The sequence below is a fragment of the Parasteatoda tepidariorum genome, chromosome 11, assembly GCF_982258835.1.
Source record: "Parasteatoda tepidariorum strain Cologne lab strain chromosome 11, Ptep-v5.0, whole genome shotgun sequence".
Classification (NCBI taxonomy): domain Eukaryota; kingdom Metazoa; phylum Arthropoda; class Arachnida; order Araneae; family Theridiidae; genus Parasteatoda; species Parasteatoda tepidariorum.
Window position 1 is genome coordinate 3552835 of NC_141765.1, and position 52264 is coordinate 3605098.

Consider the following 52264-nt stretch of genomic DNA (forward strand, 5'->3'; position numbering starts at 1 on the left):
GTGATATTTTTATCTTTTAGCTTTTGGCAAAAATCTTGCCAGTCTAGGTCGTCCTTATCAATAACAATTGGGGGGACCCTAGCAGTTTTCCTAGGTTTCTCATAGCCTTCATTTGAGTGTTTTTCTTCAGTATTTTTACTAGTTGGTAAGAACTCCTCATCATCACTATCTGAGACTTTTTTGCGTTTGTTGTTTTTAGCAGTATTTTGCTGCAAAGGTGGGAAACAGTCGGAATCCATAGCATCAATGTGGCTATTGAGAGCAGAATTGCCTGAAAAGCATGAAAATTCAAGGGGGGATTGGTTGAATTTTCATGCTTTTTCGCAGCTTTTCATTGGCTAAGTCTGCTATAACATTGTTTAAAATATAATCCTTCATATCAGGTGATCTTTTAGAGTAGGTTAAATTTATTTCATTTTTCCTGTCTATTATGCATTTAATAGCGGTATCGATCTCGATATTATTACATTTTGCAGTGCTAGGATTTGTTAGGATAGCTATTAAATTCGCAAGATTATTTAACAAGCTAGTATAAGGTCGATATACATTATAAGCCGTAAAGTACTCATTCCCGTCATAGAAGCCTTTTAAGCCCCTATCATAACTGTCCGCTGAAAGGAGATCGTCAATTGTACCATGTTGCTTGGTGCAGTCGATTTTTTCAACTTCGGGAATAACATTCAATTCCTTTGGTTCCTTATCTTGGGGGCACCTAACCATGTTAAGAACCAGGCAACTCCCACCCCGATCCGACTGATTCAGCGGAGCCGTCACAGCCGGAGAAGAGCGGGACTCACAAGGCCGCGAGTCGTCACCGGTAGTTACGATGATATCCTTTGGCGAGCGTCCTGAAAAGGACGAGGGTGAATCATTAGTACGGTTGTCATGAGGGTTCCCGGCAGGAAGGGTCGTCGGCTCGGGGGTCTGGCCCCCGCAGTCCACATCCTGTACACTGCCTGATAAGACCTCGAATCTGTTCCGAGAAACACTCGACATCGAGCGATAGGCAGGAGGAGAAAAACCGGTTCTCAGGAGACGTCCTTCTTCTACGAGAGCAGACTCAATACTACGAGAGCAGAACTCAATACTAGACTTAGCAAATAAAAGGCTTATTTACTTACAAACTATTAGACCTACACTAACATACGCTTGCCCGGCCTTAGCAACTATGACAGACAACTTAAAGAGAAAACTAGTTAACGCAGAAAGAAAAATATTGAGAATGATGCTAGGTGCTCCTAGAGCCATAAACAACGACTCAATCAGAAGGGACCTAAAAATTGAAAATATCAACGAATTCATTGCAAAACTGAACACTAAATTTTTTAGTGATGCGTCTAAATGCACAACAGCAGACTTCTACAACATACTTGACATTGATATTATTGAAGATAACATAAGTTATAGCCCAGTCACCGCTTTTCTAAGCTCTGACTGTATCATTTCTAAATACTTCAAACACTAACACTATACAACACAAACACACACTAAGCTTAACACAGGAGGTAGCGAGCCCGGGGAAAGAGCAACCCGAAAGGGTCCCAACCGGGTGAGCTGCACTCCTTTAATTCTCACAGCGAGCAACCCGGCACGAGCGGTAATTACCGGGACGGCCGGGTCGCTGTGCTAGCAGAGCTACACTTATTACACAAATACAATTTAAACAAACTTAGCTGCTGTTATTCTTGTAAATAAATGTATATAGTTGTAAAAGTTTTTCAGTGCCCATTTCATTTCATTATTTAAATTTATTATTAATGTTTTATATTTCATTTATTATATTGGGCAAGCAGAATTAGTTAATGTGCTCAATTTCATTACTCTAAATTTAGGAGCTTGCTCCAACCCATTTTTCTTTAATTATATGTCTTTATATATTATTTTATGTCTCTTAGCATATGTCATTCAGATTAAGACGAATCGGTTGGTGGCCCTTCGGACCAAATACCGAGATCAAATAAATATCAAGCATCAAGCATTTCTTTCTGTTGCACTGATGAAGGTTGCCCTTTGAGCATCCGAAACAGCTGTCTGCAATTTATATATTTTTTGTGCTCTTAAACCTTGTTTTACCTTACTTTGGCTTTATTTATTTTCAAAATGGTTTTATCATTTTATTTAACATGCACTTTTCCTAATTACATCTTGAATTGTTTATTATTTTGATTTGATTATTTAGAGAGCTAATGATAAACAGAGTATTTAAATTTATAAAATTTTACTATGTAGTCATAAGAAAGTGATTCATATAAATTAATTCATATAAAGTAACTACATTACAAATAAATTTATATTTTCACTATAAATCAAATAAAGTTTGTTAGTTTTTTTACAAATTGATTTTCTAATTTGTAAAACTTTTTATGTTAAAGTAGCACCTTGAGTTCAAGATTTTATTTCTTATTACTTATTTAACTTTTTCTTTGAATTACAATTCAAATACAAATATTTTTCACCACCTTTTTTTAATTTTAATTAATTTTTTTCAATTTTTTTTAAAGATTGTTACACCGTTTTGAAACTAATTAAATTCAACCATTTTAAAAAATTATGTTGACATTTAATCCATTGTTTAAGCAAATATGGTTGCTTACTGTGTAAATTCGATTTAGACTTAAATATTTGAATTTCGCAATTTGAATGCACTAAATTGACCTTCACTAGAAACTAACTTCATTTTTATTATTACTTTTGCTAACTACATTTATTATTGTATAAATAACTCCGAATTGGAATTATGATTCGATCACAAAAAAATAAACACCGGGGATATTTGTTATTTGTCACAAATTGAAACATCAAAATTAAAGATTTTTCGATTGAATGATCACAAAATTTTAAATCATATTAAGACAGATCTAGTTTCCGATTATATCATTTAACTTATTCTAATAACTTAGCTCGGATACATTAAAAACTTCACCCACAAATTCATATTCATCATTTTTACTTACATTATTTCTACTTAATTATAGTTACTTTAAAAACTTATCGCCAAAGATATTATTTAACAATAATGCAAGAAAAAAAATCCTTATTGATCCAAAGCAGTTATTTAGTATAAATTTATTAAACTGCATATTTTGAGAGCGCAGTTTTATATGAAGTTTATTTTAAAGGAATAAAGGAAAATATAACTTATTTATTAAAAAGCGAATATATTTTATTTATCAGCTTTTGGTTGTTAAACGGTATTTATATTTTATCAAATAATTTTTATCAAGTAATATCTAGGGATTACTTTATATAATAAAGGAACTTCATTGTTAATTTTAAGCCTTTAACTTAAAATTATTATAACCATAATAATAATAACCAAGAATAATGGTAAAAGTGGGTAATAAACGCATTTTATGTGTAAATGCCGTAAATAAAAGGACAAATAAATAACTTACAAAAGTATAACTTATTTCTAAGAAGTTCCTTTAAAACTATCTTTGATAAGCTTTATATTTTTCTAAACGTAGAAGTAAAATTATAAGAAAATTGATGTATCTCTTTCATTTCAGTTTTGAGGGTTCATAAAAAATACCATCATTTCTGTCGTAAAAGTAAATTATAACATTTTCGACTAATAAGCTGAAGTGACAGTTTAAATTTATTTTTCTAATAGATCATTTCGATGGATCAATTAAAAACAGCAAAATAAAACAATTCTATGTTACATTTTAATATATAGATTCGTGAAGCTGCTCACTGTAATTAATATAAATATTTATCAAAATAATCGAAATTAATTTATAAAAAAGTACGATACCGAAATTTTTTAAAGAAAAGGCATTTATTGATTTTCATTAAAACTTACAACATAACAACAGATTGAGACAAGTTTACTTTACAATATTTTATCAAATACAAAAAATTATGTTTATCTAAGAGATATATTCATATATAGATAGTATGCTGGCTAACCGTGGGAGGTTTTCGTGTTTTTCCCCTCCATGTAATGCTAATGCGGGTTAGTTTTCTTATATTTTAATTAACTATAACTACACTAATTAAAGTTTGCAATGCAGAAATTTCTACTCTCCATGAATGGCAAAGGAGGGTCAGGGAATAGAAATTAAAATAACACATTGACTACATACTTCTTTCTATCAATATAAAAGAGCGAAAAATTGTGAATAAAAATTACATTACACACTTTTAATATGAATTCGAAAAATTTCTCGTTATTAAATTCATAAGGTATTGCATAATTACTACTCTTAATATATATTTTTAGAATATTGCGAAAAAAAGTTTTAAAAAGTGTATTAATTAGAAATTACAGATTAATGTTAAAGCAATAAAAAAAGACTAATAGTTTCAAAATCTAGTGAATCAACTAAGGAATCAGGTCTGAAAACATCAAAACCAGTTTGACTGTCTGAAGTAACTATGAGAAGCTTAACTCTAAGTATTACAACTCATTTTTATTTTTTAACTTATTGTGATGAAATTTCGTGGTGTTTATAATAATCACATTTCTCATTCTTTCTATTTCATCCTTCAATCAAACTGGTTTCAATATTTTCAGTGTTGCGTTCCTAAGCAGCGAGTAATTATATTTTGATTCCGTTTGTATTTTTCTCTCGTGAATATTAATTATGTCCACTAATGTTCTTTTACTTCCTTTTTTTTAAAGAATTTTACAATACATGCGTATATTTTCATATTTTTCTTCATTTACTGTTTTAAATAAAAATTTCATAATACTTTAGTGTTCTTGTGTATTTACATTAAAGCCCTAAAAACAGGGATAAGTGCTTGTTCATGTTTGGATGACGTGTGGTCTTGTGTACTAGCTATTTTTTTTCCTTACCATGGAAAAACAAACTATCCCATCTATTGGAGTAATTAAAACTATTTATGGAATGGAAAAATTGCAACCTTTTAAATTTTTTTAATGTAAATGTTTTTTTAAACCTAAAAATGAGTGTACGATATATTTTTTTTTTAAAAAAAGAGAAAACTGCAGTTTTGTGATGCTTTATAGTATATTGGAAGATCTTTACGTCATTGCCTCGATTTTAATTAATCTCACTTTATTTAGAAGCTAAATTTTTTAATTCTGAAATATCTTTAAAAAACAAGGAAAAAGGTTTAAAAAAAAGGGGAATAATGTATTTAAAAAATAAATTCCACTCTCAAAATGAATAAAAACAAGAAAATTATTACTACTAAATAAATAAAATGTTTATAAAATGAACGAATTTTCAGCGAATATAATTTTCATAATAAATTACAAGCTTATAAATAAAAAGTAAACTATCGGTTTTTAAAACGCCCCCATATCAGTTCTTCAAAAGGACAGAGAAAGAAAAAGATTTTCAAAACGAGTTGAACAGGGAGAAAGCAAGACCACCTACGGAGAAGATTAGACCCCAATCGTCTCTTGGGGGTGGAAGTTGCCTTCCTCCCTTACTCAAAGGTAGAAAGTGACTTGATTTTTGAAGGCAATATTACAAAAAGTAATAAAGATAAAAAAAATTGACCTACATTTTCGTGGATAGGAAAGAGTGAAAAAATTATTAGTATTTTTTTTTTGAATTGATCACTCCGATTCTTAAACAAGAAAATTCGATTCAAAGTATGACAAGCCCGCCATTGACTTTACATGTTAAACGACGAATTGAGGAGTCTGCTTATTTAAACACTTTTCTCCCGGCAACCATGATTGGGGACCCGACTCTCTGATCATTTGAGCTCGCGCCGTGCTCTTTGTTCGCCAAGCATAGAACAATAGTTTTATAATGTCATTCCATGCATTATTTTCTTAGCGATACAGAAATACTAAATAAAATTATATTAGTGAATTCTGCTAACCATCCATTTTCCTCCTTCTTACTCCAAAGTATATCTAATGTTCAGCTGATTTTTTTAAATATTTCAAATTTAATTAAGAAATACTATATTGCAACTTTTATTGCTATTTTTATCCCTTTCTTCATACAATGGATTTTTTGATGAATTTTGTATCATTAATAATTTTAAAATCATTAATTTAAAAATGCATTCCTAATTTTTTTTAGAAATAAGTCTTTCTTAAATACACAAGTGGGCGACCTATGTGCTAAAATACAAACTAAGGCAAAACAACGTTAAAGAGCACAAAAATATGTATAAAATACAGACAGCTGTTTCGGATGCTCAAAGGGCAACCTTCATCAGTGCAATAGAAAGAAATGAGAAAGCTTGAGCTAAGGTAGGACACTTCACTTCTTCATCAAAGATAGTGCCCGTGGGCAACTGGAATAATGGCGATAAAAAGAGTATTCCACAGAGGGGATTCTGTGGTCGACATCCGTGGCTTTTCTCCGTGTCTAAGTCCTGGAAGGTGGGAGAAGGGACTGGGGCAGTTTAACTAACTCCGCATCTTTAAGGAGTCCCTGGAGTTCTCTGACAATGTGTAGAAATCTGGTCACTGAGCTTGCAGCACTTCTGTGTTGTCTCTTCTTCGATACGGTCCTTCTCTTCGGCCTTGCTCGGCATCCTGTGAAACAGGCCGGGTGTTCTTCCTTGCAATTCACGGATGTCGGGGATTCATTCTGGGGTTTGGTGCAGGTGAAGTTGAATTCATGCAGACTCCCGCGCATTTCATGCAGACTGGCTTGTTGGTGCAACCTCTTTGGGTGTGGCCGAAGCCTTGGCACCTAAAACATTGAATTTCGTAGCGGCCGCCACGAAATCTTTCCACTCGGACAGGTGTGTCTAGGAGTCGGTCAACTTTGAATATTCCTAGGTGCTTGGGATCGTTGTTCAGGATTACTATGTAGAGGGGGAGGAGCTTAAGTACCTGGCCCCGCCTCTTCTTCATCTGTTCAATTTTGATTGGCCGTAGACCAATATCTGAAAAGTCTTTTTCGAGATGGTTCAGATGCTTTTTGAAATTGTTTAAACCTGCTTTCACTCATTGGTAAGATTTTAGAAATTGAATGCACCATGTTTAACATTTCAGGATCATCCGAAGCTTTTTCTTTTACATAAGCTCTAGACAAAGTGTCGGCAACATACATTTTGTTACCTGGTAAATACTTTACTATGAAATCATAATTCAATAATTTAAGGAGCATTCTTTGTAATCTAGAAGAAATTTTACTAATTGGCTTATGCACTATAGAGGTTAAGGGCTTATGGTCACTTTCAACAACAATCATATGACCATAGATCAAATTGTGATATTTTTGAAAAGCAAAAACAATGGCCAATAATTCCTTTTCAATCTGTGCATAATTTTGCTCCGTCTCAGTTAAACTTCTAGATGCAAAAGCAATGGGGTGACCTTCTTGCAATAAGCAAGCACCCAGACCATCTTTTGAACTATCACATTGAATAGTAATCGGTAGAGATTCATTAAACACTTTTAGAACTGGTGTTGAACTAATTAACTCTTTGATAGTCTGAAAGCTTACATCTTGTTCCGGACCCCATTGAAACTCTACATCAATTTTTAACAAATTTCTTAGAGGGGCTGTAACAGCTGAAACATTTGGTATGAATTTTGAAAGAAAATTAACCATACCTAACAGTCTCTTAATAACACTCTTGTCAGAGGGTTTCTCTATTTCGACAATAGCTTTAACATGTCCTGGATCTGCCCGTATTCCACATTTTGAAATAAGAACACCCATATACTTTACCTCAGGAACTTTAAATTGAAATTTGTCAGGATTAAATTTTACATTATTAGACTTGGCCCTCTCTAAAACTTCTAATAAAATGTTATCATGGTCTTCTTCATCCGCACCTGCAATAATTATATCATCGAAGTAAATTTCCACACCCTTAATATCCCCAAATAGTTTCTGATTTTTCTTCTGAAACACTTCAGGGGCTGAACTAATACCAAAAGGCAGGCGGTTGAACTTGTATCTACCGAAAGGAGAGTTAAAAGTGCATAATTTTGAACTTGCTTCATCTAACGGCACCTGCCAAAACCCATCTTTTAAATCGACCACCGAATAACATTGCTTTCCCTCTAATCTGTTAATTATTTCATCAGCGGATGGTATTGCATGGTGCTCACGTTTTATCGCTTTGTTAAGATTTCTAGGATCAAGGCATATCCGTAGTTTCCCATTAGGCTTTTCAACCACTACCATACTATTAACCCAATCTGTTGGCTGATTAACTTCAGATACAATGCCTAACTTCTCTAATTCATTAAGGGTTTTTCTTAACTCTTTATATAAGGATTGAGGCACTCTTCTAGGAGCATTTATTACAGGAGCAACATCCGGTTTTACCTCAATGTGACAAGGTTCCCCAGAAAACTTTCCCAATCCCTCAAATACAACTTTATATTTTTCAACTACTTTTATTTTAGATTCAAGAGTATCAATGCATTTGACCAATTGTAGCTCTTCACAAGCTTGTAAACCTAGGATAGGCTTCGATTTCACATCAATTACAATAAATTTAAGTAACACATCAGAATATTTGTCAGTGCAGCACATTAAATCTATAGAACCAATAGGTTCCAACTTGTTATTTCCATACGACACTAAAACAACATCAGTTGAGCTTAAATTTTTTTTCAAATTTAATGTTTCGAAAATATGCACAGGCAAAACATTTACTTGTGCCCCAGTATCTAACTTAAAAGACACCTGCTGACCCTCAATTGATATTGTTTTAAGCCATTCATTACAATTTACCGAGTGAACATTAAGCACACTATCAACAAAAAGACAAATATCATTATTGTCACTACTATTAGAGTCACAGGCAAATTGTACCTCATTCACATTTTTGTTATAGTTGAACTTACCTTTGCACATCACAGCAAAATGATTCTTTTTTTATACTTATTGCATAGTTTATTATATGCAGGGCACTGCCCTCTTTTGTGCATTCTACCACATGACTGGCAGTCCACATTAGAATACGGACTTCGAGCATAACTGCTACCTTGCCCTTGCTTTTGAATCACATCAATACTACTGCTATTTGTTGACCCATTAATAGTTTCAACTTGTCTTCTGCTGAGTTCACATGCACGAACACTGTCAACAGCCTTCTGTAAGGTTAGACTGGGCTCTCTAAGTAATCGCTCTTGCAGTCCAGTGTCTTTCACTCCAAGTACTATTCTATCTCGAATCAAGCTGGCTTCCTGGTCTCCAAAATTACACGAAGCAGCTAGAGTTTTTAGTTCTGTCACATAGTTGTCAATGCTTTGACCATCCTTTTTAGAGCAGGAGAAAAATTTAAACCGTTCAAAAACTTCGTTACTTTGTGGAAAACAATAATCATCAAATTTTTTAATAATACTATTAAATGTCTTTTCATTATCTTCTAACTTAAAGGTGTTATAGATATTCTCACCTTCATCACCGATTAGATTCAACAAGATCGCTATTTTAACTGCATCTGGTTTTTCATCTTTCTCCGAGGCTACAAGAAAATTATCAAGTTTCTGCTTCCATTTTGTCCAATTTTCTTTCAAATTGCCACTAAATGACATGGCTCCAGGTGGTTTGAAGGTTTCCATTTCAATTATTACTTATAAGCACAGGTGAACACAAAAAGTTCCATACACTACTAACTTATTTACACATGGGTACATCTTTTTCCTCAGGAAAATGCTTTTCTGACACCATGTTGTGTCTTTGTAGCTATTTAATAACCTTTTAGTTAAATGATAAACAAAGTCAACATTATTTAGGATTAGTATTTATTATTAGCATGAAACATGAAGCACGTTGTTACATCTTGTATACATCAATCCAGCAAGTACAGTTGAAGTTGTAGTTGTTATATCTTGTATACATCAATCCAGCAAGTGCAGTTGAAGTTGTAGTTGTTATATCACACTTGTAACTCCCTGACTATATTCAGGAATCTAGCTGCTGAGCTGGCGACATTCCGATGTTGTTTCTTTCTCGGTGCGAATTTTCTCCTGGGACCCTACCATGAGCTCCATGGAATGAAATTCCATCTAGGAATGACGTCACGTTTGAACGGGAATTATTTTTCCCCACCGCGAACACCTTGGAAACAGTTTCTTGGCAAGAAACAACCGGTTTTCTTGACTACTGACCGGAATCCTCATTCTTGGATGGAATGGTGAATTTTTGAGAACTAAATACGATATTTCACCGATGAATGTCTTAATTATTTTCTATTTCATAACGGAAGATTTCAAAACTTCTAAAAGATAAACGTGTCCGAGCCATTTTCAAGACGATAATTAAGAAATGTTTTGTTTCATTAGTATGTGTGAACGAAAAGATACTTTCAGAGTTAACTAAGAAATTACGGCAAACTAAATATAATTATGCTCTTATTATATGATAATTGTTACTATTTTTATGTTATATTACCTCGGATATATTACTTGACCAATACCTTTTTTTGAAGTTCCAGTCATTTCTTTTTTCAATTTTCTTTCGATGAACTTTTAATTCAACAGTATTTAACTTCATTCTGAATGATAGTTTTTTATACTACATACAGATAGCAGCAAATTTAAAGGAATTTGTTACAGGCATGATGTATTTTAAAGTAACATTTATTTATAATAAAAAATGCGGAAAAGAATAATGGGAAAAGTAAATAGAATATAAATGCTTCGAAAAATATTTATGTATTATGTACTTATTTCTTCTTTTACTCATTTTAAAGTCTTTTATTCTCATTCTTCCATAAATATATACTATAAAAGCTGTGGAAGTAGTTCCCTGAACTATAATTTTTAAGTATTTCAAACGTGAAATGATTTTACAAATCACGAAAATTTTTTTACACAAATCTATAAATTAATTTCTTGTGAACATATTTATTTAACTATCAATAAAAACAGTCACTTTAATAATGTAACAAATGGACCAAAGTAATAAGCAAAGTAGTAACTTTAGTCATTCATATTGTTACAAATTTAATTGAAAACTAATGAACTTTTCTGAAATTAAGTAAATTTCTAAGAGACCGATTGGTAAACGTTAATTTTTTGTCTGATAAAATTTGATTTCTTTCTGGCAATTAGTTTTTATTTAGAAACTAGTATAATTAGTAATCTATATACATGCAGTATTCGGGCACGAAATTTTGAATCTTAATTCATTAAAATATGATCATTATTTTAAGAGTTGTACTTTTTAAAAAGTATTTTGAAACAAATAGTGAAACGTATTAAAGGATATATCAGAAATATTTATTATGAAAAAATGGTTTTATTCTATGAATTATACATGTTAAATATGACAGTTTTTAATTAATAAAATTATATGTATAATAAACTAAAGAATATTTCAAAGTATTCGCAGTTTATGTTCTTTTAGTCTAATGAAAACAAAAAACATTATAAAAAGAAAACAATAAATCGTCAAAAATATTATCTAAATAGCAGAAGCTCGTTTCGTTTTACGTATGCTAATGCTGCCAAACTAAAAAAGAAAATCTTAAGTAAATTGTGTGATTGGTTACATTTTAGCCACGCCCTGAGAGAGAGTTATCATGGAATGTCTGATTCCAAGGGAGCGTTCATGGTGCGGTATTGAACGTTCATGGAACCAAACTTTCCCAGTTTCACCTTCCAACCGGGAATCTTCATTCCATTCCCGGTAGCTCATGGTAGGGCCCCTGGGCCTGGATGGGCAGCCTGAAAAACAGGCGGTGTGACCATTCTTGCAATTCACACAAGTCGGAGGCTCGCTCATGGGTTTTGTGCATAGATAGGAATAATGCGCTCCTGCGCATTTCATGCACTCTGGCTTATCTGTGCAGTCTTTCTGGGTGTGTCCAAATCCTTGGCACCTATAGCTCTGGATTTCATGGCGGCCGCCACGTAATCTTTCCACCCGAACGGGTGTATCTAGCAGTCGGTCTAGTTTGAAGATTTCCCTGTGCTTGGGAATGTCTGTCAGGATAACTAGGAAGAGGGGGAGGAGCTTGTAATCCTGGCCACGCCTCTTTCTGATCTGCTCTGTTCTGATTGACCGTAGTCCAATGTCTGAAAGTTCACTTTCGAGATTCACCATCTCGATGTCGATGCTAAGTCCAAGTACGAGGGCTTTGATTTTTCTGCCGGTGGGCTGCAGAGTATCTTTCGGTTCAGGTGTAGTAGCCGGGGTCTCAACTGTCGCCGGGGCTTCAGAAGTTTCTCCGAGCTCCATCTGTTCTGGTTCAGTATCCACAGGTGGTGTGGGGATAATCTCTTCTTCCGGATGTGGTGTTTCACTATCGGTCTCGGAAGCAGTAGGTGTCGCCGTGTTGACACTCTTTTTCCTCCCCTTTTTTTTCTTCTTTTCTTTCGGTGCTGTGGTAGGAAGTTGGGTTGCAGGCTCCTGGGGGGGATTGGGCCTTGCTTATCTAACTCGGGTGTTGATTCGACCGATGTCGGGGTCTGGGTTTCTCTCGGGATCTCAGTTGTATCAGTAGTCTCCATAGCTGGGACTTGCTCAACTATTTCAGGGGTGGAGTCAACTGTTGTCGAGGTATGGATATTTTCTTGTATCTCTACTGGTTCAGATATCTCCATAGCTGGGTCTGGCTTGGCAGTTTGAGATTCTATCAGAAGTTCAAGTTCCTCATCGTAATAGATGCATCTGTATAGGTTACCCATATACATTGGGTAATACAAATACTTCCTGAGAATCTCGTCTAACTCCCTTCTGCTTTCCTTTGCGTGACGTTCAGAATCCGCCAATTCTTTTTCAATGTTCGTAATAGTTTTCAGCTTATTGCGGGCGAACTCTCTCGTGGATTGTCTTATCTCGGTCAGATCGATGCCCGGTACGCGTGACGGGCGGAACGCTGTACCTCCGCAGCCAAATCTGTGTGAAGTCATTGTAGCAGGATCTCGGTTGTAACACAACCCTTCTCGAAGAGATCCAATGCTCGAATGATGAGGGGTGAAAGGGTCTGGTCTTGTTGGTTGGTCGGGGTGCCTGAGGCCGGAACGGCCCTTTACCCCTTCTTCGTGAGATGGGATCATTGAGGTGCTTCCTTGTGGCGCTGATAATCTAAAATTGAAAGTAGAAAATTGGTAATGAGCAAATTGCTCATGTGAAATCACATAGAGTGATGCATTTTGTAAATACATATATAAAAATAAAATAAAATACAAGCATATAAAATACAGTAAAATAGTACATAAAAATAAAGATAAGATAAATTACTAATAAAAGTTTAACTTCTAATAAGAAGTTTGTCCAATATTGCACGCCCCTGGTACAAAATATCCTCTTTCTTCTCATCTATTTCATTTTCTCTAACCATACAGATTCATTCATTCTACCTCTTATTGCCCCTATAAACAAATCATAATGATTTTGTCAACGCATCACATTCTTTTTCCAAGTTGGATTTGTCATATATATTATAGTGCCAATTATACATAGTATAGATATATCGATTATTAGAGCCAATGTAAAATTTTACTTCTAGAAAGAAGTTTGTCAAAGTTGTACATCTCCTGAACACAATATCTCTATATCGCTTCATTCGTTTCATTCTTTCACTATTTACAATGATCATTCATTCTATATCTTTTGCCCCATTACAAAGCATAGTCAGTATATTTAAAACAAATCAAAGAGATTTTGTCATATATAATATTTACAATATTTACATGTCATGTCCGAGTTAGGTTTCCATATTTAGTATATTGATATTGCCATAAGTAATGCCATTGAGTTTATCTCACATGGTCAGAATTACATCACTTGTAGAAAAGTGTGCTATTGGCCTCAGGGAGGCGTCTTCTGCTAAATTTTCGTACTCGAAAATAGAGTCAAAATTTGCTGCATTGCAGTCTAGAGCCTTTTTAAAAAAAGTTTCGATTTAGTTTGTTAAAGTGATGTTCGAAACTGTCCAATTCTAAGTCCGTGTGAATGTCTACGTTTCTTTGATACCACTCTGCGCCAGTTAGTTTTCTCAAGATCTTGTTCTGCGTTGCTGTGAGTTTCCCAAGCTCACGTTCTGATACATTGCACCATGCTGGCGACGCATAGGTCATGATTGATCTTATCATGGAGTTGTACAGTAGCCTTTTCAGTTTTAAGCTCAATTTTTCGCTCTACATGAAGGATTGCAGTTTTAATGTTGCAACATTGGCTTTATTTTTAACATTTTTCACATGATCCGACCAAGTCAGTCTGTTGTTAATGACTAGACCTAAGTAGGTAGCTTTGTTTACCCTTGGTATCACTTGATTAAAAAGTACTAGGTCATTATGCTCTCTAATTGATTTCCTGCTCTTCTGGATAATCAATAGTTGGGACTTTTGAGCATTTATCTCGAATTTAAAAACTAAGCACCATTCTTCGTAATCGTAAATCTTTTCTTGCAGTTTCTCTATCGCCATGTTCGGGTTACTAGATTTCACTATGACACCTGTGTCATCTGCATAGAATGGAGTTAGACTGCTCCAATCGCCCCTATCGATTGGGAAATCGTGTGTAAAAAGGATATACAAAATTGGTCCGAGTATGCTACCTTGCGGTACGCCTGCTCTAATACTCCTCGCCGTGGAGTTTCATTCTAATTTGAAAATTTCTCTCTGCCAAATAACTGTTAATAAATTTTATTAATCCTTTCGGGAATTCAAGTTCTATCAATTTATAAATAATACCTTTGTGCCAAACTCTATCAAACGTTTTACTAATGTCAAGCATCAGCAAAGCCGAAGTCTGTTTTAAATGTAATCCTCAGCCAACATAATCAACTATGCGTAACAACTGCTTAGTAGTATCGAGTTTCGACCTGAACCCGTACTGCTCGTCTGGTAAACAACTTAAGTATGTTTTGAGCCTTGTATACAGGGTGTCCCAAAAGGTCGTTTACAAACTTAACATGCTGGTCTGTCATATCATGATGAACAAGATTTACATAGGAACTTGTGTCCGAAAATTAAAACTGCGACCGCTAGAGGGCGATAATTGCACGAAAACGGGAGAGTGGGAAAAGCAATCATTTCAGGCGTGGGCGTTGAAGGAGAAGGATGAATGAGTTTAGTAGCGCAGAAATGGCCGACATGCATTACGTATACGGTCGCACAGCCAGATTTTTCATCATGGATTTTGTTTTCTGATGAATCCTGCTTTACACGGGATGGTGTCGTGAACCTGTGCACAACATGCACGTATGGGTGCATGAAAACCCAAGATGTATACGTGCCCATGCACATCAACAACGTTTCAGCGTAAACGTTTGGGTTGGTATTATCGGTGACATGTTGATTGGCCCTTACCTTCTACCTGAACGCCTAGACGGAAATACCTATCGCATTTTTTAGAAAGAGTTTTGCCGGATCTGACGTTCCAGCCGCTGCACGCCGAAACATCTGGTTTCAGCATGATGTAGCGCCAGCCCACTTTAGCTACGCTGTTCGAGAATACCTCGATAGGATTTATCCTAATCACTGGATCGGTAGAGGCGGACCAGTCCCATGGCCGCGGCGATCCCCCGACTTGACTCCCCTGGATTTCTACCAGTGGGGACACATGAAGTCCATAGTGTACGAGACACCTATAACATCGGACATGGATCTTATCGCCAGGATCGCGGAAGCGGCAACACGTGTCCGTGACACTCCTGGCCAATTTGAACGGGTTCGTGAATCCATGCGCCGACGCTGTGAAACGTGCATTATGGCGAATGGAAGGAATTTTGAGCATTTGCTGTGATGTTTTATAATAAAAATCATATTAACACCGCTATCGATATAATTTTTTTCTCCTCATCCAAACCTGCACTTATCGCCCTCTAGCGGTCTCAGTTTAAATTTTCGGACACAAGTTCCTATGTAAATCTTGTTCATCATGATATGACAGACCAGCATGTTAAGTTTGAAAACGACCTTTTGGGACACCCTGTATACTATCCTTTCTAGTATCTTCCCAAGAGTGCAGATCAAACTTATTGGTTGATAGCTAATCGGAGATAGTAAGTCCTTGTTTGGTTTAGGAAATAGGATTATATTTGCAGTCTTCCAAATTGCCGGAAAATAATTTAACGATAAACATGCATTAAATATCTTAGTTAGATATTCTACATAATGATCTGGTAGGGCTTTGATCATTTTATTTTCAATATTATCTAAGCCAGGGGCTTTTCTATTATGCAGTTTTACTATAATTGCTCTTACTTCTTGAAAATCAGTACTATCTATCAGCTGTGGATCTCTGTTTTCATTCAAAAATTTATTTACGCTTTCGTTTACTATCCTATCATTATGAGGATTAAAATTTTGATTTAAAGAGAACTGTTCTTCCATACAATCCGCAAATACCTCAGCTTTCTCTCTTTCTATGCATGCAAAGCCATTGTCAGTTCTTTGAGGCTTATTTTTCTGTGGATCCGTGTGCAGTGCCTTAGCCAATTGCCATATGCTGTTATCTTTCACACATAAACTTTCAACTTTTTCATTCCACTGCCTCGTTTTGAAGGTTTTGCACATTTTCTTTATCTGTTTGTTAAGGTCCAAATATTCCTCTTTGAATTGAGGATCAGATGTTGTTTGATATCTCTTCCTTCGCCAGTTTCGTTGTTTGATTTGGCCTTTTGGGTATTTAGGACAGTTTCTAAAGTTTGAGGGATGCTCACCCCCACAGTTAGCACATTTCGCTGGGCTGCATTTACTCTTTTCGCATAGGTGAGTGAAGTGCCCCTCTCCACACTTCAGACATTTTATATCTTGATTGCAAGAATCCTGCACATGATTAAAGCCTTGGCACCTGTAACACTGTGTTACATGATTAGATCTGCTTTTATATGATTCAACTTTGATCTTTAAATTCATTAGGAATATCAGATCAAAATTCTCTTTGCTTTTTTCGGTCTTGGGCATTGTCACTATAAACAGTGGAAGTTTCTTCAGTGCCCCATCTCTGAAACTTTTCATTTGTTTTACCTTTTGTAAGGTGAAGCCTTTTCTATCAGCGCATTCTCTACCTAGTTGGTCTCTGTGACGGCAGGGATGTCTTTTAGGAATACTCTAAGCGGTTTTTCAGTTTGCAGTTTAAACGTGTGAAATTTGATATTCATTTCTTTAAAGTACCGTGTGACACATCGGTAATCATCTTCACAAGCTAAAGATAATTTCAAAGTATCCCCGAATACTTTTCCAGTAAAGCCATTTATGTGAATTTCTCTAAGTGTTTTAGAGATTGTCGTCCAAGTTTGGTTATTATCGCTGATGATAATCGGAGGGACTTTCCGTTTTTTGTTCTTTTGGAGTTGGAAATTTCTTTCCAACTCCATCTCGTCAACATCACTTTCTGAGGTCCCTTCCTCACATTCATTCTCTTTTTCTATCTCTATAACTTCTACCACTTATTTTTCTGCAACTTTCGGTTTTTTAGTCTGTCCACTACTTTTATCATCGCTATCAGATGATACCGTACATTCTTTTTTCCTGTCAACTTTCCCAACAACTTTTTTGGAATTGTTTTTACCCTTTTTCCTCTTTTTAGAGGCGATGTTTGCGTAGGAGGGTTTAATTTCCTTCGTCACTTCCTTGACCGGCTCAGTCTCCTTCACAAGAGGAGTGGGCAGCTCCTCTCTTTGTGTTAGTGCCTTTTGCAGGTGCCTATTCTCCTGCCTTAATTTCTCATTCTCATCCATGAGAAAATCGATCTTATCATTCAACTGTTTTATCTGTTCACTCATCCCTTCATTCATTATTCTCATTTGCTCTGCCATTATTGCCAGTGCCCCATCACTGCAATTTTTATTTACACTCACGTTACCCCCACTCATTGGAGGTAACCAGCCATTCTTAAGATTCTCCAAATACTGCCTATTAAAGGCCCTTACGCTCTCATCGTTCACCGCATTTGCCCCTGATACGTGAACCACTACTTCCGACGCACTCGCCGGCCTCTCGTTCGCTACCACTCGTCTCCATCTCAAAATTGAAATCGTTGTTTATACGTTACCACTGGGGCTCCAAATTTTCTCAGTAACTGCTCGTCTGCTTCAAAAGCGCTGGATCGCTTCTCGCGGAGCCTGTATAAAAAACAGAAAACCGCGACGGGATCGCTTCTTGTGAGAGCTCGGTTATAAGACTACCTTCCCTCACGACGTGAGGTGAAAGGTCTGGTCTTGTTGGTGGTTCGGGGTGCCTGAGGCCGGAACGGCCCTTTACCCCTTCATCGTGTGATGAGAGTCTATGAGGTAATTCCTTGTGGTTGGAATGAAGATGAGATTTAAAGAGATGAAAGGCTACATCAGTGGAGATGGGTTCTACATCAGTGGAGTGGAAATAAATTTGTTCAATTTTTAAGTGGTCATTTCTTGTAATAATTGACACAATAAAGAACAAAATTTAAAAATATTCAAATTACATACTTCAACAAATTTACACATTTCCTGCCCCTTCTTCTTTTACAGAAATTAAATGTAGAAATATTCGCATAGCTTTATTCTTTTAGTATCTGAAATTTTATTTAACAAAACACCTGAAATAAAACCCAAACGCAACGTAGAAATTTTTCCAGGAAGTGAAACCAGGAAAGCATCTAACACTATGAAAATTGTTAATATTTTTTTATAATGAAAAGTAACTTTTATGGGCACATCAGAAATTTTCATCAATTCAATAATTATTTAAAGGTGTTATGTACTAAACCAACAATCTTTGCAAACAATTTCCCAGGTAGCAAAAAGATATGATCTAATATTAGAAAGATGCAATATAATACTGCCGTGCTAGAAAACGCAAAACTATTGAATCCTATCTTCTAATATTAGAACTAATATGATATAAGATTATATAGTATTCGATCTAACATTCGAACTTTCAAAATAGTCATCCACTTCATACTTTTGGTACAGCGCCACATTTTTGCGAAAGGTTACCCCATATTATTAATAAATAAACATTTATTTATGAAAGAAAACAATAAATTAAATATTACTTAAAATATCCTTTTTAGCCAATGCAAAGAAAGCGAAAAATAATATTAGTGGTAGTTTGCGAACGATTGAACTCGAAAAACTTTTTCAACTGTTGAGTTGTATGTTTCTTCTGCGCGTTTGTTTACGACGCCATATTGTTAGAGCTTGGCTGCTTTCTTTTCAATTACATAAGATATCTATAATTTAGTAATTATTTGAAAACTTTATACATTTCAATGATAGTTACATGGAACGTTAAAGAAGTATTGTAAGTAATGTTTTTGCTTTAGTTAAAAATCATGTATCTAATAAAGTCAGTTAATATTATGAATTGTGATCATTATTGTTCGCACATAGTAGTTGACTTCTCTGTTAACTTATTGTCTAGCTATAAATAATAAGTAATGTAATTAGTTCAAAATATGCTTGTAAAACAACGTTTGCTAAGTAATTCGACTGTGACAAAGTTTTCCTGCAACATTGAAAAAGATAAAAATAATTGTCTGTAAGCAAATTAGCCAAGTTAAAACAATTAGAAAATTAATGATCGGCTACTTTTACCTCAGTTTAAACTATTACATTCTAGAATGTTTAACGTTCAATACAAACAATATTGTTCCAGTATTAAAATTTCATGTCTGAAATATTGTAAAACAAAGAATTAAACATTTTTATTTAAATTTCTTGGGGATATTTCAGTATCGTGATCTGTCCCGCCAAGTGCAATCGCCAAATAGATTTTAAACTTGCAATTTTTTTTAACAAAAATATGTATATGTTTGCCCTGGGTTATACCTTTCGAGTTTGTCCTATTCTGTAATGTTCCTTTTAGTTTAATAAATATTTATTAAATAATTATTATGATAATAATTAGTCTGATAAATAATTATTGTTTAATAAAGTTTTTAAATAAATTTCTATTAGATATAATCTGAGACTAAAAATTTAATAAAACAATTAAAAAATTTATGTTATGCATACTGACTTTTAAAAAACGTTATGTAAACATATTTGGGGGGAGGGGCAAACTGTATTTGATATATATTTACAGCTTTGAAATATGTAAATTGTTAGAGAATTCTCCTTCTACATGATTTTTTCAACCATGAATTGATGATTTTGAATTCTCATAGTATCTTTTTACATTGATGTTCTTTTACATTAATCGAATTTTAAAATAAGCAATGGAAGAAAATAAGCAATTGTTTATTTAACACTTTTCGCCACTTTTTCTGTTGGCTTGTCACAAAGAGTTTTGCAGTTTGAATTTTTTTTCATTGCAATGATGAAGATAAAAAAAAAAATTTTAGTAAACAAATTTGCCATCTTAAAACAATTATTAATAAATCGACTACTTTTTAGTTAAAACCATTGCATTTTAGAATGTTTGAAATTTTATTCACAAGACGAACACTGTTGTTACATTATTTGAATTTCCTGTTTAATATATTGTAAAATGATGAGTTAAATATCTTTATTTTCATTTCATGAATATAGACAGATGTTTTTGATATATGATTAATTATATTAATTTATAAATGAAAGCAAATAGTTAAAAAATAAGCAACAATATGGTTCATTCAAAGTGTGTTTACGTTGAATGAAGAACAATGCTTAAAAGGTGTTAAAATTTTTATTTATGAAGTTTATAAAAAAAAAATTTGAACATTTCCTATTGGCTCCATGAGCTTATACAAGGTACAAAAATATTTTAATAGTTAAGTGTCATTGTACTTAATCTTTAAGAAAAATTAAAAAGTATTGAATTTGATATATTTTCGTATCTGTATATATACTTGAATATTCGCTTCAATTGAAAAGGGCTTAAGTGTATTGAACTATAATTTCCTCTTTTTTTAAAAAATAATAATAATTAAGAAAGAATAAAATTATTGTTTGAAAGCGGTTATAAGTGAAGTATTTTTCTATTCTTGCTCGGTGATACTGAGATTTTTTGGTGTAGGTACTGTTACGGAAATCTACCCATTAAATTGTAAACATTTTCAAAGGAAATGATTTAAGTTTTAAAGAAGTATTCAATGCTTAATAGTTTTAAATTTACTTTAACTAATTTAATGTTTTCAATGTAAAGTAAAGTAGAGGTTTAAATTTAGTGTTTTCAATGTAAAGTTAACTTTTTTCTCTTATAATTTTAGCTTCGTCCGCTGGATAAACAAGCTCATCTACCAGGGAGGAGCCATTCATTTTTGAGATTGGGTGCTGTAGAATGCAAATGGAAATTAACATTCTGGTAGAAAACTGGGAGCCATATGTTTGATCCTGACAGAAAACAAAACGACTGGAGGTTCTCTTTAAATCTGCCGGAGCTGAAAGTTTGAAGACAGGTGCATCCCTGTGTGATTCATCCCTGCTGTGTTCTTGTGTGATATGCACAAATGGTGCAGACCATTTTATAAAATCTTTCAATAAAGCAAAGATTTTCAGTTTATTGCTCTGAAATATAGTTCAGTTGCACAAAAACAAAAAATTGCAATCGAAGGAAAACTTTAAACTATATGAAATGATTGCAAAGTTTTGGAATTTTTTTTAATTTAAAAATAATAATAATTAAAATTATAACTCATGGTTTTACTGTTCCTTTTTGAAATAAAAATAAAAATTATTTTATTTAATTATAAATACGTGTTCTTAACTTATATTTAAAAAAAAGAATATCGATAAGCTTATATTAAACAATGATGGTAAGAATGTATTGCTTTTATTGCTGAGTGAAGTTATATATTGTGTTTTGTTTTAAAATAAAATAATTAAGTTGTGAAATGTTTATCATGATTTGATTTTATTTATTTTTTTATTCTTAACTACTGCATTATGTAATTTATTCTAGTCATTATAGTTATGCTTAAGTATTATGAAAATTCAAGAAATTTTGTAGATATCAGAAGCAATTTTATTTTAACATCATTGTTAAACATTAACTCTAACTTATGAGAAATTATGTCACTAGCATTGTATTTATTACTTCAATTTTGCAGTTCAAATTTGAAATAAGAAGTGTATATATATTTTTATGATGTTTAAAATAATGTAATTGTAAAATAATGATAATAGTAAAAATTTCTTTGGCTTAATATTTAAAACTTAGCAGCTCATTTATTTACATTATTGTAAAAACAGAAAATTTAAATCAACGTAGAGAAGAATCTTGTTTAAATTTTTATATATAAGGTTCTTTGCAAAAGCAACTTTTTTAAATGCATAATATATGTTTTTTAAGGCTAATTCTTCATAACGCATACTATATAATCAGAGAAAAACGAGGAATGGTATTGTCTAAATCAAAAATCTATTTTGTTATAGTAACTTTCTCAAAAGAGTAATTGATTGTAGTCAAATTTTGATCATTAATACTAAAGGCAACCTTTAAAAGATAATGTAAAAAATTATATTATTTTTTCGTCTCGTTCTTGTATGCAATTATATGTTTGTGCAAATTTAATTTAGATAACACATAATATTTACTGACAGTTTTGAAATTAAAATGTTATGTAAATTTTTTACAAAGATTGTTAGTTTAATAGAACATAACACCTTTAAATAATTATCGAATTGATGAAAATTTCTGGTGTGCCCATAAAAGTTATTTTTACATTATAAAAAAATATTAGCAATTTTAATGATATTAGTTGCTTTCCTGGTTTCATTCCCTGGAAAAATTTCTTCCTTGCGTTTGAGTTTTGTTTTTAGGTGCTTTGCTAAATAAAATTTCAAATACTAAAAGAATAAAGCTTCGTAAGTACTTCTCCATTTAGCAATTCCAGCGAAAAAAGAAGGGGAAAAAATATGTGTAAATTTGTTGAAGTAAGTAATTTGAATATTTTTAAATTTTGTTCTTTATTGTGCCAGTTATTACAAGAAATACGCACTTAAAAATTGAACAATTTTATTTTAATTTTATAAGGGGAGAAATTTTAAGTTTAAATTTCCACTCAGTTCAAATGTAAATATATAACTTTATAATTATACAGTGTGGTTTTATTATATAATTTCTGAATATAAATAATGAATGATAATTGTGAAATTACAAATGGCTTAAGTTACACATTTAAAATATATATATATTACATACTAACAAATTAAATTGAGATTTTGATAAAATAAGTCCAGTTTTTTTTTAAAAAATTAAGAGTACATTTTAAAATTGAAGACTTGAAAATTATTAATGATAAAAATTTGTAAGAAAACCCATTGTGTGAATAAAAGAAAAAAATATCAATAAAAGTTGCAATAAAATATTATTTCCTAATTAAGTTTGAAATATTCAAAAAAATTAGCTGAACATACGATATACTTTGGAAAAAGGAGGAGAAAAATGGAAGGTAGCAGAATTCGCCAATATAATTTTATTTAGTATTTCTGTACTGCTAAGTAGATAATGCATGGAATGACATAAAACTATTGTTCTATGTTTTACTGCTTCACAACATTACAGAAAATTAAGTAAAATTATATCGCCGAATTATTCTACAACCATCCATATCTTCCTCTTGCTTACTCCAAAAAAATAAAAAGCAAAGCAAAATAATATCAGAAAATACAAAATCTAATATTATATAGCATCAAAACTAACGCAAAGTAATATTATGACGAAAGCTAGATAATATTAGTTTACATAGAATCTAATATTATATAATGCAGAGCAAACAGCGATCTCTTGTATCTTTCTAATATTAGAAGTTGTGCAAGATAAAGTTAGATTTTGCCAATTTTCTGATGTTATTCAATATTAGATGCTACTTGGGTTACATAACACTTTAATTTCAAAACTGTCAGTAAATATTGTTTTACCTAAATTAAATTTGAACTAACATATACTTGCATACAAGAATGAGACGAAAATATAATAACATTTTTTACATTATTTTTTAAAAGTTGCTTTTAGTATGAATGATCAAAATTTGGCAACAATCCATTACTCTTTCAAGAACGTTGCTATTTAAGTGCACATGGGTAAGCCACATGCAATTAAATTAATTACTTAAAGATTAATACTTAAAGTTAAATAAACATCTAAAAGGAAATTAATATATGCCAGTCATAGATAAGAAGTTAAACATATTTAATGAAATAGGAAATTAGTAAAATTACATCCTGAATAAAATAAACACGTGCCTTAGCACGAACGTGAAAATTACGACGCTACAGTGGTCGAAGCTGTAACCCGAATGCGGGAAAACAGTCTCTGTGGCAGGGTTGCCAACTTTGAATGTTCACGCCAAACCGGCGTTCCAGGATAGTTCGTTATCGCCGTAATGGCGAGACGATCCGCTGCACTATAAAAAAAATTGATTTTTGTTTGAAACAATTCCATTGCTTTTATTTCGCTGATTATAGATTATGCGTTATGACATTGGAAAAAAGCAGATGTAATATGTAAACATTTTAAACAGAGCTTTTCAGAAAATAAATTTTAAAAAATTAAGCAGATGCTAGAGTCAATTTTCTGGTATTAATCAATTAGCCATTAAAAAAAAACTATATTATGCATTTAAAAACTTGCTTTGCAAAGAACCTTACTGATGAAAACTTAAACAAGATTCTGCTCTTCGTCGGTTTAAATTTTTTGCTTTAACAATAATATAAATAAATGTTCAGCTAAATTTTCAATATTAAGCCAAAGAAATTTTTACTATTATCATTATTTTAAACATCATAAAAATTAATATACACTCCTTATCTCAAATTTGAACTAAATAATTCAAAATTAAAGTAAAAATACAATGCTAGTAGTATAAATGCTCATAAGCTATAGTTAATGTTTAACAATGATGTCAAAATAAAATTGTTTCCGATATGCTGAAAATTTAAAAGAAACCGAATTTTAACTGCATCTAATTTCAAAATACTTAAACATTACTATCATGACTATAAAAAAATTTCCAACATTATATCTTATTAAGTTTTATTAATGAACACATATCTGCCTACCCCATTTTCTTAAATTTTGAAGATTTATTACAAAGTTGCAGTATAAATTACACAATGCAGTAGTTAAGAATAAAAAAAAATTAATCAAATTAAATCATGGCAAGCATTATTTCACAATTTAATGATTTTATTTTAAAACGAAACACAATATAAACTTCACTCAACTATAAAAGCAACATATTCTTACCATCATTGTTTAATATAAACATATAATCCTTAAGAAAACATATTTGTCATTAAATAAAATAATTTTTATTGCAAAAAGCAACAGTTTTAAATAAAAAGAATTCCAAAACTTTACAGTCATTTATTTCATGCAGTTCTTTTCCCTTCAATTGCAAATTTTTGTTTATGTGCAACTATATTTCCAAGCAATAAACTGAATACTGATGAATCCTTGCTTTATTGAAAGATTTTATAAAATTGTCAGCAACAGTAACCACACAAACACACAGCAGGGATGAATCACACAGAGATACGCCTTTCTTCAAACTTCTACACAACAACAAGAGGACTTTCAGCTCCGGCAGATTTAAAGAGAATCTAACAGCATATACACACCAGCATATATGGCAGTACTTTTACTTTCGTTACTTGTACCGCCGGTACAAGTAAAAAGTACGTACTTTTACTTGTACTTCATTGCTTTTTAAATTTAGTACTTTTACTTGTACTTTCGTTACTTTTTTAGGGAAAAAGTACAAGTATTTGTTACGGAAATGTTGAATGAAATCGTTACTTTTTTCTAAAAGTCGGTATGCTTTCTAAAAGAAAAAAAAAATGCTTTCGAAATGCAATTATTTTGCAAAATGAATAAAAATATTGATTAGCAAGTTATTTTCATTCATTTTCGAGTTTTATGCATTTGTTTAATAAATTTTAAATAAAAAATGTTGGATTTTGTTATTACGTTTTTCAATTTTCTTTTTGAGCTCACTAATAATGCATTTTTGTCTTAATACATTTTTTGCTAAATACATTTTTGCCTGGTACATTTTTTACTAAAATTATGTTTATGCCCGACCTTGTCAAACAACGCCCAGTCAAATCTCTAAGAACTTCAGAACTATTTGTGCTATTGAAAACTATTATAGTTACAATTTTAACTCTTGAAAACTCGAAGGTATTAATTTAGCCGCTGATACTAAAATTCGGTTACAAATTTTAATTATTCCGTCAGGCAGAAATGCTCGGAAAGTGATTTTCTCGCATGACTTCAGCGTTAGCCATTGTTACAAATAAAACTGTAGACTGTTTTGTTTCAACTCATACTGCACATTCAATTATTTTTTACTAGCTCAAAGATCACAAAGCTATCTGGTGTTTGCTTTGTTTATGATTGTGCTTTTAAAACGCGTTTCTATAGAGTAAAACAATTTTAAATCAATGGTTATTTAAATAAATAAAAATAATAAACTAAAAATTAAAATCAATAGATAAAATTTCTTTTTCGTGCAAAGCCAAAAAAAGGTTTGATATTAAAATTATATTTGATTTTAAAATTATATTATACTATTATATTATAAAATTATATTATAATATTCTTCCAAATTTAAAAATAAATTAATGTCCATAACTATCAAAATTAAAAATAAATAAATAAATAACAATAATCTTGCAAAAACATTAAAGAACATAAGAATATTATTCAATAAAATTTTAGGTTACTTTGAATTTTCGATTTCCTAGAAATGTACTTTTAAATCGTTACTTTTTTTGTTTAGTACTTGTGCTTTTACTTGTACTTTTTACTCGTTACTTTTTAAAATAAGAACTTTTTACTTGTTACTTTTTTTAAGAATACTTGTACTTTTACTGGTTGCTTTTTAAAAGTAACGCTGCCATATATTCACACCAGTTGTTTTGTTTTCTGTCAGGATTGAACTTACGGGCCCTCGTATTCCAACAGAATGTCATTTTCCATTTGCAGTATCCAGCAGCCTCAGACGAAGCTAAAATTATAAGAGAAAAAAATTAAACTTTACATTGAAAACACTAAATTAGTTAAAGCAAATTTAAAACTATTAGCATTGAATATTTCTGTAAAACTGAAATCATTTAAAATAAATTTAAATAGGTCTAAAATTTAATAGGTAGATTTCCGTAACAATACCTGAACCAAAAAATCTCAGTATCACTGCGCAAGAGTCGAAAAATATTTCATTTATAGCCGCTCTCAAGTAATAATTTTATTCTTTCCTAATTATTTTTTTTTAAAAAGAAATTATAGTTCAAAACCCTTAAGCCTTTTTCAATTGAAGTGAATATTCAAGTACATATACAGATACAAAAATATATCAAATTCAATGCTTTTTAATTTTTTTCTTTTAAGATAAAGTACAATGACACTTAACTATCAAAATATTTTTGTACATTGTATAAGCTCAAAGAGTCAATAGGAAATATTCACACTTCATAGGAAATATTCACACTTCAATAGGAAATATTGGGATATATTCACACTTCAATAGGAAATATTAGGATATATTCACACTTCAATAGGAAATATTAGGATATATTCACACTTCATTCAATAGGAATTATTAAAAACTTCCTAAATAAAAATTTTAACACCTTTTCAGCACTGCTCTTCATTTAACGTAAACACACTTTAAATAAACCATATTGTTGCTTAGTTTTAAACCATTTGCTATCATTTATAAATTAATATAACTAATCATGTATCAAAAACATGCAAATCTGTCTATATTCAGGAAATTAAGATAAAGATGTTTAACTCATTATTTTACAATATATTAAACAGGAAATTTAAATAATGTAACAATAGTGTTCGTCTTGGGAATAAAATTTCAAACATTCTAAAATGTAATGGTTTTAACTAAAAAGGAGCCGATTAATTAATAATTATTTTTACATGGCAAACTTCTTTGATAAAAATTATTTTTTATCTTTATCATTGTTGCAATGAAATTCTGTCAGATGCGAATTACTATGTAAACATTGTTTTTACGAGCCTATTCTAAATTTACTACAATGCTTGTAATTTATAGTCGGACAATACGTTTTAACAGAGTAGTCAACTTACGTTCTGTTAGAATTTATAAATTATAAAAAACTCTTATGAATGATAAAATTACGCGTAAATTTAAGTACAAATCACAATAATTAAACTTCCTAGAATATTAAGCCTTCTTATACATCACCTAGTAAGCATAACATAAAGCGAGCGGATACTTCAGAAGTTTTCTAAATTTCTTCGGGTTTTATGAAGCCTGTTATCGCTTGTACTTGTTATTACTATTGTTACAACCATCCATAAGAAATGACGCTTTGTCCTTATTTCTGCGAACAAGCAGCAACATTTTGTTCACTCTTTTCAAAATGTGCTGTTTCTGAAAAAAACTGAAACTGGTAACAACAGTAAAATCACCAAGAAACGCAAATTTGTTGGGACTTTACCTCGAACCTTGTTTCAAAATTTATCATACTAAACTTCATTTCAAATAAATATTTTGTAACTATTTTTCTGATTTTCATTAGTATATTATACGTTTTACCCTTATATTTCATAAAATAAATCATAATTTAAATAAGATTAATTTTCAAAATTTTTCTTTTTATGATTATTCTGCCATTTGCATTCTCAGACTACCCTTTTTTTTATGATCTAAATCGATATTGAGAAATAAACTCTTTTATAAAAAAAAAACATTAGATTCTTTTAACTCCAAAATATATGTATATTTGACACATGCAATAAAAAAATACGTAATTTCGATACTAATTTGATTTTAAAAAAATACGCCGAGAGAGAGAGAGAGTAAAATTATGAACACAGATTTTTCTCATATTTCGTCATAAAGAAACAAAAATGAAAATGTTCAAATAAGCAGTTTCAATAATTTCGTTAATCCCAGAATTGAAATCTGTTTGAAGGAAAAACATTTTTATTTGAGAGCTAATAATAGAAACAATTTAAATATTATTGTTTATATCAACTTATTCCTTTATTTTATTGATAGCGTCATCAAAGATAAAGAAAAGCCTCGAATACAATCATTCTGTGGATGCCCTAAATTATATAGCTTGAATAATTTTAAACAAATAAGTAATAAAGGTTGTAAAAAATAAACTTAGTCGAATTCCTCTTGTAATAACCCTTTAATATATCTAGGATAAATTTTAGAAAGGACAAATAAAAAAATTAATTTTCAAAAAATTTAGAGTAGATCATGGAAGTTAAGTTTTTAAAAATAAATGCCCTTGCAACTATTTAACTTTGATTCCTGAGGGTAGGAAGTATTTTATTATCTCATTCGACTTTCGAAATTTCAATTGTAAATGAAATTCTTTGACGTCCTTAAAAATTCTTTTAAGGTTAGCAGTAAAAAAAATTGCACTGCGCAGATTTTTTTTAGAAAGTTGTGACTAGTTTCTTTTTCTTTTTTTTTTTTTTTCAATTTTAGAACCTCATTATTTTAGTATTATTTCATAAAAGCAAACATTCGCATTTTAATATTTTTACAGGGTTCTTGTGGTCCTTAAAAAAATACGAAAATCGTTCCATCAATATTGTAATTATGAATTTACCTTTAACCTTAAAATTATAATTTTAAGACTTAAGGTTTAGTAGCCAGATATTTGGAGTTGTTGAAACTGAATATTGAGGTGAATATAAAAATGATAAAAAGCATTTTATCTTCTTAGTTTTACTGCCCCCATTTCAGTTTCGCAAAGACCTTATGAAGTCTATTTAAAAGGAGAGTATTGTATCATATATACGTATGTGGTGATGGGGAGAATCGTTTAAGGAATTTGTAAACAAAGGAAATAAACAAAAATAGTAGCAATATTTGGTGATAAATGTAGCTGATCATAAGTGAAGAATATGTTGAGTTGCATTTTATGCTGAATTTCCGAAAATAAGTTTCAGAATGTATTGAAACATCAGGATGCTGTTTACAAATTATCTTCTTACAAAGAAAACCGCGAACTTAAACTTTTGGCACAATGAAATGAATTTTAAATTAATGAATCATCATACAATATTCTTAAACAATAATTCAATGTTTCACAATATTTCAATGTTTTACAATAGCATTTTTTCTTGTTCGTTTCTTTTATCTCACTTTCCCTTCCCTAAACAAACGAAGTAGATGTTGCACCAAGCAGATGTTTCCAACCCAGTCAGATGATGCACTTGTATGGTGTCAGCAGTGGGATCAATATGCATTTTCTGTCTCATTCCCTCCAGGGAATGAGTAATTATTCATTATTGGTCAAAGGGTTGGACACTAATATGTGTTGATAAGGCCTTCATTTCAACTCCTTTTTGCTCACAGTTCTGTTAAAAAAAGCCAACAAACTACCCTTATGAAAAAATCGAGGTATAAATGAGGTATAAACGAGGTATATTTTAAAGGTATAAAGGAGGTTGTAATTTAAATACGTCGTTGAGGATGAAAAGGGTGCAAATGAATACCTCAAAACCAACCTCAAATATACCTTAAATATACCTCCAGAGGTATATATGTTTCAACTTGAGGGGTTTAATTTTACATCTGGGGAGAGGTAGATATTTACTACCTTAAAGTGTTTCATTTTCAACCTTAGGTTATTACATATCAGCTTGAAGTATATTTTTTTACACTTGTGGAAGTATTTATTCAACAACCTAAGGTGTGTCATTTTACACTTCAGGTTATTATAAATCAACCTCAGGTGTATTTTGTTCGACTTCAGGTAATTGTTTTTCAACCTCATGTGTATAATTCTATGCTTGTAGAGGTATATATTTATCAACCTGTGGTGTGTCGTTTTACACTTCTGGTTGTTATAAATCAGCCTCAAATGTATTTTGTTCCACTCAGGTGATTATTTTTCAACCTCAGGTACATAATTTTATGCTTGTAGAGGTATATATTTTTTAACCTAAGGTGGGCCATTTTACACTTCTGGTTGTTATAAATCAACCTGAAGTGTATTTTCAACACTTGGAAAGGTTATTTTTTATTAGTGCCATCCCAACAAGCACACGACTTTTGGGCTAGTGAAGGGACAATGTCGGCTCTCCTAAAGTGCCATTACGGCGGGCTTTTCATTGCCGTATCGGTTCCGTTAATAAAGTGAAATCTGGGCCAGAATGAGGGCCAGTGCATGGCATTTCAGGCAAAGCGACGGCAATCGTTAAAGGACCGGAACTAGTTTGTTGCCTCTGGATTACTTTGCCATTTTTGCCTGTTAAATACCGGGAAAAAAAATTTTTTTCACAGAATAAAGAGAAAATTGCCGTAAAGGCTTTTATTGTACCTTTATGATGTCTTTTTTGCCTTTTTATCAACAGCTGAATATGTTCACTGGCACACGTCGTTGCCTCGCTTGCCGTTCAGGCACCTTAACTGTTGGCTGATTAGAAAACGTCTATGCCGTTTTCGCCCGCATCGCACCTTTATTTCAGGTGCTTAGGCGAACTTCTTTGCCTTATTTGCCGGTGTATCACCCTTAACTCACCTCAAACTCGGTTCAATAGAAAGTTTTAATGCCGTCCTTGCCGGTATCACACCTTTATATCAGATGTTTAGGCGAACTTCTTTGCCTTATTTGCTGATATACCACCCTTAACTCACCTCACACTTGGGTCAATAGAAAATTTTAATGCCATCCTTGCCGGTATCACACCTTTATGTTAGGTGTATCGGCAATTTTTTTTGTCACTTACTTATTTATTAGAGCTCTCCTTAAATTTCAAAGACTTTTTGCTGCATGTTGTTGATAACAATTTTTATTTAAGGAGCATAAATTGTTTTCGCTTACTCTGCTGATATCAGTTATAGTAATTTATTGCATTTTAACTTTTTATATTGTAATAAAGCAATAACTGCCATTACATGCAAAAATTTTTTTAATTTATAATAAATTATCATCCAATGAATCTTCTTACATAATAAAATATATTTCTTTTTTATTTCATTTTAATCAATTATAAATGCAATAAGTTAAATGTAGAATCATATAAAAACATTGTGTGTTTAATTGAGTGTTAACATTTTTTTTACACATTATGAGGTAAAATTAAATAAAAATTTTATTCTAAGATAAAACATATTGCGACTTAATGTATAAGTTACTTAAGTTATGAAAAAAAATGAAAATAATTATATATAATAATGTATAAGTTATTTAAGTTATGAAAAAAAAATGAAAATAATTATATATATTAAACCTACAATTAACTATTCTTGATAGAAACAAAGCCACAGCCCAGTCATTATTTTTATTTTCAATATTATTCATATTTAATATTGGCTAACTTTCTATTCAATATTATTCACATTCAATAATAGATAAACAAGACATATCATAAATATTTTAAAAAATATATATATACTGGCTACCTGTAAATAACACATCAATTTCTGTTATTTTAAATAAATAAAGCTGGAATTTTAATAAGAATAAAATGCATAAAATTTAAAATAAAACATGACCTTAAGAAAAGAATATTATTTTATTTCAATATAACAAATCAAAATACAAACAAGTATATAACTGTACAATAACTTCTTTATAAGCATCATTCTTTCACAATGAATCTAGTTTTCCTGCAAAAAAGTAACCAATTTATTTTTACATCAGATTTATTAAATAATACGTACAGAAACAAAATATCTAATTAATTTTTGACGCATTTTAATTCTGGGTTAAGTTATAATATCAATTAATTCTAACTATTCAAAATACTTTTATTGATCCCAGGGAAATATTTGAAGAAAAATTCTATTCAATAATTTTCAACAATTTTGTTTTTCTCTTATAAATATAGTACGTTATAGAATTTAATAAAGTTGCTCAAACCACGTGGTTTTTTTTTATTATTTACTAGCAAGCATTGATTGTCACAAAAATAAATTTAAGCTGATTGTAACAAAAGGTAATAATAGCACAAAATGAATATTCCAGCTTGTAATAAAACTAAGTATTACATTTATAAAATTCCATTGTACTTTGTAACATCTATTGCAAATGTGTAAAATAGCGGATTCATTTGGATGGAAAAAATTGCAGCATCAAATATTAAAACAACTATGAATAATATCCTATGAATTAACGAAACAACCTGGATAAAACTTCTCTTTACAGTATTATGAAACAATTAATTAGTTTAAAAGAGAACTATGATTGACTTTAAAAAAGTTAAAAGTGGTGACCAAACTTCATTACTTTAAACTCATCTGTTATAAACTGTTAACTTTTAAAATGCTTCCATAAGTTAGAAAACTAATTGAAGCGGTACGTATCGCTTAACATTGCTTATATATTGCATTTTGTAACTACAGATCAATCTATTTAATAATTGAACATAAAAATGCATTTTAAATAAGGAATTTGATAGCAAAGCTTTAATATTTTTTAAATTAGAAAGAATACATTCTCACCAAAATAGTTTGTAGCTATTAATATGTAATGTAATGTTAATATTTTTAATATTTAAGCAAATTTTAACTTTTTTACGATTAAGAACTATGAACGAATTTTTTACTTTAAATTAATATGTGAAAATATTTTAAGTTTATATAAAATTAAATTATTTAATTAAAAGCAATTTTAACCTCAAGTAAATAAACAAACTAAAGGTTTTTACAAATGCAAAAAATAATAAAGTAAAATTTTTTAAAATAGTACTTTTAAAATCTGAAAATATGTTATTTGATTAAAATTTCTATCAATTAAAAGAATATATGATCCTTCAAAATTATACTCCATTAAGTATTAATTACCTAAAAATGATATACCAATTATTATAAAAGAAGTTATTAAAATATGCGATAAAGAGGAATGATTTTCTGAATTTGTAATGAATTTACAAACTAACTAAAGAATATAAATTTTACGCCATCAAGATAGGTTGGTTTAAACTAAACGGTTTTTTAAAATATTTAAATTTTTTCTCTCATAAAAAAAAGTTGAAAAGCAGTGAAATATATATATATATATATATATATATAAAACATTATAACAGTACATAGCACTTAATAACAACTATGCAATAATTTTTAAATTTATTTTACAATAAATTTTTACTTTTAAATTTTTAATACAGAAAATTGTGAAAAGAAATTTACTTTAAAATGGCATGTAAGCTATGATAAAATCAAATCATTTGACTAAAAAAGAAATTTCCCTCAACAAATACAAGTAATTCTAGTATAGGCATAATTTTTAAAAAAACAAGATAAACTTTTTTAAAAAAGTAATAAATTTAGGCGGCTAAAAAGCTAAGATTTTAGGAAAGTACTTTTGAAAATCAAAAACAGGTATTTTGATTAAAAAATTTCGATTTAAAAAAAAAATATTTCCTTATAAAATTTTTCCTTTAAAATCATAAAAAATTATTTATTGATAATCTGAAAATATTTTAATAATACAAATTACAGTCGAGGAAATTATTAAAACTGCATTCTAATTTTGCTATGAATTTGTAAAATAGATTCCACAAATTATAGAATATAAAATGCTACTGAGATAAAATGTAGTTTTATCATGTTCTTACCTTTTCTGTTGATTCTCGTTCATTCTAGTTCTAGTACTCAACCATTCTAGTTCATTCACACTTTCAGAATTTCTGGACTTTTCATGAAAGAAAGAAAAATAATTAGAATATGAACGTGGAAAAAACTGTTATAAATCTACAAAATAAAAACATTAAATTGAAAAAAAAAAAACTGCTTAGAACTCATTTCTATACAATAAGTTTATGTTTATCAGCTATCTCGTACATGCACAATGCTTATCCGAAATTATTATTAACTACTGAAGATCTTTCTTATAAAATAATTACCATTGGCAAATACTATAAAATATAGTTCAAAATTGAAATGGGAAATTTAGATTACTTATTTTAGAATTAGGTAAAATTAGATAAGTTATGATAAAATTAAATCATTTGACTAAAAAAATGTTTCCCACCTCAAAAAAAATTCTAGTAAATTTAAAATTTTCAATTTCAGTCTAGTATGTGTATGGTATGTTTGTTAGTCTAGTATGTGGTCAATATTTACAAAAGTCAAAAATAAACTTGCAAATTTTTTACTAAAGTACTTTTGCTAATCAGAAATAAGTAGTTTGATTAAAAAATGTTAATGATTCAAAAAAATATTTTCTTTAAAATTATAAACAATTATTTACTAATAATCATAAAATATTTCAATAATACAAAGAATACCACAAATTATAGAATATAAAATGGATGCCACTAAGTTAAAATGTAGTTTTAACATGTTCTTACCTTCTTTTCTGTTGACTGCCATTTTCAGTCTCTCCAGACTTTTCATGAAAGAAAAAGAAAATAATAAGAATATAACCATAGAAAAAACAGTAAAAAATCAACAAAGTAAGAACAATGAATTGAGAAAAAAATAAAAAACTGCTTCTAACTATTTTCTATACAATATATCTGACAATAAGTTTAATGTTTACCATCTATTTTGTATATGCTCAATGCTTATCGTAAACTAGTATTAACAACTGATGATCTTGCCTTTAAAATAATTACACTAGGCAAATGCTATAAAATATAGTTCAGAATTGAAAGGGTAAATTTAGAGGACAAGTTTATATCTAAAGTAAAAAATCGAATTTAAAGTCTTAACTTATTATGCATCTTTTTCTAAAATGGAGTAAAATGTGTGTTTAGATAAATGCTGCCTAATATTTATAATAAAATTACATTATCAAATTAATCAAATATTATAAATGGCAATCATTAAGAAGATAATAAGTTATAGTTCTTTTATAACATGACGTAGTATTAAAATGAAAAATTTTCTTTTTTAAATTTTGTTCTCTAATTCAAATTTAGAAAAGGAATAAGATATGAATGGAAAAAAAATCCGGCAAAACAGACATAGAAGTCTATTCAAATTAAAGATACTAAAATAGTCCAATATATTACTATTGTCCGGGTGACCCTTAATTTTAGAAATAAAATTCCTTGCCTTTTCCATTATAATTTCAAAAAATATTTAGATTAATTTTTTGCGCTACATAGTAATCATCAGAAATATATATATATTCAACAGTCAATTAAAATCACTTTTTTTTTACGGAAAATATGTCAAGCATAATGCTTTTTTAAAAATAAAATTTCAATAGGTGAAAGTTCAACAGGAAGAGATTTAAAATAAACAACCTTATAAATCTTAAGATAGAGAATGAAATAATATATTAAGAAAAAGATAAATAAGATTAGATAAATAGTAAAATTTGCACAAGAGCTGGAAAAAGAGCTAGAAACAGAAAACTTAATTCTATGAAGAAAGAAAAAATATTATGCTGCAAATATTTCTATACTTAAAAAGAACTTTGAATTTATTTCAACAAAAAAATATTCTTATTTTAAATAATTTTAAAAAATGCAAATATTTTGCAGTAGATTTCTTTTATGGGATAAGAAAGTAGATGTTTATCTTAATTACTTTTAACCTCATTGGCTGCATAGTGTTAACGTGAATTTCAGAATGAATTATATTTCAGGTTTATTGCAAGATTTTTTTCATGTTTTGGCCGAAAATTGCATCGTTCCTGACAGTTCCTGCATTTCTGTTTACTTAAAATCAAATTTCCTGTCCCTTTTGTACACAAAGATATGGGCCAAAAAAAATTTTTACCCTTCATTATAAATGTAACGTTCGTTATAAATATAAAGTTTTTCAAAAATAAGAAAAAAATTTTAAAAGACATTTTAAAAAAATGCTTTTGCAGATTAAATTATGCGTTATTTATTTAAAAAATTTAAAAATGTTTTAAAAAAACATACTTCAATAACAGTAAAGTTATTTCCTAATATTATTAAAAATTTAATCCTAAATTTTACCCTTAATATAAAGATTTGAGATGTTCTTACCTTTTATCTTGACCTTTCTTCCAAAAGATTTTTCTTGCAGCATTTCCATCCATACAAAAAAAAAATAATAATAATAATAACATTAATAAAAAGCAATTACAAAACAACAAAAGCAAACTTAGAAAGAGTTTTCCCAGTTAATTTATTCTGAAAAATATTCGAAAAAATTAAGACCTGAAAGCAAGTGTGAGACGAGTTTCAGATTGTTAAACGCTTCGAATTTAAAAAACTCTTATCAGAAAATTATTAAATTTAAATTATACGATAAACTAATCAAAAATTAGAAAATGTTAATACCATTTCTTTTTTTTTTAGTGGTCAGAAACATATTTGAAGAAAACCCTTTAGGTCTGATCAGAAGTTTTATTTGAAACAAAAGGTGAAACGCGCCGTCAATACATAGTCCTGGTAAAAAATGACTACCGATTTTTCTAATAAATTAAATAAGGTAATTAAACTAAGTAAGTAAATTAATTTAAATAATTATTAAATTAAAAACTTTTCAAAAAAATAAAGAAGCATTTGATTTAAATAGATATAGAAAATCATTTTTCTATTGTTAGGATTAATGGAACTTATAATTCATTTTAAAACTAAAATGGTAACTTACATGCTAATCATACAAAGAAACATTCTTGCAGAAGAAAACGATTAAAAAATATAATTTCTAAAAACTAAATAAAGAAAATAAAAACAAACTATTTGTGAAAAATTAATAAATAATAGTGTACTGAAAATATAACATGAGCTAAAGAATAAAAGTTTACTTACTTACTTTTTTTAGTAGGCTGTTGTGTATCGCATTCCTGCAATAAAACAGAAAGGAGACCTCTTTTGAAGTTGACCATTTCCATTATTTATCCCCTTTTTTTCAAATTTTTTGGCGACCATTGAATCTTTTGGCGTCTGGGGTAAGTGGACCACCTGGTTGAAGAGACTATTTCTTAGAATCGGGGATTGGAAACAAGGTCACTTAACTCTTTTTTCCTTAACTTGAAGGATTGGAAACAAGGTCACTTAAATTATTCTTTTTAAAAATACGTGTCCTGTGATTTCAGAGAGTAAGATGTCCTCAAATTAAGATCAATATTTATTTTTAAATTGTTAAAAACAATTTCTGGTGTTATAAAGGAAAAATAAATTAAATAACAAAAACATTTAGTTAACTACCAACGATAAACGAACTCTCGAAATTAAATAATTGCATTATGTCAAAACTTATTTGTATGCTTTTTTTTTTTCAGAAAAACTTTTATACTTCTACACTTGGAAATAAAGCTTACATAAATGTTTTAACTTGCTGTGCAGAAAAATAAAATCATCCTGTTTCTCTATAAGATTAATATGTATTATTAATATATATTATTAACTCTTTCTGTTAAGGAATTGTTCCATGCGAAAATTAAAAAAAGAAAAACAGGGAGTCTCTGACTCCCCCCGTTTCCGATCACCTATCCGCGTAATTGTTTCACTTAAATCCTTGTTTTATTTTCTTCCTTTAAAAAGCAATATTTTAAACTGAAACGCTGAACATTTTGCTTTTAAAATGTACAAGTGAAGTAGCGTTATATTAGAATGTTTTGTTAAAATGCTAATCGTAACGAATTCGAGGACTACCTCAGAAAATTATCAACTGCACTTTAAAGAAGATTTGACTTAAGGAATACAGATTGTGTATTACAATAATAAAACAAGAAAAATTGCTGAGAAATTATTTTATTTGTTGACGAAAATTTTAACAGTTTAAACTGAGAATACTTTTTATTATTAGGCTTATTTATTTTTAAAAATGTCAATTTAACTGTTAAGATTTATATCTTGCAACATGCAAATCCCTCGCTATCTCTCTCTCTTTCGCTACTCTTAATTGACAATTCAGTGCGAGCTGACAAAATTAAAAAAAAGACAAAGATCTCCTGGCGAAAAGATAAATTTTCTGCAAAAATGAATAAACAGTCAATATTTAAAAATATACCTGAAAAAAATCACGAATGAACACTTAAATTAGCAATGACTTTCAAATAAATTTGAATTCGAAAGAAAATTCGTTTTAGGTTTACATATAAAAATTATTTTTTAGCTCATCGAATTTTAACTGCATAATTACATTTAAGTGGAAAATACGAAGAAAAAAATTTGGTAAAATTACGGAACTGTATTGACATTTCTGGTTTAAAAAAAAAGGAAAAAAAAATTAACTTGGGTAATAAAATTAAAATATATCCTGCATTTAAGCCATTTATTTGATAAATTTTCTATTCAAATTGTAAGGGTTTAACAGAAATTCTGGTTTTCACAAATATAGTTCTTATTACCACACATTTAGTAGAAAATACAAAACTGAACAGTTAATTTTATTGAATAAAGGCTTATAAGAAGAAAATGCTCTTAGCTAACATGATTATTTACCATATTTTACCAAAATTTAACAAACATTATAAAATTTTATTTTATTGTCAACCTAAAACATTACCAAACACTTTGGTAAAAATTATCGAGTTTTTTGGTGTTTCCATAGAGCTAGAATTATGGTAAACTTAGCAATATTTTGGTAGTTTTGATCATGCATTTTCTCATCTTACAGATCATCCAAATATAGTATTTTTTCTTACAAGTATAAGAGTTAATAATACTTATTATCGAATGTTAAATTTTCTCTGTATTTCTTTCTATAAACCATAGTAATTTCAAATTTTAAAATCTTGTTGTTTTTGCTCAGAAAAACAAAATTTAAATTCTGTAGAGGAATTTTTGTGTCCAGCAGAGCGGCTCATACGATATTTTTTATCACTAAGTGTAGGAGTTAATAATTCTCAAACAAATTATCGATTATACATTTTCTTCATTCCATCGTAATCCCTGTACACTTCTCTACAGTTCATTGTAATTTGATTTTTCTAAATCTTGTAGTTTTTGCTCTACGGAACAAAATACAGATAATAAAACGTAGATTGAAGTTGGCAATGGCGCATACGGCATTAATTTAACTCCGTTGGCTACGCCCTAACGATTTTTTAATTTAGAAAGAAACGCATGGTATTGTAACGTATTATTATTTCTCTACTCAAAGAATTAAGGAGTTTTCCTCCCTAAACATTGCCCGTTTATAAATTTTTCTGTATTGGTTCAAAATTAAATAAAAACAGAGTACATTAATAATTTTTTCCTTCCGAACTTTTTTGCTAATTTCAGAAATGAAATACAGTTAGAAGTTTCTCAGTTAACTCATAAATATTAAGACACTAAAAAATTTAAATGCATGAATTACAAAAGATCTAACTTTAAATACATTTGTTTCCAGATGAGAGAAGAATTAAATTTTAATAATTTATGAAGATGCGAAATGAGAAGATTTAACAATTTAATTACCGTTAATTTTCTCTCTCCATTTTTAACAAGTTATATTACTAATCAAATAAGACCTTGATATTAAATCAAAAAATATTTTTTTTAATAATTAGAGTTCATTTATATATTTATTTTTCATTTACTTTACTAATTTTTCACATCCGGTTGAAAGATTTTTGTTAGATACATTTTAGAAACAGAATTTTGATCTGTAAATGACTTTTACGGTGTATTGCTTTTCGCAATCTGCGAAATATGAGAATTTTGCGTTTTTCTGTTATATTTTTGCTTATTTATTTTTTTAGGAAAAAAAATAAACAGTTCAATGAAAAACTTATTACGAACAATTGAACATAATAGTGGTCTTATGAAAATGTTAAATAATAATAATCGTCAGCAATATAAGGAAAGAAATTAAAACTGAAATTGATGATTGGGGAGATCGATTCAAAACATAAAAAAATAACAAAATATTGGAAAAGTACTCAAGAACTCTGACCCCCAACAGGGTGGGATGGGAGAAACGCATAACCGGACATCGTTAACTTCTCAAGTTACCATACACTAACAAAGAGAGGAAAAGGATCTTTTTTTGAAACAGCTACATTCCATCACCTACTCGTCCCCCTCAAAGTAAACTTTAACTTCTTAATTCTAAAATAAAGGTCTTTACTTCTTTTACTAACAAATATTTTAATATCATGAAGGGCACACAAATACACTTACAAACTCCTTTTTATTCTTGAAATTCTATTGCATAAAATTGATCATTAAAATTCTTATGATTCTCTTTTTGATATTGAATTTACATTTAATATATGCAGTAAAAAAAAAAAACGTACAAAAGTGCTTGCATTACAAACTACTAATTTTAGTGCAATCATTACTAATAATAATTCAAATTATTATAATTTTATCGGAAACTATTTAAAACAGCACTAATTCGATAATTAATTATTATGATGGGTCGCTCCTGGGAGAGCAACCCCCCTGTGTAAGGAAGGGACAGTGAGTAAACTTTGTTTCTGTTTTTACGAAAATAATTCGAAACAATATTTTCATTTAAGGTTTGTTATAGTAGTGTAAAGATTAAAGTGCTAAAATTCTGAATAGCAAACTTAAATCCTTTAATTTTCTATTAAGATATGTTTACTGGACTGTTCGAAATTGATTATATGGGGAAATTTATTTGAGCTAAGTCAAATAAAGAATGAATAAGTCAATACGGCAAAAAAATTACTCAGCGTAAATTACTCAACGTTGAATTACAAGTTCTTTAAAATAAATATTCTACAAAAAATATGAATATCAAAACATATTTTTTTTTTTTACAAAATAAAGAGTAAAAATTTAATTTAACTATGTCGTATTAGTTAAACTTCGTTATTCCTACTATAATTGCGAAATTTATTATATTTAACTGTAAATAAACTAAGAATAAGTTACTAGATATCAGATATTATTGATATAAAATTTTATTGAAAGATTGGTTTGAACTGTTTTCTAAAAACAGAATTAATCCAAATAAAAAAGATTATTAAAATAAAAAATTAAAAAAAGTATGTGTTATTAAGAGAGAAAAAATATACTATACAATTACAATTTTGTTAATAAAATGATTAATAAAAGTCAAAGAATACTATTAGTTTAATAGCATGAGAGAATTGTAAATGCACTATTCCAATCACTGGATACCCATTGATCATTTTTTTTTTCTTGGATAGATTTTTTATAAGGTCGTCATAAATTACAAAAGGTGTCTAAATTAATTTTTATCCCTTTGTCAGTCAATTGGCCAAATTGATAATTAATTCCAGCCAATATACGTTTCGTAGAACAATACAAAATTCTTTTGTTTCTTCAGTATTAATATTTATATAATAATTGCCGCCAAAAAGGAGAACAATAGTTGTGTATAAGTTAACTATAAAAAGATTATAAAATGCTTTAAAGTAATTTAATGTAACACTATTAAAAATACGCTCTGGTGAAAAGAAAAAGAAAAAATTCAGTCTGTAAAACAATGAATTCTAAGAATTTCAAAAATTATCTTCTTTATTTTTTATTATATCATTTCGAGATGCTTTTTGATTTTCGAGATGCTATCATGATTTTTTTCATGACTCTAAGAATTCTTTACTTACGATAATAGTGTTGAAGTTTTCGATTAAATTGGTCTAATCGAAAAGTGCGAACGCATGAGAACCTAGAATAATGACATTAACATTGACCATTCCTAAAAATTTCTTTTTATATGAAGTTGGAAAAATAAACTGCATTTTTAAATTAACGTGAAACGAGCAGATACAATTAACAAATTTCCTTCTCTGTCAGAAGACTGTAAATGTCCCTGACACCGCCACTGTTTTGGGGTTTACATCTTAACGTTACATTTTATCAAACAATGTTAGAATTAGAAACTTCACATTACGAAGATATGTAGGAGATTGAACGGAGATTACAATGGAATTAAAAAATAATTCTAAATTTAAGTCAAGATTATTTTTACTCTTAAACTTGTTAGAAAAATAACACGTGGGCCGTTCTATGGCCGCAAGAACTCAGCTGCAGAAGTTAAATTTGGTATGCTGAAAGAGCCAAATTTAGTTTATAACCGTAACATAGAGTCTTTATTTCATTTTAGAAACTCTTATTTGTTTGAAAATTATTACAATTTAGAAGGTTCTTTTTAATTTTTTCTTTAACTAATAAATATTTATCGATTGTTGTGGAAAAATTTTTCATTTACGCGATTTTCATAATATCCCTCTTGACTTAATATTAAAAATAACAAAAATAAAGAAAAAAATATTATATAGAAAAAGATTAGGTGTTGCCAAATATAAAACTTCGACATTTCATACCGACATTTGAAAATATATGTAGAATAAAGAGAAATAAGAATTGTTTCCTATATGATCTGTTAACAAGAAAAAATTACTTCTAATTTATTAATTCTTCTTATTGTGTCGCGCATTCTGCCTTTCTAAAAGTAATATTTTTAAGCACAATTATTTATTATTCAAATCCAGCTATTCTTTTTATTTTGTTACAATTAACAAGTTAATATAATGAACTTAAATAAAAGTATAATAATTTTATATTAAACATTTTTAATCGACTTTTCATGAAAAAAAAACAACTTTTAAGAACGTTGTTGAGAAAGGTTTGTACCCAATGCCTCGAGTTCTGAGAGAAAAAAAACGATTTTGCGCGTGGGCATAAACTGCTTTTTCCATAGAACATCTTCAATGCGTAATAACTCTCGACGAGACCGTTTTTCCTTGTTTTTCATTTGTCAAGACTTAGAAAACCTTAAAATACAACTGCTGGCAATCAAATCGTAATTTTTATTTAAGAAAGTGGAAGAAAACGATTTGTACTTGATCTTTAATTATTTCAAACTTGATGAACGAGAATCAACTACAGGGATTATCGAGCGTAGCGAACAGGTGACGGTGCCTCCATGTAGAAAACAAGAATACATAAAAATAAATTGTGTCGAACAACTATTATCAGTTAGCGTATGATTAATATTTAAAATCGTCTCTAAAAAGGGACTGTAGAAGCTGATCAATTGATAAAAATTTATCTGCTGCAGTCAAGGTATAAATTATCGTCACTATCTGAAAAACATTTAATATATTTAAATATTTGCATGTTTACGAACTATGATCTGTTTTTGATTTTTTTTTAAATTAACGTCAAACTTTAACCAGATTTCAATAAATTAATTCTAAAAGAACTGCACTCTTTAAAAAGGAGGTATGAAAATTGGATTCGTTTTGTACTATGAAAATTGCCAAGTCGATTCGGCAGCATGAAATACTATTTCATTTTTCGCCAGTTTATGGTTAAAAGAGCTCTACTTAGTTCTAATTACATAATCATTCAATTTCGTCTAAATAGTTATGCCTTTTCTAAAATATTGATTTGCAAATTGACCGTAAATTTAAAACTATACCAACAGTTTAATGGGACAAACAGATAAAATTTCGGTTCTCTTACCGTTATTTTCATATTTCAGCCATATTTCTGTTATTAGTTCCTAAGATTTAAAACATAGCACAATTTTAAAATTTGTTAACCCAAAACCCCTTGTGAGAAAAAAACAATGTTTTTAATTCATGTATAGGAAACATTTTGCAAATGACATTTGAAAATGATTAAATGTGTGCTTATTATTTTGTATTGTTATGTTTCTTTCATTTTTCTACAACTAGGGAACATTACTGGAAAATGAGTAATTTTTCACACAATGCATTTTTATTTAAATCTTATATCGACTTCGTAGAAGAAAAAATCGGTGACTTTTTTTTAATCCTGCTGTAACTTTTATATTTTTTCCAGCTTTAAATACGATGCTATTTTTATTAGCACTTGAATTGAAGTATGTGACGAATGTAGTGTAAAGAAAGATTGAAACGGAGAAATTTAATGTTTAATTTTGTCTAATTTGCTATTTAAAGAATTTAGTTTTAAAATAAAACTCAATAACGCAATTATGGTTTTAAATAACTACTCCGCTATTTAATTGGTTAAGGCAATATGCAGTAGAACATTTTTTTATTTTTGTCACATTTTATGCTAGAATAAATAGTGCAAACCCTTGCCACACATGAATGATAGATTTGCTTGACTATAGTAAGCTGAAGGGAGAGGGGGGGGTATTGTCGCCGCAGTGTCCTCAATTGGTTATGCCTGGACAAAAGCCGTATCGACTGTCATTCTGTGTAAATTGGCGAAATTCTATGAAAGTTAAAAGAAAGGCAACCCTACAAGACTCTACACTTTATATTTTCTGCCATCTATCCGCAGGACTCGAAAACACGTCTAAAGTAAAAAATAAAAAAACAGCGCCATCTATGTATTGCATTCAAAACAGTTTTTTTTTCCTTAATGTATATAAACTATTTTAAAAATAAATATAATGCTGCATGAAAAAATATTTTTGTAATGCAAATAAAAAATAAATATAATTAACATTTTGAAAGTGTAATTTTTATTTCTATTTATATTCTGTATTATAAGTTTTTAAAAAAAAATTATTTGCTTAATATTTTGAAGTTTAATTAATAAAAATATCCAAATGTATTTTTATTACTTAAAAACGTATATTTAAGAATAAAATTTCCTAAACAATTATTACTTTCAAGTATTGCCTAAAAGTTTAGGGGAAAAAAAAGTTATTTACTTTATTAGACTAGACATTTGCTATAAACAGTCAGAAAATTTAAACACGATTTTTTTAAAATTCAAAATTGTTAAGACTATTTAAACTATTTTGAATCCAGTTTTTAAGAAGTAAGTGATTAAACTAAGATATTAAATTTAAAATGAACATTAAAATAAAAATAAAATAAAAAACAGTTTATATAAATAAAACGTTTACTATTATAAACGGTATACATTCATTATTACAAAACACTTAAATTGTAATAAAAGTTAGTAAATTAATGTAATAAAAAAGCCCATTTCATTAAAAATCCTTGCTCTAAATTCAAGATATTTATAATTTCAAGGAGGATTTAAGCAATTTACAATATTTTTTTAATATTTTTTTCTATAAATAGATTTTTTTATTTACATGAATTTTAAACTTACCTATTCATTTTTGTTTTAAAGAAGGTTTAAAAAAGGAATCATAGTCTAGAAAAAATTTATGTTAATTTCATTTGGGGCTTACAGTAATAATTTTCAAGCGACCAAAACATAAACAATGGGAAAAGTTTTCATATCACTTCTTCCTAAAATGCCAAAAAATATACAATAACGGACCTTTAGCCTTTCACTGCTATCAAATAAAATTACTAATAGATTTTTTTTCTTACCATGAATTACAAAAATGATAAGTTTTTTATTGAATCCTTTAACGTTAAAAATAAATGTATCGCTTATTCAATAAAAAAATAATAATAAGTCTTCAATAAGAAAAAGTCTTCAATAAGAAAAAGTCTTCAATAAATATTCAATTCAATAAGTCTTTCTTAAGTACATGTTTAATACAATAAATTTAACAAAATTTTATAATAAACAATCGAAAAAATAAAAACTTTTTCTCAATGAACAAAGGAATTGTTCTAGTTATAAGTATTAATATTTATTCTTATTTTTAAGGGAATATGTATTAAATTTTTCTAGAAAGAAAGAATATATTATATTTCGAGTTAAAAATTATACTTCAGAAAATGATTTCAAAAAGAAAAAATAAATAATTATATATATTTATTTAAAAATTGTAATAAAATTTAAAATGATTATTTTTTAATAAAATTATTTTTTTTAAAAATATAATTGGTAATGCCACATAAAGTATATTTATATTATAGTAAAATAATAAAATTCAAGTTTTTAATATTCTATGTAAAAAATTAGCAGTTTTCAAAGAATAATAAAAGTTGTTTTTTTCCTCTCAAAAAATACGGTTAACGTTTTATGGATTTTTTCCTTTCTCTCCTGATTTTTTTCAAATTTTTGAGTTAAAAGCACATTTTTTACCAACTCTGCATCTATTCATTATTAATCTATTGTAACATTACAATTAATTAACGGTATACAATAAAGGTCCTGTAACTAATTAAATGTAAGAGGCCAAACAACGGTATACAATAAAGGTCCTGTAACAAAATAAGTGTAAGAGGCCAAACAACGGTTTTATTTTTCGGGCCTGTATAGGTGAAGAGTTATTCCGCCTCTTCCTGAAATGCCTCAAAACAAACAATAAAGGACCCTATTGTACTTGCCTTTTGCCGTTACCCTACCTAGAATGCCAGCTTACGGCCTTACGTTTGCCGTGAGGTGTGTGTTTACTGGGATGTGTTCCATGTTCTACCTTAAGTTATTATTACGTAACCTCAAGTATATATTTTTCTATTTTTAGAAGTATTAATTTATCAGCCAAAGATGCGACATTTTACCCTTCAGGTTTATGTAGCTCAACTTAAATCTGTTTTTTTAGCACTTACGAAGGTGAGGTGTTATACGGACCACCTAGTTTATTAATTTTTAGACTCACTATATAAAAAATATAATATATATAAAGATATTATTTATATTACATGAAGAATAAAGTATATCATTATATTTTTTTCACTAGTAGAGATCATTTATCAACCTGAAATTTTTAATATTAGACCTTCGGCAGTAATTGCTTCTTTTGTTAAGCTATAAAAAAAAGTTTCAAATGCATAATTCTTCTATAATTTTGATAGATTGATTTAAATCATCTTAAAATAACACTTATCCAAATTCTACAGTTAGTAAAAATTATTTATGGGAGCTCATACTCGTATTTTTAGAAGATAGTTGTCTAAGGTGCTTGAATTTTTAAAGCTATAAAACTACAAATTTAAATAATTAGTCAGCTGAAATTCAAAGTACTACTTTTATTTAAAACTAAATTGTCATTTTTTTTACAAACCAACAAAATTATTTTAAATATTGCTTCCTTCTACATGTTGAAACTTGTAATTATTGGAACCTAAAAGAAAAAAAAATGAATTAGTAGGAAAGTCATATTTACAATAATAGTGGCAGGTTTTAAAATATTAGAAATTGCTTTTTTTATGATTAAAATTAACTGGATGATATTAATTTTCTTTTTCAGATAAATAGTATTACTCTTTTACTATTTCAATTCAATCCTCGTAGCTAAAAAGCATGATATGTATCACAGCCACAAAATAAAATACACTGAAGATAGTATTACCATTAACAACATTTACAGAAATTGAAATATACAGGGTGTTTATAAAGTCCCGGACCCATTTTGATGTTTAATAACTCATAAAATAATAAAGTTAGATCAAAATTAATAACATAAATGGTTAGATAGACTCAAAAAGTTTCATGACCCTTGTCAATGAACTTCCACGTGTGCCCCCTTCGTCGCACGGAGAATATCAAGTCGATAGTCAATTTCACGCCAGGTAGCGGCAAGCATGTCGGCATCCACAGAGGGTATTGCTGTTGTAATTCTGGCATTTAGGTCATCAATGTTCGACACGATCCTCCTGTAAACATTGTCCTTTATAAATCCCCAAAGAAAAAAGTCCAGTGGCGTTATATCAGGTGATCTGGGTGGCCAAGGGATTGGACCTCCTCGCCCAATCCATCTTCCTGGAAAATGGTCATTCAAAGAACTACGAACGATGATACCCCAATGAGGTGGTGCACCATCTTGTTGCAAAAAGACATGTAGCTGAAGCTCTTCCAGTTGTGGAAATACAAAGTTTTCCAACATGTCCAAGTATACAACTGATGAGACCGTCTTTTCTGTAAAAAAGAAAGCTACCTGGAGTGAAATTGACTATCGACTTGATATTCGCCGTGCGACGAAGGGGGCAAACGTGGAAGTTCATTCACAAGGGTCATGAAACTATTTGAGTCTATCTAACCACTTATGTCATTCATTTTAATCTATCTTTATTATTTAATGAGTTATTAAACATCAAAATGGGTCCGGGACTTTATAAACACCCTGTATAATTCCAATCTTATTATGCAATTTTAACACTTTTTATTTTTCTATACATCTGTAACATTATGGTACTTCTAAGTTTAATAATTAGATTTCATTTTTTTAATTTTTTTAAAAATCTTTGAACTCAATAAACCTAGTCTATATTTTTCAACTTTTTGTCAGACTTCATGAAACTAGCAGCTTTTTTTTTTAAATTTTTGACGTTGATTCTGAAAAGGACTTACGTTATTGTCAACCACATCAGAGTTTCTTAAAAAATAGTTTTTTTAATATTTTTTAATCTATGTAATCAAGAATCAACAATCGTTTAATAAATTAAATTTTAAAGTTATGTACCAATTTTGATTCTCTTTTTACACTCAATCGAATAGAACAAATTACAAGCTGATAAGGAGCATTTATTTTAAAGTTGTGAGTAATTTTATGTGCGGAAAATGTCTAAGAGAGAATGATTTGAAATAATACTTTCAAAATAAGTTGAGTATAATATCTCCTATATAACTTATAATACCGAGCAGAATAAAACTAATAGTTAGTTGTTACGAACACTTGTTTAAATATAAATACACATCCCATAGGATGAAATTCAAAACAATGCATATTACTTTCATTCCTAAATGTTTTTATTTACAATTGATTTGATTTCATTCAGGATCAAAATTGCATACTATACTGACTAATTTCTAAAAAATTTAAGATTTCCGAAATTCGCACATTTTTGAAGTAGTGAACCATAAACAGCTGCATGAAAATGCTCATAACCTTGAAACAAATTGTCATATAAACTTGAAATCGGATTTAATTTAATTCTGCACAATATTCTAATAAGTAATAACAATTTGCTTAGTAAATAATTAACGTGGGTAAAATGCGAGAAAATAACATGTAGTGAAAATAACAGTTTTGTGATCAAACATGAAGAAGTGAGCTAGTACAGTTACTAGTTTTCAATTATCAAATATCTATCAAACTATTGTTATCAACAATTACATAAATTCTGTAGTTTATTAGGAGAGATTACTTTTTCTTTTAGGTATAAATTCAGAACTATTACCTAGGGGAAGGGTGAGCAGCTTGCTAGTCTCTTCTTCTGCGCCGCTGCGCATGTGCTATTTACAACCTAGGTCATCTCAGCAATATCAGGGAACTGTGGATAAGCTCTTTAAATATATATATATATATATATATATATATATATATATATTATATATATATATATATATATTTAAAAATCTTTCAATTTTCAATGACTTATTTATAAGAGAAATTATGAACATTTTTCTCAATTAATCAGCGTGCATACTGCTACGTTAAAACATTTCACATTTAAGCAAAATAAAAAGAATAGTTCTGTTTGAATAAATTACAAACAATAAACTATACTGTGCATAACCTGCTGTAACAATTCACCAATAACGTTACCCTAAACAGCGACGAAAAATTTTCGGTTATTCTCTCTTATTACTAAGCCTACAACGATGGCCTCTAAGAATATCATCCAACTTAAATTATTTAAGATCAGGACGCGTGGTTAAAACAAAAATAATAAAATATAAGTTTGAAAATTGAAGTATATTTGATTAAAAGTGATAAAACTAAATTAATAAATATCAAGCACACTTACCGAATTTATATTAAACTTTCGATTGTCAACACACACGCCATTTGCCGGCTCGCACGGAACTCTGGGAAGTGAGCTAGTTAATATGAAGTGAACTTTAAACAACCTTAAAACAAGCTTATGTATAAATAAAATGACTTCATACACCTCAATAAATACCTCACTCTCTTTAGTTGAAATAAAGTATATTTTTTATACCTCATAAATACCTCACTATCGTTAGTAGAAAAATGGTATATTTTCTTATGCCTCGTAAATACCTCACTCTCGTTAGTTGAAATAAGGTTGATTTTTTTATACCTCATAAATACCTCTTTTGTTACAAGTGTAAAAAAAACAACCTCGTATACCTTAAAAATCACCTTATCAGTCTGGATGATTTGAAGTGAATTTAAAACAACCTCAAAATAAGCTTAGGTATAAATAAAATGACTTCATATACCTCAATAAATACCTCACTCTCGTTAGTTGAAATAAGGTAAAAATTTTTATACCTCAAAAATACCTCTTTTGTTACAAGTGTAAGAAAATAAACCTGGTATACCTTAAAAATCACCTTATCAGTCTGGATGATTTGAAGTGAATTTTAAACAACCTCAAAACAAGCTGAAGTATAAGTAAATCAACCTCGTACACCTTAATTACAACCTTTACAAGGTATAATTTTTATTGCTGTTTTCTCTGCAACCTTAAATATACCTCAAATATACCTCAAAACAACCTTAATACCTCAAAAATACCTCAAATCAACCTTAAATATACCTTAAATTTTCGTAAGGGTAGTATCTCAAAGTTAACTATGGCGAGCAGTAAACGTAAAACGTTCTCCATTGATGATGTTCTCCATTTATCAGAAAAATTGAAAATGGATGCAATCAAGCTGATATTTGCAGGGAATATAAACTATCCAAATCTGCAGTTTGTAACGCATGGAAAAATAGACAATTAACAATTTCTGGTCATGAAAAAATCTAGATGGCAGAAAAAATTTAAGAAAAGCTGATCACGAGGATGTTGAAGAAGCATTACTGAAGTCGTTCAGCATTCGAAGAAGCCACAATCTTCCAGTATTTGGACAAATGTCGATGAATTTGCGAAGCGATTTTATGAGGCTACTTTTATATGCTCGAATGGCAGGTTAGACAGGTTTAAAAAGCGGAATAAGAGAAAATCAGGAAAGATTATCTGAGAGTCGGGAAGTGCTTCCATATCTGATGTTGAGGATTGCTCATCAGCTAAAGGTAACTTACTGTTTTGTGTACGCAAGACGAAGAGGAATAAAAAATAGCACATTTTTTGCTACTACATAATATTTTTCGATCATTTATTTGAATAATGTGTAATAAAGGGGAGGAGTTTGGGAACCATATACAGTATATATATATATATATATATATATATATATATATATATATATATATATATATATATATATATATATATATATATATATGTATGTATGTATATATATATATATATATATAACTTTTGCGTTTTTTTTACTCTGTTCACTGTGACATAAGAAACAAGGAATTTTCCCATCGGGGTTATTTGGTAGCAGTTTTTACCAAGGAAATTTTAAAGCTTACTTGAATTAGAGGCATTTTTTTAAATTCTGACACGAAAAAATTATGTGTTTCTTTTCATTGTCAATTAGATTAGACAAATATTGAGTTAAAAATTTTAATTTTAGAGGAAAGATCTGCATTACCTTCTTTTATAAAAAGTGAGGGGGCTGATGTTCCCTCTGACCCTACCCCCTATTCCGGGGTTCGTGGTTTCCTAGACTTCAAATTTTTGATCTAATTTTTTCGAAATTTTGTCTACCTCCCATGTTTTGTGGGCCAATAGTTCAAATACGCAAACAAAATATGATTATTCAAAGAAAGTACGCTTTTATATCTAAGCTCATTACTTAATTAATAGTTACCTCTAATTAATTAGCATATTAGTTGCCCCCCTGGGAAGCATTATGATTAACACGTAGTACATGAAAATCCGTTTATTGGAGCAAAAGTTATTCAGGATGATTTTTTTGTGCACTTGTACATACGAAACGCGCACAAAGTTATTTATACAAGCAAAAGATTCCTAATTTTCAAACTTCGCTATAAACAACACATAACACAGAACATAATCCCCATTCCCTTTCCTCATATTCAGATAACGGCACTCATTT

General features: G+C 29.6%; 1 protein-coding gene and 1 long non-coding RNA gene across 2 annotated transcripts; both read right to left on the reverse strand.

Moving 5' to 3' along the window:
- Positions 1-8761: 8761 nt before the first annotated feature.
- On the reverse strand, positions 8762-9472 carry LOC147801182 (uncharacterized). The gene has a single exon (XM_087155172.1). It carries the CDS (start codon positions 9470-9472, stop codon positions 8762-8764), a length of 711 nt encoding a protein of 236 aa, XP_087011298.1.
- Positions 9473-32251: 22779 nt separating this feature from the next.
- LOC147801183 (uncharacterized) lies at positions 32252-37554 on the reverse strand. Its single transcript, XR_015430406.1, has 4 exons — positions 36635-37554; positions 35018-35055; positions 34283-34359; positions 32252-32333 (listed from the first exon to the last, which is right to left on the reverse strand). It is a non-coding gene; the product is annotated as an uncharacterized LOC147801183 (long non-coding RNA).
- Between the last annotated feature and the right edge of the window lie 14710 nt (positions 37555-52264).

Bases quoted from the DNA above. Each gene is read 5' to 3' on its own strand.
- LOC147801182 (XM_087155172.1), bottom strand. From the start codon at position 9,472: ATGGAAACCTTCAAACCACCTGGAGCCATGTCATTTAGTGGCAATTTG.